The sequence below is a fragment of the Microtus oregoni genome, unplaced genomic scaffold, assembly GCF_018167655.1.
Source record: "Microtus oregoni isolate MIOR12 unplaced genomic scaffold, Mior012 000048F_ref0000485, whole genome shotgun sequence".
Lineage (NCBI taxonomy): Eukaryota > Metazoa > Chordata > Mammalia > Rodentia > Cricetidae > Microtus > Microtus oregoni.
The window spans coordinates 3588265-3660002 of NW_024543222.1; the positions used below are offsets into that span (position 1 = coordinate 3588265).

General features: G+C 46.0%; 1 protein-coding gene across 1 annotated transcript; it reads left to right on the top strand.

Annotated features, from left to right (window-relative positions):
* The first annotated feature begins 26908 nt into the window (after positions 1 to 26908).
* Prpsap1 (phosphoribosyl pyrophosphate synthetase associated protein 1) lies at positions 26909 to 58144 on the top strand. Its single transcript, XM_041636172.1, has 10 exons — positions 26909 to 27323; positions 28737 to 28789; positions 34975 to 35041; positions 47703 to 47875; positions 48852 to 48967; positions 49378 to 49433; positions 50105 to 50250; positions 52769 to 52839; positions 56800 to 56946; positions 57503 to 58144. Exons 1-10 carry the CDS (start codon positions 27154 to 27156, stop codon positions 57659 to 57661), a joined length of 1158 nt encoding a protein of 385 aa, XP_041492106.1. The 5' UTR covers positions 26909 to 27153; the 3' UTR covers positions 57662 to 58144.
* Positions 58145 to 71738: the final 13594 nt, after the last annotated feature.

The following is a 71738-nucleotide window of genomic DNA, read 5'->3' on the forward strand; positions in this document are numbered from 1 at the left end:
AGGACAGGCTCCAAAGCCACAGAGAAACCCTGTCTCGAAAAACCAAAAAAAAAAAAAAGAAAAGAAAAGAAAAAAAGAATTTAATATATCCACTCAATCTGCATCTCTCCGGCTTGTATTGAAATTTTCCACTTTCCCCGGATGAATGATGGTCTTCAGGGGGAAGGGACCACCGCGGGCTATTGGCTATCAGGCTTTATCCCTTGCCACCACAGGTCCAGAGATATCACTGTCATTTGTGTCCTTTGATTCTAATTGCCATGCACCTGTATGTCCTTGAACCTGACCCACTTGGCACACTTGGGCAAAGAGCCTTGTGACTTTTGTGTTGTCTGCTTTATGCCATATATACATATATATGTATATATATATGGCAAATATATATATACACACACCAGTTCTCATTACAGATGGTTGTGAGCCACCATATGGCTGCTGGGAATTGAAGTCAGGACCTCTGGAAGAGCAGCCAGTGCTCTAAATCCCTGGCCATCTCTCCAGCCCTCCATATTTTTTTCCCCTGGAGAGGGTGTTTCTCTGTATCTTTGGGGCCTGTGGGGGAACTCTCTCTGTAGACAGGCTGGCCTGGAGCTCACAGAGATCCATCTGCCTCTGCCTCCCGAGTGCTGGAATTAAAGGCATGTGCCACCACCACCCGGCTCCTCTCTCCATTTTATGTTCTCTTCCTAGCTAAGCAGTGCCGCCACAAAGGCAGCTGTACGTCATGGAAACTGTCTTGTTTGACAGGAGTGTCTGCCAGGCACACAGAAGACCCTATAAGGTTTCTACTGAACAAAGTCTTCAAGTATTTGGAGCTGATGGAATGACCGCAAAGCTCCCCACTAGGAGCCACCAAAACCCCAAGTGCACAAGAGGTCTCTGTCCTCCCAAGGTCACTGCACCTGTATTTCCATTTATTTCATCTTTTCCAGAGGCTGTCACAGCGGCTGCTCCCCACCACTGTCCTTGCTGATGCTGGAGGGTCACTCCTAGTGCGCTTGGCTCAGCCGCCTGGTGTTCGGCCCTCATCCCCAGCAGGGTTTTCGGTATCCTATAGAGAGAATCAGCATAGAGATCCAAGTTGGTGTTATTTTTAGAAATAAAGATCACCAGACCTCAGCTTCCAGAGACCTATTCAGAGGATGAAAAAGGAGAAGGTATCCTGCTTTTCTTACTTTCAAATTGGTGCGAGGCAAAAGTCAGGAATGTGTTGGGCTGGGGTATCAGTGCAGTGAAGTTTGGACCTAGCCTGCACGTGACCTGGGCTGCAGCCCATCACTGCGGGGAGTCTAGTCTGAAAGGGTCTCATTTGCTACATTTGTTACAATTGATCTTTTTTTCTTCCCAACAGTCCACGTTGGTACTCAATAGCCCTAAGCCCACAGTTCCAGGCTTGTTCTATCCAGTTCTTGGATTCGTCCATCCTTTATCTTTTAAAACAGAGGAAAATGGCTTTCCATTGTTATTCCCAAATCTGCAAAGTCCCCGCAAAAAGCCAACAAAGAGACCAAGTCCTGTACATAAAAGCAAAGAGCCTTTATTTTAATCAAACTTGGTCCCTTCACAGTCCAACGTACTGGGATAAAGAGAGAGCCCCAAGCTCAATTAGAATAGGGTTTTATAGTAGTAAAGGTGGGTGAGGCATTACAAGGGAGAGGGTCCCTTTGTTTGTCCTGGCTGCCTGGCCAGCTTACACCCGAAATAACCACACAGAAACTGTAATAATTAAAACACTGCTTGGCTCTAGTTTCTTACTGGCTAATTCTTACATCTTAATTTAACCCATTTCTATTAATCTGTGTATCGCCACATGACTGTGGCTTATTGACAAGATTCTAACCAGCGTCTGTCCGTCTCAGGCAGAAGATCCATGGAGGTGTCTCTCTTATTCTGCCCTTCTTCCCAGCATTCAGTTCTATCTCCTCTGACTACATAAGTTCTGCCCTATCAGGTCCAAAGCAGTTTCTTTATTCATTAGCCAATGAAAGCAACATATGAACAGAAGAACCTCCTACACCATTTCCTTTTTTCTGTTTAAACAAAAAGGTTTAACTTTAACTTAATAAAATTACATATAACAAAACAGTTATTTTATCTTTTATCATAACTGAGGAAAACTATAATAATAACTATCTATTCTTCAACGCCATCAAAAACTCCAGAAGGATATATTGCCTAAGTAAACAGAAAGTGCATTGTAAGCAACTTCCAAAACTCTAGAATTGACAGAGACATCTCACTGCCTGGACAGTCACCCAAAGTTCCTCTGTACCGTTGAGTCATCCAATCTTCGGCCTACAGGCCCATAGTGTCCAGCAGACTTTCCCATGAAGCAGGAAATTTCAAAGACAGTTCAGTTACTTTCTTCTGTGTCCTGCAGAATGTCTCCCAGACTCTTTCATGAAGCAGGAACCCCGAAGGACCATCTCACCTTTAGGCAAGTTCAGCAGTCCTCTCTCTGTGGGTCCTGCATGTCCAGTGAAGCAGTCCAGGCAAGAGCAGTTTCTTCCCCAAATGGCTAAGGAGCCTCTTCGATGCCCATCTTCCTCTTGAAGTAGCTGATGCTGCCAGGAGCAGATGTGTCTCATTGTCATGAATAGTCCTAAGTTATTAAAACATTTTAAATGTCATATGCTGCAGTCTTCGAAAGATATGAAGAATGCCTATCTGAAATATATCTATGTACATCTAGAAAATCTAACTAACATGACTACAAACTTGACTATTATAGATGATTATCTATTAACCTATATTTCTTAATTGTACATTACATTTTTAAATGAACTATACAATCACACTACCTTAATCAGGAGCAGAAATATACATATAACAAGATTGACTTTAAATTTATATCGATAAACCAAGATTTATACCAACACAAATTATTCATTTGAAGGCGTAAGTCATAAACAATGCCACACCAGTTTGGAATTATGATTAATAGGGTGGTATTTATTTAAAGGGGAAAAAACTTACAGATCACCGTCAGCCCTCTGCGCAACCAGGAAGGGAGTCTAGTCGCCGGCGGAGCAGGAAGTAAAGAGAGAGAGGAGAGGGAAGTGGCCGCTTTTTTAAAGGGAGAGAGACCACGCCCCAATGGGCTGGTATCTCAGCGGCGATAGGCTGGAGGAGTGGGAGGACCTCCTGTAACACCTCCCCCTTTTGTTTAAATAAGAGAGTTCTAAACCTACTATGAAATTATATACAATAAGTACAAATATCCTATTCTAACTAGCTTAGGTCTTGTATAATAAATAACTTGGCCAAGTCATGAGAGAAAGTAACTACATTTATATAGTCTTCAACCCCATCGAAGATCTGAGAAGGGAAATAATGTTACCTGGGTAATTAGGAAGTTCAGTAAAACAACTTCCAAAACATGCAACAAATCACAGAGACAACTAGCTACCTAGGCAATCACCCAAAGTCACATTAGCAGCGTTGAAGCAACCAACATTGGCTAACTGACATACCATTTTCAAAGGCAAGCAACTTTTCAAAACTATCTTACCCTGTCTTGGCAGAATATGACAGCCCTATTTTATCCATTGATGCATGCTCTGTATCTTTGTCAGTGGTTGAGGTATGGGCATTTCTTTGCCCCAAGGCCAGTTCTGCCAAAAAGAAAGGCTCCAGGCGGAGTTTCTTTGGTGCTCAACATTCTCTCGGGAATAGAGTGGTGTTGCCAGGAGCAATTGTGTCTCACTACAGCAAAACTCTGAGTTAGATTAAAGGCCATTTTCTACAGCTCTTTGAAGAAGTTGAAGATTATCTATCTATACTGAGTATAATCTCTATATGTCTAAAGAACCTGATTAGTCTAATTATAAATGACAAACTTAGATGACTATTATCTATATAATTCTCAATATCTATCTAACTTAAAGACTAAGAAAATAAACGACTGTGAAACAAATGAGGACAATGACCTCCAAATATAAACAATGTACAAATATACATTGCAGTAGGTAAATATATATCAATACACAAACATTATATAAGTATCTTAATCAGAGGTAGAAATGTACACTGCAATATGGTAAATATATACAATATATATATATATATATATCAATACAATATATGTCAATACATAAAAATGTTTTAAACAGAGGTAGAAACATGCATGCATACAATAGTCAATATAATTTAACTTTGTATCAATATACAAGAATCTATACCAATATATTTGTCTAAAAACAGTAACTCACAATTACAAATCTATTATCCCATCATCCCTCTTTTTTTTTTTTTTCAAAATGATCCCTGAGCCGGGTGGTGGTGGCACACGCCTTTAATCCCAGCACTCGGGAGGCAGAGGCAGGCGGATCTCTGTGAGTTTGAGACCAGCCTGGTCTACAAGAGCTAGTTCCAGGACAGGCTCCAAAACCACAGAGAAACCCTGTCTCGAAAAACCAAAAAAAAAAAAAAAATGATCCCTGAGCTTATAAAATTCCTCCCCCAACCCTCAATCATATACTAATTATAATCAACCCCTAAATGATGTCCCTAAACCCAAGGGCAAACTTTACTGGGAGAGGGGACGTCGTCCTCTAGAATTACTTCCAGCTGTCATGGGGGCGACGTTCTTTCTGGGGGATCCTGTGAAAGTAAAATGATGGTTTAGATTTCAAGATCAATGTCTTTTAAAATTGCCAATAGTCTCTGAGTATTTTCTGCAGGTCTGGCCAAAATGTTGAATAAGATGTGCACCATTTCAGTTAACCAAGTTGGAACTGTCTTGTGCAGCTGGTACCCAAAGCAGGTCTTGTAGTAGCGCTATCAGTATCATGACGTCATATCAACCAGGTGGAGTTGTTATTATGGGGCCCCATCTTCTTCCTGGAAACTTCAAATGTCACTTCAGGAAAAACTCATTGTTCATTATGAAAAACTTAAACATTAATCATATAGACATATATAGACATATATATATATTCAATGAAAGACATGATAGATATATTCAATGAAAAGTATGATAGATATGAAGAAAAGCAAAGATGTTTTCTAAACTCATATTTCTTTCTGTCCCACATCATGGCTCTTGACATGAGACAGAAACTCCAGAAACTCTGGGTTTTTCTCTTACTAAGAGGCTTGGAATTGGAGAGGGACTGAGCCAGAGTCCAACTTCAAAACCAGCTTTATAAATTTAGAAATATGGTTTAATTTTACTTACACAACCCATTCAGTTTTCTTGATATTTCCTATTGGGCAGGTATTTTTCCATCTGTCAGTATCCAAACATCCAGGGTTCCTTGAATTTCTCAAAGATGAGTGTTTTCCTGTGGAGATAAGAACAGAACCCTGCCCCCATTCTATATGTTTTTCTTACCACCTGTATGAATATCATCATTGTGAATGAGTTGTCATTTCTCCTTTCCAAGAGGTTTCTCCTCTTCAAATCGAAACTTTATTAATTTTGATGGTATCCACAATTTTTCTTCTCCTGTGGAAACAAGAGCAAAACCCCTTCCCCAACATAGCACATCTCCTGGCTTCCACTGAGAGGTCAGCACATCTTTGAAATAAATCGGTTGATTTAGTTCAGCAGACTTTTCCATTATCCAATGTCTTTCTGCTGCTGTCGTTCCTTTCTCATTAGCGTTAAGAAAATTCAAGGTTAATAAAGCATTATGTAATCTATTTCTGGGGGTATTTTCAGTCCCTTTTTGTTTGTTTAGCATATCCTTTATAGTACGATTTGATCTTTCTATAACTGACTGACCTGTAGGATTATTTGGTATACCTGTAATGTGTTTTATATTATAATAATCAAAAAAGCGTTTCATTTTCTTAGATACATATGCTGGACCATTATCTGTCTTTATTTGCGCAGGTATACCCATGATGGCCATAACTTCCAATAAATGTGTGATTACTGAATCAGCCTTTTCTGAGCTCAGGGCAGTAGCCCATTGAAAACCTGAATACGTGTCTATGGTGTGGTGTACATATTTTAATTTACCAAATTCCATAAAGTGGAACACATCCATCTGCCAGATTTCATTTCTCTTAGTACCCTTTGGTTTACTCCCTGCAGGCAACGGTGTTTGATTATAGAAAGAACAAGTAGGACATCTCTTTATAATGTCCTTAGCTTGTTGCCAAGTAATGGAAAATTCTTTCTTTAGGCCTTTACTATTGACATGATGCTTCTTATGAAATTCTGAGGCCTGCAACACACTTCCAATCAATAATTGATCAATCTCAGCGTTGCCTTTGGCTAGAGGACCAGGCAGACCTGTATGGGACCGGATGTGTGTTATGTACATCGGACAAAGCCTGTTCCTGATTATGTCTTGTACCTGGATAAACAATGAAGTCAACTCTGTGTCATCTGGTATAAATTCAGCGGTTTCAATATGCAAGATAAATCTTTCTGCATATTGTGAATCTGTAACTATATTAAGAGGTTCTTTAAAATCCCTTAGCACCATAAGAATGGCATCACCTTACTCAATTCATCTGACTTGTAACCTGCTTTCCCTGATTTATTTGCATCAGTATAGAACGTATGGCCTCCAGTTATTGGAGCATCACATACAATTCTAGGAAGAATCCAAGAAGTTCTTTTTATGAGGTTAAGTCTACCACTTTTGGGATAGTTGCTATTAATTTCTCCCAAAAAATTAGCACAAGCTCTTTGCCATGGTTCATTGTCTTACCATAACTTTTTTATTTCTTCAGTAGTAAAAGGCACTATAATTTCTGCTGGGTCTATACCTGCTAGTTGACGAAGTCTCAGCTTACCTTTTATAATTAATTCAGAGACTTTTTCCACATAAGTTTTTAATTTTTTACTTGGTTTATTAGGTATAAATATCGACTCTAAAATAATATCTTCCCTCTGCATTAGAATCCCTGTAGGAGAAATTCTGGAAGGTAATATGACTAGGATGCAGCTAAGATTTGGGTTCACCCTATCCACATGTGTCTCCTATAATTTTTCCTCAATCATTGTCAGTTCCTTTTCTGCTTCAGCTGTCAGTTTTCTTGGACTATTCAAATCTTTATCACCATCTAAGGTTTTGTTTAAATGAACTATTAGATCAGGTGTTATCCCAACAGCTGGTCGTAGACTGGAAATGTCTCCTAACAATCTTTGGAAGTCATTAAGAGTCTTTAAGCGGTCTCTCCTAATTTGTGCCTTTTGCGTTTTAATTTTCTCTAACCCTATTCTGTAACCTAGGTAATTAATAGAATTTCCTCTTTGAATCTTTTCAGGGGCAATTTGTAATCCCCACCTAGGCAAGACTTTCATTACTTCTTCAAACATCCTTTCTAAAGTATCTTTATTTGAATCAGATAACAAGATGTCATCCATGTAATGATAAATTATGGACTTGGGGAATTGTTTACGAATTATTTCCAATGGCTTACTTACAAAATATTGGCACAGTGTAGGACTATTGAGCATACCCTGTGGGAGGACAGTCCATTGATATCTCCTATTAGGCTGAGAATTATTATAAGTAGGCACTGTGAAGGCAAATTTTTCTCTATCCTTTTCTTGTAACGGTATAGTGAAAAAACAATCTTTCAAATCAATAACTATAAGAGGCCATCCTTTTGGTAACAGAGAAGGCAAAGGAATTCCAGATTGTAGTGGGCCCATAGGTTGAATTACTTTGTTGACAGCTCTTAGATCTGTCACCATTCTCCATTTACCAGATTTCTTTTTTACAACAAACACAGGAGAATTCCAAGGGCTGGTTGATTCTTCGATATGGTGAGCATCTAGGTGCTCTTGCACCAGCTGTTCCAATGCCTGTAGTTTATCTTCAGCTAGAGGCCACTGTTTGATCCATATTGGCTTCTAAGTTAGCCATTTTAAAGGTAGGGCTGTTGGTACCTCTAAAGGTTTGGTATTTGCTGTATGTTCTTTTACAGCCTGAATGGCTGGTGACCTTTTTCCATAATACCTCATCATATCCTTCCCAGAATTATGAGTTCCTGGAACTACAGGAATGTTAATCTGGGTATTCCATTGCTGTAGCAGGTCACGGCCCCATAAATTTATGGCAATATTGGATATATATGGCCTTAGTCTTCCTATTTGCCCTTCGGGCCCTATGCATTCAACCCATCTTGTGCTTTGTTTTACACGAGATAGGGTTCCAATTCCCAGGAACTGGACATCTACCTCTTGAAGAGGCCAATTCGGATGCCAAGATTCTGGGGTAATGATACTTACATCCGCACCTGTGTCTAATAAGCCTTCAATAAAAGTGCCATTTATACAGACGCTTAGCTTTGGTCTTTGATCATTAATAGAAGTCTGCCAAAATATACGTTTACTCTGTCCTACTGGGTTTTTTGACTCATCCTCCACACATATTTCATCATTTAGACCAGTATTACTTTTTACAGCAGAAACTGGAGCTTTTAATTTTCTTGGTGAGGCACGTTCTCCACTGTGACTGGGAATGACTGGGCCACTGTTGGCTTGGGGGCCTGCGAGAGGCCCCTCAAGGAGTTTCCCGATGGTATTGGGTTGCCTTGTTTGTCTGTTGTTGACCTGCATTCGTTGGACCAACGTCGGCCTTTACCGCATCTCCTACATATACCTGAAGGCTTAGGTCTCCTATTTTTGTCATTCCCAGAGGAGATATTATTCCTAGAAATTCTGTGCCTGCAATCCCTTTTCAGATGTCCTAATTTACCACAATTAAAACACCTGGCAGTTCGATGTCTCCTCATTGCTGTGGAAATCGCTTCTCCTACCCAAGGTTCATCGTTATAGCTAAACGTCTCAACATTCATCGTATGCTGAATCCATTCATCCATAGGTGCTGATCTAGACTTTAAAGGCCCAATTATCTTTTTGCATTCTATGTTTGCATTCTCAAAAGCTAGGGATTGAAGAAGTATTCGTCTAGCTTCTGGGTCTGTTACCCCTATGTCCAGAGCCTTAATTAATCTTTGCAAAAAGTCAATAAAGGGTTCTCTCGGTCCCTGCCTAATTCTAGTATATGATTCAACCCTTTTTGCTGGATCTTGTATCCTATTCCAAGCATTTAAAGCTGCTTGGTGACATAGACACAGTACTTCATCATCATAAAGAGCTTGGACCTGTGGATCAGCATATTCTCCTGCACCAAGAATTTGATCTTGGGAAACCTCGACACCTTTTGCTCTTCCTTGCTGTTCCATATGTTTGGATTCTTCTCTGAAATAAATTCCAAACATCAAGGAAGGTCCATTATCTAAAACTGCAGAAACTAACTGATGGAAATCATGGGGGGTAGCTCTAGCATTAGAAGCCCAAGTCCTTATCATTTCCTTTACATATGCAGAGTGCAAGCCAAAATTAACAATAGCTTGCTTAATTTCTTTTAGATCATTCATTGCTATTGGCATCCATCTAGCTTCTCTGACTCCCTTTGAGCCTTTAGAAGTTGACGCTTTGTCAGAATTAAGTATAGGGTATGCCACTAAAACCTTGGGTAAGCCAGTTCTAATAGCTGGTGTTGGCATTGTATCCTGTCCTTGTGCCTTATTACTCTGTTCACCAGCTCCAATCATTTCTTCAACCATTTCAAGTCTTTTTATTATTGTCTTTATTATTGTCTCTTTTGAATCCTGAATCTCCTGATCTGCATGATTTTCTAGTAAAGATTGTATGGTTCTTAGGAGTGCCATGATCTTCCTCAATGATAGAATATTCAAAAGAATACTGAAACCTAGTAACCAGTAAATTAAGTTATCCCCATAGTCATATAAACCTTGCATGATATAACCCATTGTATTGGTAACCAGAACAGTAAAATTCGCGTTGGAAACGAAAACTACCATATTACCTATTATCCAGCAGGTGGCGCTGTTCCCAAGTTGCGACAAAAACAGGGTCCTCTTTCAGAGTCCGCCTAGTATTTGTTAAAAACTGGAAAATGTAAGTTGCTCAACAAAGTAAATGTAATTAAATCAATTCCAGAGACGGAACCAGAAACCCAGAATCCAGGGGTAGAGAAGAGCAACCTGGAAGCTGCTTATGCCTCCACGTGACAGAGTCACCCTGAGGGGTTGCATCTTTCAGCAACCGCGTGCTCTGGTTCGCACCACTTAAGAGCTGTGCTTGCAAGGGAGATTTAAAAACAACTCAGAAAAGAGCAAACCACGCGGCAGAGACTACGCGGGCCTGTGGAGTTTAAATCCACGTGGGGAGGCCAAGGCCGCTGGCGGCAGCTGAGGAAGGGAGGGCTTCCGCCAAGCCGAACTCGCAGCTGGCAGTCAAGCGGGGAAAGGAGAGGTTCTAAAACCAAACGTTGGGTGCCAACTGAAGGCGTAAGTCATAAACAATGCCACACCAGTTTGGAATTATGATTAATAGGGTGGTATTTATTTAAAGGGGAAAAAACTTACAGATCACCATCAGCCCTCTGCGCAACCAGGAAGGGAATCTAGTCGCCGGCGGAGCAGGAAGTGAAGAGAGAGAGGAGAGGGAAGTGGCCGCTTTTTTAAAGGGAGAGAGACCGCGCCCCAATGGGCTGGTATCTCAGCGGCGATAGGCTCGAGGAGTGGGAGGACCTCCCGTAACATTCATTTCTTTCTTTCTTTTTTTTTTTTTTTTTGGTTGCTGGGAATTGAACTCAGAACCTCTGGAAGAGCAGTCAGTGCTCTTAACCTCTGAGCCATCTCTCCAGCCCCCTCATTTCTATATCATATCCCCCTTTAAATATAAAAGAACATTTATAAACAATATTTGGGAATATGGGTTCAGTTTTTTCTTTCCAAACTGCTTCATGCAGTTATGAAGTATCCTGTATGCTAGGTTCATCTCAGTCAGCAGTTGAGCAAAGTAAGTTTTTGAGGATGTTCACAGCAACTTTTCAGGAGGCCTTGGTCCATGAAACCATATTTGCCTGGAGGCAATCCACAGGTTCTCATCTTCTGTGAAAAAAAAAAAAAAGAAGAACCTCTTTTCCAAAGCACCATATCCTTAGACCCAAATTCTGAAGTCAAGATACCTTTATAATATCCATGCTGGTTTAGCTTAGCAGCCCATACAATGAAATGTCTCTCTGTACTTAGCTCCTTCACAGTCTAAAAATTTAAAGAAAACAATAAGACACAAAATCCAGACTCTATGTGAGCCATTTTTTATGTGGCTTATTTTTCTTTACTTCCTTTAATCTATGATTATCTGTACTCTGTCTCTTTAAAGACTTTACCCTTGGGACTCAACAGCTGTGGGAACTGGGCAGGACAGAAACCCCAATAAGCAGGCCCTCATGTTACAGAATGGCGCCCACATGGACAACTGCATCCACATAAAGCCTGACAGAGCTTGGGAAGTAATTTTAGACAGAAAAGAATAGAGTAAATCATGGCTTCTTTGTAGCAGCAATTTCTTGGGTCTACTCTGCTTGCTAGAGGCAAGAACTCTCATTTAATAGAGGCTTCCTGACTCAGCTTTAGCTGCAAAACCCTGCAGCTCTTTAAGAGGTCCTGCCATGAAACATTTAAATGGTGTTGATAAAAGCTGACCACATGCTTTTTGGTTTTCAGCGATAGCAGGAAAAAAGCTGTGTTGTTTTAAAATGCCGGCTTTCTGGGCCATCCTGCAAGTGCAAACTCTGACTCTTTGAGGAAGGAGGTCAGCTACAGAGAGCATTTGAATGTTGTTTGTGGACACACTGTTGCAGTTTGCTTGCTGGCAAGGACCTTGAAATGCCATAGAGTTGTGGCAATAAATATGGCTCTGGCCGGTACCTCTGCCATGAGTCTGGAATTTCATAAAGCTAAGAAATGGGTTGAAGTCAGCCGTCAAAGCCACAGCTTTAATCCTACCCATATTGCTTAGCAAATTAAAGACTCATGTGGTCAGAAAAAGAGAGAGATGTAAAGAGAGATTGAAAGATAAAATTTATGCTGGTTTGGGATAGAAAAGAAAAAATTAAAGTCCTTAAAATAAAAAAGAAAGAAAGAGAGTAGTTGGGTGTGGTGGTACACACCTTTAATCCCAACACTTGGGAGGCAGAGGCAGACAGATCTCTGTGAGTTCAAGGTGTGGTAGCACATGCCTTTAATCCCAGCACTTGGGAGGCAGAGGCAGGGAGATCTCTGTGAGTTCAAGGACAGGCTGATCTACAGAGTTATTCCAGGACAAAGATATACAGAAACCCTTTCTCAAAAAGTAAAAGTAAAAATAAAAGAAATTCAGGTTAAAGTAAAGCCACATAAAGATGGAAAATACACAGAGAATTTGGACACTGTATGTTATTATGCTCTCTTTGAATTGTTTGAATGCTGAGGAAGGAGCAACAGCTGCTTAAAGATATTTGTTTATTAATGCTGCTAAATTAATCCAAGATAGGTATTTTGAAAGAACCTTGACTTAAAAATTGAAGTCAAAGGTATGTTACTTTGGAGAAGAGATTTTGCTTTTGTTTCCACAGGAAATGAGAGACCAGAGGCTGAAGATTCATTCTGAGTTAAGAAAAATCTGGTTAATCAAGGAAGACCACCTGAGAAGTCTCCAGTAGGAACAGATGGCCCAGATATCAGAGTTCTACATCCAAAACAGATTCAAGACTGCTGCCTGAGATGATCAAGCCTCATAGGATATTCCAGTAGGGACATGATCACAATTCTAAATTTTCTTTAGGTCCCCATGAGATTATCAGCGCCCCCAACCAGCAGGAAGTGGCCTGGAATACTATGCCCACATTCCCAAATAATGGACTATGGATATTTTCCTTGGTTTGAAAAAAAAAAAGAGGGGGAAGTGGTGTGGGACAATTCTGTATTCTGTCAGTTATGTTTTAAATAGATACTCAGTGGCCAGTAGCCAAGCAGGAAATATAGGCAAGGCAACCAGACAGGAAGTAGAAACAGGTCAATGAGGACAGGAAAATTCTGGGAAGGAGGAAGCCCATTGCTCTGCAGTCCTTTCCAGACACCAAAGAAGCAGGATGTGACCTGCCCCGCTAAAAAAGGTACTGAGCCATGTGACTAACAGAGATAAGAATAATGGGTTGATATAAGTTAAAAGAGTTAATAAGAAGCCTGAGCTAATGGGCCAATCAGTTTATCATTAATGTAAACTCTTTATGTGATTTCTTTGCAATTTACCGAATGTGGGAACTGGGCAAGACAGAAACCCCAACAAGCAGGCCCTCATGTTACAGTGAGGGGTCTTTGAGGCTCAGGATTCCTGACTGGCTGACATTTGTCTAGGGGTGTCCTGGTGAGTGTGTCCTATCTACAGTGGTTGGAATGCCAAGCATTTCCTTTGAATGGTCTGTTCTTGGGTGGGTGGAGGTCAGGTAATCTCAGCTTGTGGTTCTTCGTGTAACCAGGCATTGCTTCAGAGTAAACTACTGAGACTCAGGCCTCTGTTTAAATTTATTGATGGCCAAGTCCTACTCTGGCAGGTGATAATGGTTGGAAGCAAAGAACTTCCTTGGGTGACCTGCCCATACTTAGCTTATCATGTCTGCCCCCCACATTTCCCCCTTCACAAGCACCTATGACAGAACCCAATCTTGGGTCCTGCTTGCCCCTGCTTTTAAGAAGGCATGGAACTACTTAAATTAATAAATCTATTCATTGACAACTCTGGACCGAGTATATTAACAGGCACTATAGGTATTTATCTTGTTCCCCATGCCAGGGAGTTCCCCCTTGTCTCAGCCTTTTAACCTATTTTGGGCAGGGGGCATGGGATGCTGTGTTTCTTTCCGCAACTACTTCAAACTGACATTGGGGCGTTGTTATCCAGGCCCAAGTAGGTTGAAAGGCTTGTAGCAATATGAGCGGCGGGGCTGCATCCTCAGCATCCCGGCAGCCTGGCTAGCTTACGCTCCGAAATAACAACACACAAACTGTATTCATTTAAACACTGCTTGGCCCTTTAGCTCTAGCCCTTACAGGCTAATTCTCACATCCTGATCAACCCATCTCTAATAATCTGTGAGCACCGGTCTTACCGGGAAAGATTCAGCATGTCTAACCTGGCGGCTTGCTTCATCGTGTGCATCTGCCCGGGAGAGCGGAGCATGGCATCTCTCTGAGGCGTCTGCTCCCGAGAGGAGAGCTGTGGAGTCTGAGCTCACATCCTCTTCCTCCCAGCGTTCTGTTCTGTTTACTCCTCCCACCTATCTTCTAACCAAGCAGTTTCTTTTTATTTAACCAATGACCTTCCTCCATCATTTCCCCTTTTTCGGTTTAAACAACAACAACAAAAAAGGCTTTAACTTTAACATAGCAAAATTACATATAACAAAACAGTTATCAAGTAAAAGTTACAATAATCTTTATCATAACTAAGGAAAACTATAACTATAACTAACTATTCTTAACTCCATCAAAGACTCCAGAAAGATACAATAATACCTAAGCAAACAAGAAAAAAGCAACTTTTAAATCTCTAGAAATGACAGAGACATCTCGCTGCCTGGACAGTCACCCAAAGTTCCTCTGTACCATTGGGGCATCCATCTTCAGCCTTCAGGCCCATGGTATCCAGCAGACATTTCCATAAAGCAGGAAAATTCAAAGTCAGTTCAGTCACTATCTGTTGTGTCCTGCAGAATGTCTCGCAGACTCTTTCATGAATCAGGAACCCCGAAAGATCATCTCACCTTAGGCAAGTTCAGTAGTCCTCTCTCTGTGAGTTCTCTGTGTCCAGTTTATGCAATAGTCCAGGCAAGAGCAGTTTCTTGCCCAAATGGCTATCAAACTCCATAAGGTGCCTCTTCGATGCCCATCTTCCTCTTGAAGTAGATTGGTGCTGCCAGGAGCAGAGTGTCTCATTGTCATGAAAAGTCCTCAGTTATTAAAACATTAAATGTCCTATTCTGTAATCTTTGAAAGACATGAAGAATGTCTATCTAAAATATATCTCTATATATCTAGAAAATATTAACTAACATGACTACAAACTTGACTATTATGATTATCTATTAGCTAGCTATATACATTACATTTTTAAATGAACTACACAATCACAATACCTTAATAAAGATCAGAAATACATATACATATAACAAAATTGACCTTAAATCTCTATCAATAAAGCAAAATCTATACTAATGCAAATTATTCATATCTATATCATATCCCCCTTTAAATGTTAAAGAACGTTTATAAACCATATTTGGGAACATGGGCGCAGTTTTTTCTCTCCAAACTGCTTCCTGCTGAATGGAGGCATCGTTAATTAGGTCTTTCATGGTATAACCTGTGTGCTAGTTTCATCTCAGTTAGCAGTTGAGCGAAGCAATTTTCTGAAGATGTTCACAACAACCCTTCAGGAGGGCATGGTCCATCATACCAAATCGGAATAGAAGAAATGAACAGGGTCTCATCCTCTGTGAAAACAAAATAAGAAACTCCTTTCCAAAGCATCATGTCCTTAGATCCAAATTTCAAAGTCAAGGCATCAAAATATCTATGTTGGATTAGTTCAGCAGCATTTATAAATAAATATCTTTCAGCATCTGTTACTCCTTCCTCAGCATTTAAATAATTTAAAGAGAGCATAATAGCATACAGTATCAAAATTCTCTGTGTATTTTCCATCTTTGTGCAGCTTTGTTTTAACCTCTGTTTTGTTTATTTTTACTTTTAACTCTTTGCTTTTTGAGACAGGTTCTCTGTATCTTTGACCTGAAGTAACTCTGTAGACCAGGCTGTCTTTGAACTCTCAGAGATCCGCCTGTCTCTGCCTCCCAGGCATTGGGATTAAAGGTGTACACTACTACACCTTGAACTCACAGCGATCTGTTTGTCTCTGCCTTCTAGGCACTGGGATTAAAGGCGTGTGCTACCACACCTTGAAGTCACAGAAGTCAATCTCCCTCTGCCTTCCAAGTGTTGGGATTAAAGGTGTGTACTACCACAAAGGCTAGCCAAAGGTGGGGGAGCATTTAGGCAATGGGGCACTCATCAGACTTGGTTGAAGGAGTGTTCCTATCAGCTGGACTGGTCCACATCAGCTTTCAGGAAGTCCAGGGCTCGCCACCATTCAGAGCAGGTTGCAGTCAGCAACTGATGCCTAGATGCCTCTGCCAGCCCTAAGCCTGGTTTTGTAAAGGGAATTGAACAAATAAGGGCACAGGCCTCTTCCATCCAGAGGATACAGGTTCAATTCCTAGCACCCACATGGTGGCTCACAATGGTAACTCCAGCTTCAAGGGATCTGACACCCTCACATAGATATACATGCAGGCAAAATACCAATACACATAAAACAAAAATAAATAACTCATTAAAAGCAAACAATGCTGGAAGTGGTGGTACATTCCTTTAATCCCAGCACTTGGGAGGCAGAGGCAGGTGGATCTCTGTGAGTTCAAGGCCAGCCTGGTCTACAGAGTGAGTTCTAGGACAGGCTCCAAAGCTACAGAGAAACCCTGTCTCGAAAAAACAAAACAAACAAAAAAAGTACACTGATTTAAGTGTTAAAATATTTAAGAAAACACCACCACAGAAACATTTAGAATAATGTTTAATCAAATATCTGAACAAGATCCAGTTAATTTGACACATAAAATTAACGCTCAAAAACCCTAGAAACCTACACAAGGAAGGCCAGGCATAGTAACACATGCCTGTCACCCCCACACCCAGGAGGCTGAGGCAGAGAGCTCATTAGTTCTGGGCCAGCCTGGGCTACATAGTAAGTTCAAAAACAGCCTGGTTGACAGAAGGAAACCTTGTCTTAAAGAGGATGGGAAAGAACCAGACCTGATTGTGCAAGCCTTTGATCCTAGTTACTCAGGTAACTGAGGCAGGAGGATCATAAGTCCAAGGTCTGTATGGGCTATAGCATGCACACACGCATGCACACACGTGCGCACGCACACACACACACACACACACGATTCGTTAGCAGGGCTCATGGTCTGAGTCATCAAATATGTCCGTCCCTCAAAGGAAAAGTCCGGGAGCTGACACTGTCCAGTCCATTCGACTGATGTCTCAGCTCAAGGGCCCCAGCCTGTGCTGGAATCCTCAGGAGCTGCCAGTGTTCAGTCTCTGCTGGAATCCTGACAAAGCAGATTCTAGTACCAACGAAGCAATGCCTGAGCTGCCGGACAGACGGACTTGCCAGAGTGCGAGTGAGTGCAGGCAGGCAAAAGGCAGAAGTTTCCTTCTCCCGAGGCCTTTGGGTGGGCTGCCACTGCAGGGCAAGTGACCGGAGCAAGACAAACCCTCCCTGGTATGCTCATCTGCTTGGTGTCCAGCTGATTCCAGATGTAATCAGGTTGAAAACTGATTAGTTTCCCCATGGCTTGAAATAAAAGTTAAAGGGAGGGCTGTAGAGATGGCTCAGAGGTTAAGAGCACTGGCTACTCTTCCAGAGGTCCTGAGTTCAATTCCCAGCAACCACATGGGGGTCACAACCATCTGTAATGTCCTCTTCTGGCCTGCAGGCAGAACACTGTAGAAATAATAAATAAAATCTTTAAAAAAGGGGGGGGGGGGAGAGAAGCGCTCATAGTGGCTTGCTTCTCTTTAAAAGTCAAGGAACAGCCTTGTCTTAGACTGCAGCCCCCAGAAGCGGGTGCCCTGGGAAACATGGTGGAAGTAGTTTATTGTCTGGTGGTAGTGGTGATGGTTCCAGTGGGGGCGCACACCTTTAATCCCAGCACTCAGGAGGCAGAGGCAGAAGAAAGCAAGGGAAAGATGACCCCCCTCCACCCACACAACCAGATCACTGAGTAGGTGGCAGCAGTGGGCAGCAGAGGCTCCTTCTCTCTGGGGAGCCCGGAAGACTGGGAAGTGCCCTGTAGCAAGTCTCTAGCAAGCCCCCCGCCAGGAGCTCGACACCCCGGCTTCCTTTAAGAGCACCGGCCTCCCGGGACCCAGAACCTTGCTCCGGCCAAGATCAGAGTCGCATTGGAAATCCCCAACTGGTTAGCATGCTCGAGAAGACTAACTGCGTGATTACCGGAAATTGACAAAGCCCTTTTGCTCCCTGGTAAGGTGAAGGATGACAAGCTGTCAGCTGAGACCTCTGGTCTCCTGGGAGACAGCTCAGTGGGCAAAGGCACTTGCCGCGAGTCCCATCCTCAGATACCTCGGAAAGGTGGAAAAGAACAACCACACAAAGTCCCCTGACCTCCACACACGTGCCCTGGTACATGCTCCAGCCCCTCATTTAAAAAAAAAAAAAAAAAAAAAAACTTTCTTAAAGAGAGAGACAGGCTTAAGAGTACTTTGCTGCTCTTGCAGAAGACCGGGGTTCAATACTCAGGGCCGACATGGTGGTTTGCTTGGTTTACAATCCATAACTCCAGTTCCTGGGGACCCGATGTCCTCTTCTGGCCTTCGAGGACACCAACATAAGATGTTGCACAAAATCACACAATACATGCAAGCAAAACTCTCACACATAAAATGAACAAATCTAATAAAAAATTAAAATAAAAATAAAAAGGAGAGGGGACTCAGGAACGCTAAGGCAGGAGGATTGCCATGGGTTTGAGGCCATAGTGAAACTCTGTCAAGAAAAAAAAAAACCTGCCCAGCTTGGCAGGCTTTTATTTAAAGCACCCTTTAATTGTTTAATTTAAGATAAGATGTTGGGGCCCAGGCAATTTGACCCCCCAGTTGCCTTGTTACCTTGTTTGCAACCAAGCACCCTTTTGGGTGCCAACCAGACTGCCCTGACGCCAACACTGACTGCCTTGAACTCTGCACGGAAGTCTCAGGGAAGCTGCCCTGGAACCACGGACGGCTGTTAGCTCCTGAAGCACAGTCCGGTGCTGGCGGAAGGCACTGCAGCCCCAGAATTTTCTCAAAGCTTGGGTCGATCTTCTGCAACCGGGAACCATCGGGAACCCTCGAGAGCCGGAAACCACAGGGAACTCTTCCCCCTGGCTGAGCACTTCCCCTGGGAGCCCCACGGGAGTCCTTTGATCCTTGCAGGCACGGCCTTTACCCGCTTGAGGGATTGCTGCTGAATGGCGAATGTTGCAGCTGCATTCTCAGAACCCCTTCTGGCCACGCCAGCCAATGGCCGGTAAGAGACGCGTCCTATGCCGCCCCCTGGTGTTCCAACGTTTGAAAATTTTATTTATTTATTTATTTGCTTATTTTTGAGGCAGGGTCTCATTATTAGTGATATTGTGGGTGGAACATCAGGCAGGAACTGTTTAGCCCAGACTGGCCTCAAACTCACAGCAGTTCTACTGCCTCTGCTTCCCAAGTGCTGGAGTTACAGACAAAAGCTACCATGCCTGTCTTTCCTGAACCCCCTTTTTTTTTATTGACCTGGGCGGAACTGGTAACATAGAGGTGGGCTAAGGAATGCCAGCAGTGGCAGAAGCAGCAATGGTGGGCAGAGGACAGCTGACGCGCTGCAGAATGGCCGGGGCAGAAACGACAGGAAGCAGCGGTATCCGCGGTGAGAGGCGGGCAGTGGGTAAGAGTGCACGCTGGATGCTGCACTGTGCTGCAGGCCTCACTGCAAGTCCGTGGTAGCCATGTAAAAGGGGGGATGTGGGCACACATGCACCCATACCCCCACTGCTGTGGGAGAGGTAGAGGCAGGAGGATCGCTGGGGCTTGCTGGCTGCCGGCCCAGCTCCGGGCTCTGTGTGAGACCTTGTCTCAAGAGACTAAGGTAAGGAGTGACTGAGCAAAACACACCCTCTGGCTTCCACCTTCACACGGGGGCACAAGCACCCACACATACAATAGGGGGGGCGGGGCCAGAGTTGAAGAAAGAAAGAAGGCTAGGGCAAGAAAAAACTGGGTGCCGCGAGTCTCTGAAGGAATTCCAGGCACAGTCAAACCTCAGGGTCCTGACACACTAGCTCCAAGAGCAGTAGCGTGAGAAACTGCCTGCTGCCACTCACTGGTCCTGAGAACAAAGAATTATAGCCAGGCAGTGGTGGCACACGCCTTTAATCACAGCACTCAGGAGGCAGAGGTGGGTGAATCTCTATGAGTTTGAGGCCAGCCTGGTCTACAAGAGCTAGTTCCAGGACAGGCTCCAAAGCTACAGAGAAAACCTGACTCAAAAACAACAACAACAAAGAAAGCAAAACAAAACAAAAAACACTTGTAACTCCAATTTCCGGGGATCTGATGCCCTCCCTATTCTGGCCTCTGTGGGCACCGGGCACGCATGTGGTACACAGACATACATGCAAGCAAGACACCTATGTACATAAAACAAATTTTTTAAACCCAGAAATTAAAAAGACTAATTTTTGTTTGTTTGTTTGTTTTAAGACTGGGTTTCTCTATGTAGGTCTGGCTGTCCTGGAACTAGCTCTGTAGACCAGGCTGGCTTAAAACTCACAGAGATTCGCCTGCTTCTGCCTCCCGAGTGCTGGGATTAAAGGCGTGCGCCACCACCGCCCAGCCAGCCAACATTTTAAAAGAAAGGTGAGTCCTCCTACAGCAATAATTTAACCAAGATGCAGGCGCAGGCATGCTCAGTGATGCAACTAGGTGACTCTGGACCGTGCCAATACAGCAGTCGGCACTAACCATCTCACACACAGACTCCAGTTCTGCACAGTTGAGACTGATTGTTCGCGTCAGGGATCAACAAAGCTTCTCTAGAGATTCAGACAGCAGTGCAGTAGCGCCTATCCTAGCACTTGGGAGGCAGAGGCAGAAAGATTTCTGTGAGTTGGAGGCCAGCCTGCTCTACATGGAAAGTTCCAGGCCAGCCAGGGCTACAGAGTGAGGCCATGTCACAAAAACAATGAAAAGATTCAGCTAGTAGCATCTGGAGAGATGGCTCTAGGTTCAAGAGCACCGGCTGCACTTCCAGAGGCCCCGAGCTCGATCCTCAGCTCCCACATGGAAGTTCATAACAGTTATCATTGGCTATAGTTTCAAAGGATCCGATGCCCTCTTCTGTCCTCCAGGGATGCCAGGCACAAACATGGTATGGAGACATGCAAGCAAAACATGCATGCACGCACACACGCACACCCACACACAGGAAAAATCAGATAGCAAATATTTTAGTATTAGTGCGCCAGACAGCCTCTGTTGCAATTGCTCAACTCTGCCGCTGTCAGCTGAACCTTGTCACATGTAATGTGTAAATGAAGGGTTTGTATGTTCCAAAGACGACCATTCACATTCCTAGGCATGAAGGAGGGTCGGAGAAGGGGCGGGTGGGAGGTAGGGCACTTGTCTAGTATGTTCACACCCACACTCTGCAAAGAAAACCCTTGTAGCAGGCATGATTTCCCCAGAATACTTCATTGCGGGACTTAATTCATTAGTCTATTTGCTTAACTCAGATGGCCAAAGAACAAAATCTCTCTATATGTTTTGTTCAAAATTTAATTGGCTGTAGCTAGTGATTCACAGTTTGAGAGCGTCCCGTCCATGAGGGAGACAGTGCTAGGCTGGGTGTGATGGTTCTACACTTTTAATTCCAATTCTTAGGAGACCGTGACAGGAGGATTTGGAGTTTGAGGCTAACCTGGGCTACTTAGCTAATTCAGGGCTAGCCTAAGCCACAGAGAAGAGAAGCCAGACATGGCATCTTCTGCCCGCCATTCTAGCGTTGAAGGAGTGTTGCGGGATTTCGATCCCTTCAGTTGATGGCTCTTGGGGATCATGATTCCTAGGGTGTGTGGTCTTGTCTGCAGACATGACAATTTATAAGCTTAGGGGGAGGGTCTCGTGCTCTCTTGATCTCTTGGGGGGTTGGAGCAGAGCCGGCAGCTTGCTATTGGTGCTCTTTACCCAGTGGGCAGCTGCGGCATCTAACCCATTCTGATCAGTGAGTGTTTACCCTATTTTATACCTGAATAAATTCTTGAGAAACTTTACCCAACTCTCGTGGCATCTCGCTACAAAGGAGCATGAGGCAGGAGAATGACTGGGACTTCAAGGCCAGCCAGGGTTATAGAAGTCACTTTTGTTACAGGTTTAAAACAGGGGGGCTGAGGGCTGGAGAGATGGCTCAGTGGTTAAGAGCATTGCCTGCTCTTCCAAAGGTCCTGAGTTCAATTCCCAGCAACCACATGGTGGCTCACAACCATCTGCAATGAGGTCTGGTGCCCTCTTCTGGCCTGCAGACATACACACAGACAGAATATTGTATGAATAATAAATAAAATATTTAAAAAAAAAAACAAAAAAAAAAAAAAACAGGGGGACTGAATAGCACCTCTTCCCGTCATTGCTGTGTTAATGTTTAAACTGGCTTCTCCTGTAGCTCCTTTTCCTATCAAGACCCCGTAGCACACTTTCTACAGTCTGGGGTTTCTAATGCAGTAGCTCAGGCCAGACAATGACTCCCATAATTTCTATTTAAAATTAAATCTGACTTCAAGTCCCCACAAGCCAGGTGGTCTACAGAACGGGTCTAGGAAATCCAGGGCTACACAGAGAAACCCTGTTGTGAGAGTCTCGGGGTTCCCCCTTTCCTGAGCCTCAGACACCGCCTCTGGTTCTCTGTCTTTCTGAGAGGCTCCAGGCACTGGACACAACTCCTCTCTCCCCAGGCTGGGGCACTCAGGGACACTCCAGCTTCTCGCCTCTATGAAGCCTTGATTCAATAATAAAAGCCTCCTAAGGGACTCTCAGGTCCCCAGGACTTGTCCCTGGGTGCCCTCTCTGTCTTACGGCGACTTGCCGGAAAGTAAGAGTCAGCTTCTTTCTAAACGAGGTCACTTTGGCCTTTGTTTACACAGCATTAGATTATGCTCTTGTCTTCACTCTCCCATGAGCCTTTAGAAACGAAGTTTCGAGAGTTGCCAAGGTCCCGGGTCTGAAGGGATCATTATTTATTTATCCAGCCACCCTGCTCTCTTGGGCGTTCAGCACCAAAGCGTCTAAGTTCTCCAACGTTGAATGGAACACATGCTCAACAGGCCTGAATCCCTGTCTGTGAATTAAGGTCCAAGCTGTTCAGTCGCTTCTCTGAGAGACCTTGTAGTGTTGCCGTGCGTGCGTGCGTGCGTGCGTGCGTGTGTTGGTGCACGGCCGATGAGATGGTGCAGCTCGGTAAAACCACTTTCTGCCAAGGCTGAAAACCTGAGCTCAATCCCCAGGACTCACATGGAGGAAGAAAAGAAATGACCCCCGTAATTTGTCCTCTAACCTCCAGTTTTTCATTTTAACTTTGTGTGGGGAGGGGGGGGGGAGACAGGTCTCACCGTGTAGTCCAGGGTGGCCTCGAACTCATAGAGGACTGCCTGCCTCTGCCTCCTGAGTGCTTGGATTAATGATGTGTGCCACCATGCCTGGCCATCTCACATGGTTCTTGAAGCTGGAAGTCCCATGGAGGAGCCAGTACGATCGGTTCTGGTGAGGAGGATTCTCTTCCTCTCAGTGCCAGGCAGCTACCTACTCACTGTGTCCCCACATGCCGAAGAAAGGGGAGACTCTGGTGTCTTTTCCTCTCCTCAGTGAAGCACCTTTGTTGGGGCTCCACCCTCATCTACGCCCCATTACTGCCCCAAACCTAAAGTCATCACCTGGGGGTCGGACTTCGACGTCTGAACTGGGGACAGAGACCTTCAGTCAGTGACAATGATCGCCAGCCAGAGGCATCTGGGGGCTGTTGCAGGGCCTAACCTGGTGCTGGGCAGCTTAACGTCCAGGAGGGGACACTATGGGGTGACCAACGGCTCTCCTTCCTGAGCATTGAGCGTCTAAGGTAGAGAGGACGCCTCCTTTGCAGCTAGGCTGACCCTGGCACGGAGGGGCTCCTGGGGAGCTACTTCCCCTTTCTTCTTGTGGAAGGGAAAGACTAGGTAGGACTGCTTCGCGCTCAGGAGCTGGGAACGGCTGACCTGTCTGCTCACTGGATCCCCGGATGACTTTGTGGACTAGCGCCTACTTCCCTGCTCCCCACAAGAAAAAAATGCCGTGCACATGTTCGGAAACTCCCTGCGTTATTTCTACAGACGTTTATCCTCTGCCTTCTCCGATAAGACCCGGGCTTCCAAATTACTTTATTACAAAGAGGTCAGAGGAGAGTGAGCGGGTAAGGGAGATAGGGGGCGGAGCTCAGTTGGTAGTGTTTGCCGGGTGCGCACAAAGCCCTGGGTTCCAACCCTAGCAAGGCACAAACTGGGCATGATGACGTAGGCCTGTGGACGCGGCACCGGGCTGTGGAGGCATGAGGGGCAGAGTTCAAGGTCGTCCCTCAGCTACACAGTAAGTTGAGGCCAGCCTGGGCTACAAGATAACTTGTTTCCCCACACACCCCTCAAAAAAAAGACACGGAAGCCGGGCGGTGGTGGTGCACGCCTTTAATCCCAGCACTCGGGAGGCAGAGGCAGGCGGATCTCAGTTTGTTCGAGACCAGCCTGGTCTACAAGAGCTAGTTCCAGGACAGGCTCCAAAACCACAGAGAAACCCTGTCTTGAAAAAAACCAAAAAAAAAAAAAAAAAAAAAGACACGGAGTGGGTGTCACCTACAGGACCGGCTGCTTACTGGTGAGAAGGGAGGGCCACACTTTTTGAGATCACAGAAATCTATATGGAGTGTGGCAAGAGAGTAAAGGAAAACGGTTTGGTTCTTCTGTCCTAGGAGGGTTTGTTTTTATTCTAAAAATTGCTATTCTAAGCAATGGGGAGCCACCGATTTCTTTTTGAGAGGGGCTCCCGATCAGTTCCACATGCACGGAGCTCACACTGGCTGACGTGTGGAGGCTGGACAGCCGAGGTTCGCTTCTGCTTAAGCGTCGCGGTCAGAAGCACAGACTTGGATCTGTGGGGTGGGTGGGTGGGACCCGTGGGATGCTCCCATCGGTAAGTGCTGGAGGTCTGAGATGTGGGGAGGCTACTGTGGATGGCTCCCACGAAGGAGCTCTTGGTAGCCCTAGTCAGGAGACTTGTGAATGGGGGAGGGGTTGGAGTTACCATACACTTTCGCTATTACGCTATTCCATTTTTGGCTCGGACCCGAAGCAATGGGTCCAGTCAGCGCTGGACTGGAGCTGGCAAAACCGCACATAACTTCCCACTCTGTCTCCCTCAGGTGTCTGTCACGGCGTGAGATCTGACAACCGAAAGTGAGACTAGCTGTGGTGTTAGCGGATCCCCCAGGGACCCCAACAGTCTCGGCAGTGGGTGGGCTGAGGCAGACGTTGAGTTTGGTGTCACCTTGGGCTACATAGGGAGGTCCAGTCTCAAAGGAAAAAAAAAATAGCCAAAGAACTTGATCATAGGGGTAGAGCTTTAAAGGGGAAGGGGGTCACCTCAGAGAGAGCGGCCACAGCACTGCTCACAGACGGGCTTCACAGAAACAAGGGAAGGGGCATGCTTTCATGTGGCCGCTAGGGTCGTGAGCATGGAGTGTTTGGGGGTTTTTGTTGTTGTTTTTAGAGACAGGGTTTCTCTGTGTAGCCTTGGCTGTCCTGAACTCAGCTCTGTAGCCCAAGCTAGCTCTGAACTCACAGAGATCCGCCTGCCTCTGCCTCCCAAGTGCTGGGATTAAAGGCGTGCGTCATCACTGCCATGCCTGAATGTGGTATTTTTTAAGTGCCTTCCTTGCATAAGCTATTCATCAGTGGGGCTGGAGAGATGGCTCAGGGGTTAAGGGCAGTGACAGCTTTTCCAGAGAACCTGGGTTCAATTCCCAGCACCTACATGGCTGCTCATAACTGTCTGTAGTTCCAAGAGATCTGACACCCTCACACAGACATGCAGGCAAAACATCAATGCATATAAAAATAAAAATAAATAATTTTTAAAAAGCAATTATTTTAAAAGCAATCAGTCTACCCCGGCAGATGCTGTGGTTCCAGCCTTGGGTTGCTGCCCCTGGTATCTGGTCCTTGGGTAACACAGAAATGGCAGGGCAGAGAGGGTGGGAGGGGAAGGGAGGGAAGGACCAGTACCGTGCCTTAGTAGGAAGCAGGCTCAAGAGTAAGACCAGAGCGCTTAGGGTCCTCCTCTCGTGGTCCCTGGGGCTTACATCCTTGCTTCTGAAGGAGCTGTGTTTCACAAGTATAATCAGGCCTGAGGATCACAACCTGTGCTCCCTCAATGAGCCAATTAAAGCCGCTACATCAGGGCCTGGAGAGCACTGACTACTCTTCCTGAGAATCCAAGTTCGGTTCCCAGTACCCCTCAGCTTCGTGCCTGGAGTTCCAGCCCCAGGGGGATCTCAAGCCCTTTTCTGACCTCACACGGTGCACAGACAGACGTGCAGATCTCTGTGAGTTCGAGGTCATCCTGGTTTACAGAGGGAGTTCAGGACAGTCAGGGCTACATAGAGAAACCCTGTGTTCGGGGGCGGGGGGTGAGGTAGGGGGAGTCAGCGTGGAAAGCAGAAAACGGAGATGAACTCAATGTGGCCACATCGGGGAAAGGGAACCCCACAAGCCTGTATCCGGGCTAAAATTTAAAGAGCAGGCCAAGGATTTGCCCCTTGACCACTGACCCTTCCCTGCGGGGGCTAAGTCATGGGAGCTGGGTGAAATCTCTCTGCCAGAGACAAGTCTCCCTTGCTGGTGCCTTTTCCTCCTCCCAGCAGGACGTTCCCGGTAAAGAAACCCCCATTTCTCTGGGGGTCCAGAGACACAAATGTCTCTCTGGAATGGCTTCACGTCGGGCGTCCCGCGTCCGCACCAGGCTCGCCAAGGCTGAGGCGGTCTCTGCTGCTGGGGGCCAGGGGCGGCTGTGATTGAGCCAAACTGGCGGGAATGCAAGCTCGCCTCACGTGCAGACACACGGGTAGGGCCTGGGGGACGGCTCCACGACGAGGTTCTGGAGCATTTCAGGACGATTGCCAGAATCCAGCGAAAATAAAGCCCGGCTTGTGCACTCGGGCAAGGGGCGGGAGCCGAGCGCCGATTGACCATAGAGGCGCCAGGCTAGATTGTCTCCGGGCCCTGCAGCGGACATCTTGACTCCTGGCAAAAAATACTTTTGAAAACGTCCGAGGCCTCTACTAAGCTGGTTGCACCACCCCAAACCGTGAAGTTAAATACCTGTCCCGGGAGACTCAAAAATCAAGCGTCCACGCGAACCAGTAGCGCACCCGTCAGAACTGGCTCTCGAGGCGACGCCGCCATCCCCGCCCTTTTCCGAGATGGCGGCGGCGAGGACGCTCTAGCCGCCGGCCTGGGTTCCGCGGAGGCGTGGGGGGGGCGGCGGCGGCTGCGCGTGGGTGTCCCGCCCCCTCCCTCCCGCACCCGCGCCGGTCGCCGCTGTCGTCGTCACAGCTGCGCCCGCGTCCGGCCCCGCGCCTCGGGCCGGAGGATGCCCAGGAGGCTGCTGCTGCCGCCCCCGCTGTCCGCGTGCTCGGTCCTGCGCCTCCCGCGGGCTCGCCCTGCCGCCCCGCCGGCCATGAACGCCGCCCGCACCGGCTACCGAGTTTTCTCGGCCAACTCCACGGCCGCCTGCACCGAGCTGGCCAAGCGCATCACCGAGTAAGCCGGGGCGGTCTCGGGTGGGACCGGGGGCAGACGCTTCGGGCCGACTCCCATCCCAGACCCGGAGGTGACCGTCGCCATTTCCAGCCGTCCCTAACGGGACCGGCTCGGTGGGTCGAGCCTCGGACCGAAGGCGTTGGAAGGGCTGGGAGAAGGAGCTCAGAACTACAGTGGGGTGGGCGGGGAGAGCTATGATTCCGAGTGTGTTGATCAGTTGCACGCACACACGCGCGCGCGCACACACACACACACACACGCAGGCTTTGCCTAGGGGTGTGTGCAGGTGTGACTTCAGGGGACCTTGGGGGGTTTGCCTGTCGTCTGTCGTCACCTCGCTGACACTGGGTGAGGGACGTGGTTGGTTGGTTGGTTTTGTTTTTTCTAACCTTGTAAAATGTTGGTGATTCTATGGGACAGGGATGGGAGTGTGAGCCTGAGTTTAGTGGGAAATACTGGAGGTGAGTCCTGCAGGTCGGGGCCTCCCAGTGGCCCCCGATAGCACATGTCTGGTGTAAGACCCCTTTTCTCCTTTAGAGAAAACTAGAGCCCTCTTATAAAGCGCCTTAAGGGCCCTTTTTAAAATAAACTTTTTAGAAATATATAACCAAGTTTGTCCCCACGTTGTTTAACTTGTTCTTTGGGCTTTGTTCCCTGCTGAGGAGGCTTGCTCAGTCTGGCTCTGAGCGACTGGCCTTGAACTATCTGCCTCCCTTTGCTGGCGAGCAGGAATTGTGGGATTAAAGGCCTTATGCCACCACACCCATCCTCAATTTTTGATTTTTGAGATAAGATCATTGTGACCCAGGCCAGCCTCTGTTATCTTCTGGCCTTAGCCTTCCGGATGCTGGCCTCACCTGTCTGTCCAGGCTTAAATGGCTTGACTTTGAACATTTAAGGTCATTTTCCCGCGTCGGGAATTCTTATCTCCACCTGTTGTGTTAGCACTTGGACTTTGAGGTGGGTTTAAGAGAGTACCAGAGGGCAACTCTGCATTCTGCTGCCTGCTTTCTGCTTCTAAGCCCTGTTTATGGTCTTTCTAGCCAAGGCCAACCACGGGGCTCACTCTGAAGCCTCAGTTTGTTTACCTTGGGTCATATTTACTCGGTTATGAGCTTGCCTTGAGTAAGCCTAAGGGAAGGCTTTAAAAATGAGTGGTTTGCCTTTTTTGTTATGCTAATGGTTCAGAAAGCCTTGAAGTTGTATAACAAACCTTGTTATAAACACAGTGTCTGTTATTACACGGTAGAGCTTTTGCGGCGTTTATATGATTGTGCTCTTTCCTTTTTTTTTTTTTTTAAGAGAGTTTTGCTGTGAAGTCCTGGGTGGACTTCACGTTACAGCAATCCTCCTGCCTCAGCTTCCAGAATGCTGCGTTGATTAATACCCGACTCCCTTTTTCTTGTGTAATAGGCGTCTTGGTGCTGAATTGGGGAAATCTGTTGTGTACCAGGAGACCAATGGAGGTAAGTTAGAGTCTTTTTGTTCCATTGAGCGTTTGTTGCTGTCCTTTGGGCAGCGTCTCATAGCCTAGGCTGGCATGACCTTGATCCGTCTCCCTGGTGCTGGGATAGCGAGCATGCCCACTACTCTGGCTTCATTTCCTTCTCCATTAGATAGATAGGCATTCAGGCCTCAGCTCAAGATCCTCTTGCTTCTGCTTCTCCAGTAATACCACATGGGCGTTGGGCTCCCTCTCCCTACCGTGTGGGGCCTAGGAGTCAAACGCGGGTCATCAGCCTCAGTACTGAGTGCCTTTACCTTCTGTGCCGTCTTGCTGGATCAGCCCTTGTTGGTTTGGAACTGTTATGCCCAGATCACGGAGTCACCCCCAAACCAACTAGGAGACCGAGTCTTGTCTGTAAAAGCAGAGAGCCTTCATTCTTACACAAGTTTGCAAACCCCGTCTCTCCGTATGTCCAATGTATTGCAGTGATCAGAGAGCCCTTAGCTCAGTTAGGGTTGGGTTTTTATAGTAGCCCAGGTGGGGGCGGGGATGAGGGATTTCTAATGTTCAGGACCCCTGATTGGCTGACATTTGTTTCATGCTGTCCTGGTGAAAAACGATGGGTGTCTCCAATGGTTGGAACTTTAGGAATTTTCTTTGATTGACCTGTTCCCGGGTGGGGCCTGGGTGGTCTCCATTTTTCTTGGAACCAGGTTTTGCCTTAAACTACTGAGACTCAGGGCTCTGTTGTCAAGGCTGGGTTCTCCAGGAACCTGCTACAGAACTGAGGATGATTTTGAGTTCCTTATCTGCCTGTTTTAGCCTTCCTTGGTCTGGGATTGTGGGCATGTACCTGTTGTTGGGTTTTATTTTTACTCTCTGCTCTTTGGGGGCCCCCACCGAAATCCCAGGTAAATACACAGAGACTTATTCTTACTCATGAATGCCTGGCCTTAGCTTGGCTTATTGGCCAGCTTTTTGTTTTGTTTGTTTTCTCAAGACAGGGTTTCTCTGTAACTTTGGAGCCTGTCCTGGAACTCACTTGGCAGACCAGGCTGACCTCAAACTCACGGAGATCCACCTGACTCTACCTCCCAAGTGCTGGTATTAAAGCCATGCACCACCCCCTTAGCCAGCTTTTCTTAACAAATTATCCTTCTACCTTTTGCCTCTGGAGTTTTACCTTTCTCTGTGCTAGAGGCCTTTCTTTCCTCTTATTCCATTGCTGGCTGCTGAAGTTTCTGTCCCTCCTGGTCCTGCAGCCCAAAGTCACACAGAGGTCTACATTAATTATAAACTGATGGGCCCATTAGCTCAGTCGTCAGCCAGACGCAAAGGAAGTCGGACACAGAGCAAGCAAGATGTGACTGCATCGCTGAAAAAGGTACCAAGCCATATGGCTGACACACACAAAAATTATAGGTTGTAGCCAGGCGGTGGTGGCACATACCCTTAATCCTAGCACTGGGGAGGCAGAGGCAGGTGGATTTTTGTGAATTCGAGGCCAGCCTGGTCTATAAGAGCTAGTTCCAGGACAGGCTTCAAAGCCACAGAGAAACCCTGTCTTGTAGTAATAAGGGTGGCGGGGCTGCGTCCCTGGCACCCCAGCCGCCTGGCTAGCTTATGCCCCGAAATAACAACACACAAACTGTATTCATTTAAACACTGCTTGGCTCTTTAGTTCTAGCCCTTACTGGCTAATTCTGATATCCCGATCAACCCATCTCTAATAATCTGTGAGAACTGGTCTTACCGGGAAGATTCTAGCCTATGTCCATCCTGGGTCAGAGCTTCATAGCGCGCGTCTGCCCAGGAGCCAGGAGCATGGCGTCTCTCTGAGGCGTCTGCTCCCGAGAGAGCTGTGGAGTCTGAGCTCACTTCCTCTTCCTCCCAGCGTTCTGTTCTGTTTACTCCTCCCACCTATCTTCTAACCAATAAAATGGGCCAAGGCAGTTCCTTTATTAGCCAATGACCTTCCTCCATCACTGTCTCGAAAAATAAAAAACAAACAAACAAAAAAAAGAATTATGGGTTGATATAAGTTGTAAGAATTAATAAGAAGCCTGAGCTACTGGGCTAATCAGTTCATAATTAATGTAGGCCTTTGTGTGTTTATTTGGGACTAAACGGATGTGGGTCTGCTGGGACAGAAACCTCTGGGTGGTTGGGCGACTGGCCCTTGGCATCCTCCTCTCTTCCTCTTATGCCTCCCTCTTCTCTTCCTTCTTCTATTTATTCTCTCTGCCTGGCAGCCCCGCCTGTCCCTCTCCTGCCTAGCTGTTGGCCATTCAGCTCTTTACTAGACCAGGTGTTTTAGGCAGGCAAAGCAACACAGCTTCACAGAGCTAAACGAAACATAAAAGAATGCAGCACATCTTTGCATCACTGAATATTCCACAGCACAAACAATTGTGACACATCTTAAAGTCATATTCCACAACATGCCCAGCTTGATGGGTTTTGTTTGTTTGTTTTTAACATGCTGTTGCATTGTTTCCTTGGCCCAATAGAATTTGCCACCCAGGCCTGGAACTTGGGGTCCTCCTGTCTTAGCCATGTGGAACCATCACACCTCAAAAGCTGGCGTATTTTTACAAGTAGATAGCGCTTTAAGTTTTGTTTATGTGTGGTGGTATGCAGGTGTGGGGGTGAGTGCACGTGGTGGTGTGCGTGTGTGCACGTGTGGAGTGCACGTGGTGGTTTGGGTGTGGTGCATGTGCAGAAGTCAGGATGAGCTTTGGGGCTCAGTTCTTTCCTGTTTTGTTGAAGCGAGTCTCCTACTGTTCCTGCTGCTTTGCACATACAACAGGAGTGCTGTGGTTATGGATACCAGGCACTGTGTGTCACCATGCATGTGTGTTGCGTGTACGCATGTTTATGTTTGCATGCCTGTGTATGCATGTTAGGGACTGAGCTCAGATCATCAGTCTTGCATAACAAGTGCTTGTACTCACTGATGTATGTGAACTTTCCAGCATTAGAGGTCTGTGTCCTTGGTCCTCCTGTCTCTTTAGATTCTGACTGTTGTCCTTGCTGCCCCCTCCTTCCACTCGGGTGCACATAACAGTGTAACAAGTAGAGGAGAGCTGTGTAGAATGTCTTCTACTCTGGGTTCTGTTTGGTAAATATGTCTTAGGCTTGTCTCACCAGGACATCAATGATAGCATGAGCAGTCTGGTGTTGGGAACAGGACTGAACTTCCTCTTTGGTGGGGGTGGAGATGGGAGATGGATTAGTAGGGGTGCTTGTACCTGTGATGTCAGCGCTGGCGGGGCAGATGCTCACAGGTCAGCCAGCCTAGGAGTGCAGTGAGCTGAGAACGAAGGTGGAAGTGATGGAGAAGACATCTGATGGTGACACCCACACCCACACTGCATGGCCACCTGTGTGTGTGCACACACAGATATACATACACACACCCACACTGCACGGCCACCTGTGCGCACACAGATATACATACACACACCCACACTGCACGGCCACCTGTGCGTGTGCACACACAGATATACACACACCCACACTGCACGGCCACCTGTGCGTGTGCACACACAGATATACATACACACACCCACACTGCACGGCCACCTGTGCGTGTGCACACACAGATATACATACACACACACTGCACGGCCACCTGTGCGTGTGCACACACAGATACACACACACCCACACTGCACGGCCACCTGTGCGTGTGCACACACAGATACACATACACACACCCACACTGCACGGCCACCTGTGTGCGTGCACACACAGATATACATACACACACCCACACTGCACGGCCACCTGTGCGTGTGCGCACACAGATACACACACACCCACACTGCACGGCCACCTGTGCGTGTGCACACACAGATACACACACACCCACACTGCAAGGCCACCTGTGCGCGTGCACACATAGACACACACATACTGCACGGCTACCTGTGCGTGTACACACACAGACATACATACACATGATTCTCTTTCAAATTCTGTCCTGTTTTCTTTTTTTAATCCAAATGTATGGATTGTTATGCTGGGTTAGTGGCCCCGTTTGGCTTCCCTCTGGGTTGTGTGGAAAACTGATTATAACATGAACGTTTGAAGGTACCTGACTGTCCTACATAATCAGGAGAGCTCCACACCTCAGGGCAACCTGCTCTTCTTTTGGGGAGAGGGTAGTCTAAGATAAGGTTTCTTTGTGTAGCTTTGAGCCTGTCCTGTAATGCACTTTATAGACCAGGCTGCCCTGGAACTCAGAGATGAGCCTGCCTCTGCCTTCTGAGTGCTGAGATTAAATGCGTGCACCACCACTACCTGGCCTCATCCTGCTTTTATTTGAGTGGAAACAGACATTGAAGAGCCAGGTGTTGTGGCTCACGTCTATGATGTCAGCTCTCAAAAGGCTGCAGCAAGAGGAACGCCAGGAACTTAAGTCCATTCTGGGCTATACAGGGGGCAATCAGTCAGGCTTACCAAGGAAGGCCCTGCATCCCAAGCCAAAATCAATCCCAGGGTCATAATGATATCTGGGGATCCAGGACAAGAGAGGACAATTGGATGGACATTTAAGGAGTGCACACTAAGAGAATGTGTGAAAGTCATGCATTTTAACTAGCATCCTGTGTCCTTCAGCCAGCTTCTAAGCAGCTTTCTTCGTTCAAGATTGTGTGTGTGTGAGAGAGAGAGAGGGGGAGAGGTGAAGGGCATCGGCTCTCAGGCTGTCCAGTGGGTGCTGGGTGTTGGGAGGCTGGAGGATGAGAGGATGCTGAAGAGGCTCTCCTTCCTCTGCGTCATTGCTGTGGGTCTCTTCGTCTCTGGGACTGCAGCAAGTGTTCCAAGTGTCAGCAGCCTCTGTCTAGCCCACTCCATTCCTATGAAAATACTTTCAGATCTTTTTTGGGGGGTGGTAAGGGGTGGGGGATTGAATCCAGGATTTCACCTTGTCCGTGCCAGGGAAATGTTCACTACTCAGCTAATTCCAACCCTAAGATGCAGATATTCTCCAGCTGCAGTTGGCTCCTCTAGCACTGGAAGGCTGGGACTGGAAGTGCTGCAGATCTAGACTAGTGGCGATGCATTTCACATCTGAGATGCCGCATCGCCGAGTCCACAACGTCCCAGGGGTTTTAGCTTTGGGAATAGTTTGGATTTCAGATTTTAGATTAAGATGCTCAGCCTTGTGCTACCACAGGCCAGAGTGACAGACTGGGGCCCTGTGGAGTCGGTTCTGCCCCTCACCCCCTGGTCTCCAGTCGGGTGGGTCACATCCTGAGCTCTGTGCTTTTTCCACTGTGTCCTTGCCCGTCCTTTGTTTCTCACAGCGGCCGGCAGCCTCCCCCACCCCCAGCTTTGGGTGTCTCACATTTTTTATGTGTATTGGTGTTTTGTCTGCTTGGTGTCTGTGTGAGCGTGTTGGATCCCCAGGAAATGTAGTAACACACAGTTGTGAGCTGCCATGTGGGTGCTGGGAGTTGAACGTGGGTTCTCTGGAAGAACAGCCAGTGCTTTTAACCTCTGAGCCATCTCTCCAGCCCTCAAAAAGCTTCAGCGGGGATTCTTTCTGTTTTGTTCTGTTGTTTTTGAGACAGGGTTTCTCCCAAACATAGCTCTTCTAGAACTTGCTTTGTAGACCAGGCTGGCCTGGGCTTACAGAGATCTGCTTGACTCCCTAATACTGGGATTAAAGGCGTGTGCCACCACACCAAGCTCTGTGTTGTTGGCCCTCTGGCTTCTTGACCCGTGCATCTCCTTTCTCATAGTCTCTGCATCCCCAGTCGTTTCCAGTGCTCCCCGCTTCTTGTAAGGCTGCTGTTCTTGCCTTGCTCTTGGTGACCTGTCTGTGGCATGCTGGACCATCTCATTGGTCTCGGTCCCCTCCGGGACCAGCGCAGGCCCGCCACGGATGCCCGAGTGTATAGAAAGCTAACTCGTCAAGCTTCGGCTTCGTTACCTGTCGCAGCCCCTTCCTTCAACATCTCATTCATGTCTTCGTTTGGTGATAGCTTTTGGAATGGTTTGGACTATTTGACACATTTTTCTTGATTTTTGTCTTTTACCCCCAGCCTGGCCACTCTGTGTATGAGTATTTTAGCTAAGACTTGGATTGTCCTGGGGTCAGGGGGCAGCACTGTTTAGAATCCTTATTATTCTACCTGTTGTCTGTTTATTGCACCATGGACTGTTTAAACTCTAACACTTTTTTTTTTCCTTCAGAAACAAGAGTTGAAATCAAAGAGTCTGTTCGTGGCCAAGATATTTTCATTATACAGACGATACCCAGGTAAGACTTGGTGCCCCTTGGGGAGTCCATTTTCTCTGGGAAACTTTCTTTTCATGGGAACAACAATCCAGGGTTGGTTTCTGTTACTGTTTTGTCTTAAAATATAAATTTGTGCTTGGCTGGAGACCAAGGCAGAAGGATAATTCAAGGCCTTCTTAGATTATGGAACCAGTTTAAAGCCAGACTGGGCAACTTAGTAAGACCTGCCTCAGAAAGTAAATGAAATTGCCAAGCATGGTGGCACACACCTGTAATCTTAACACTCAGGAGGCAGAGATGGGCAGATCTCTGTTTCAGATGAGTCTGGACTACATAGCAAATTCCAGCCAGCCAAGGCTACCTAGTGAGACCCTGTCCTAGAAAAAAGCAAAAAAAAATTTCTTAGCATTTATTTAATGGAGGGGGCTGGTTTAGAGGTTAACACTGGCTGCTTTTCCAGAGAACCTGGAACCAGCAACCACATGGTGGCTCACAACCATCTGTAATGAGATCTGGTGTCCTCTTCTGGCATGGAGGTGTACATGCGGGAGGAACACTATATATAATAAATACATCTTTAAAAAAAAGACCGTTATGGAGGTGAGGGTTCTGTGTGCCGTGTACATGAAGAGAGCCGAGAACAGCGTGGAGGAAGACCTTCTCTTGTTCTCTCGGGAGTCCTGGGATGGATCTAACCCGGGTCATCAGTGCTAGCCGCAAGCATCCTTACTCACTGAGCCTTCTCACCGGCCTCCCCAGTGGTTTTGACATGCGCTTTAGAAGTGAGAACGAAGGGACTAAGGAAATAGCTCAGGGTGGAGTACTGGAATGTGCAAGGTCCTGGGTTCCATCCCTAGCACCATCTGGAATATGAGAGAGAAGACCTGAGGGAAATGGGTTATGGTCCTGTGCTTTTCCTCCTTTAGCAGCCTTGGACGAGGGACCTTCAGTGAGGACGCACGGAAGCACTTGGCAGTCTTCCTGGACACTGCTAGGCCCAGGTGTAGGCCCAGGGCCGTCTTAGCTGAGGCTCAGTGCCTTGTCTTTCTCCTGACTGCGGGGTTTTGATGATGATACATATGTGCGCCTGATGTTGTCTCTGTTCTAGCCCTGTCTCCACCAGACAGCTGACTCCTGAGCCAGGTAACTGAAGCTCTGCCTAGACATGTCTTCCCTGAGGAGCTGATAGTTGGTTCACTTAGGCCTTTGTCAAACAGCGTGTGATTAGGAGGCTTTTGTTTCCTAGGTCCTCCTCGGCTTTAAGAGCCTGGTCCCATGGCTGCTCTGGGTTTATCCTTTGGCAGCGAGCAGTGTGGTGCATTGTCATCTCCTTTCTCTGGTGCAAGAGTCTCCAGGAGAGAAAGCAATTTTCATGGAATCCTAGGCCCTTAGACTGCCTGACTGTGGAGCCCTTGTCCGAGGGTGAAAACAGAGCCGCATCTCGACAGGGCCAGGTGGCAAAGAGACACTCTTGGCTGCCCTGCCTGGCTTGTGGAGGCACAAGGGTGCGTCTTAGACAGACATTGAGGAATCTTGGCTGCACTAAGCCTTGGGCTGCAGTAGAAGCCGGAACTGGAGCTTTGCTTTCCTTTTTCCTTCTGGAAAGTCATGCTGGCTGCTTTTGGGGTGACTAGTGTGCTGGCCGTGAGCAGCCCTTAAGTGTAGCTGTTAGATGGTTTTCATGGTGTGTTCAGATGGTCGAGACTCTTGACATCAGGTATCTTCTGATATTTATTTCCCTTAACCACCAGGGGCCACATTCAAGTCTTGATGTTAGCCAGTGACTCACTAGGCTATTCCACTGCGTTTCTTTCTAAAAAAAAATTGTTTGCTTGTTTTTGTTATTCGAGATGGTTTCTCTGTGTAGTCCTGGCCATCCTGGAACTTGGTCTGTAGACCAGGCTGGCCTCAAACTCAGAGCCACCTGCCTCTGGCTCCCCAGTGCGGGGCCTAAAGGTGTGCCACACTGCCTGGCTAAGTACTTTTCTTAATGGTAGGATTGACCTGACAAGACTGAGTCTCTTCTGATTTCTGAAATAGGATCTTGATATGCAGCGCAGGCTAGCTTCCAGCTTGAGTTGTTCCCCACAACCTCCTGAGACCTAGGATGGAGGTGTGTATCACCAGGCCAGCAAAACAACTTTGTTTTTCGGAGACAGTGTCACTCCTTAGCCCAAGCTGGCCTCAAGCTTCTGACTTCTTGTTCTTCGCTTCCTAAATGTTTATTACAAGCCTTATTCCACCAAGCCCACAGGAGGCTTGCATGACGCAGTTCCCGAGACTATTTTGTGTTAGTTTCTCGTTGCTGTGTCAGAACACGTTAAGCATTAGCTGGACGATGCAGAGCATCGTGGCACTGGGAGCCTCAGGCTGCAAGTCACACTGCAGGTGCAGTCAGGAGGCGCAGGCGCCAGCTTGGTTCTAAGAATTACTTTTTAATTTATGTGTGTTTGTGTGTCTGTGCATGTGGCGGTTCAAGCCTTTAACCCAAGCACTCAGGAGGCTGAGGCCAGCCTGGTTGGTCTGCATAGTGAGTTCTAGGGTGGCTATAGTGGGACCCTGTCTCAACAAAACAACCACAGCAGAAAGCAGTGATCCTCCTAAATTAGGCATGTGCCTTCCTCGTACTGACTCAAAATTTTGGATTCTATATATTTTGTTTTTGTTTTTTTTTTAAATGCCGGCTTTCTGGGCTGTCCTGCCAGGGCAAACTCTGACTCTTTTTTTTTTATATATATTTATTTATTTATTATGTATACAATATTCTGTCTGTATGCCTGAAGGCCAGTTGAGGGCGCCAGACGTCTTTACAGATGGTTGTGAGCCACCATGTGGTTGCTGGGAATTGAACTCAGGACCTTTGGAAGAGCAGGCAATGCTCTTAACCACTGAGCCATCTCTCCAGCCCGGATTCTATATATTTTGAAATCATTTGTTATTACTATTATTTATGCATATGGGTGTTTTTGCTGTGTACCATGTAACGGCGTAAATGAATGCAGACAGATTGTAAAAATATATACAGTTTTAATGGGGAAATAGATTTACAGAACCACCATTCCCGTGGAGACCAGGAAAGCAGAAGGGGCGGCTGGGAGCAGGCTTGCCAGATTTATAGGTAAACATTAGCCTGAGGCGAACACGCCCCCTAAGGGGCTGGACTTATCCCTACATCTCCCCCTTTTGTCTAAATAAGACAGAACTAAACCAAATACAACTATATACAATAATAACAATAAATATAACAAACAATATTGAGAACAAAAGTTTTGCTAAACATTCTATCTCAAGGAGTCTAAATAATGTAGAGAGTAACTACAATTATATAATCCGTCAAAGATCTGAGAAGGGAATAAATATTACTTAACAAACGAGATATATCCAAAATGTGCAACAATTGACAGAGACAACTGACTACCTGGGCAATCACCCAAAATCTCGTTTGCAATGTTGAGTCAACCAACTTTGGCTAAGGCCTAACATAACTGACATACCATTATTAAAGGCAAGGAACTTTCTTAGAACTATCCTACCCTGTCTTGGCAGGATAAGACAATCCTGTTTCATTGTCAGAAGTTGAGGTATGGGCTTTTCTTAACCCAAAGGCCAGTTCTGCCAAGAAGACAAGGTCCCAGTGGAGTGTCTTTGGTGCTCAACGTTCTCTCAGGAGTAGAGTGGTGTTGCCAGGAGTAATTGTGTCTCTTTGGCACAGAATTCTAGGTTAGATTAAAGGCCATTTTCTACAGCTCTTTGAAGAGGCTGAAGATTATACTATCTATACTAAATATAATCTCTATGTATCTAAAAGACCTGATTAACCTAAAAATAAATATGACAAACATATAATTCTCAATACCTAGCTAACTTGAAGACTAAAAGAATAAACAACCGTGCAATATATAAAGACAATGATCTTCAACTGTAAACAATGTCATTACATATCAAATGTAAACAATGTTATTATATAAATAGTATCAGAGGTAGAAATGTACATTTTAATATGGTAGATGTATCAATACAATATAGACAAAGTTATAAGCATACTCTTATACAAAAATAGAGGTAGGACACTCACATTCAATATTCAATATATCAATATGCAGGAAACAGTACCAATACAATTTTCTAAAAACAGTAATTCACAAATACCAATCATCCCATCAAACCAGTTAATCCCCCGCCCCCCCCTTTTTTTTTTTGAAAATACCCCTAATTCCATAAAATATCTCCCCATCCTCTCAACCCTAAACCAACCACTAAAAGATGTCCCTAATGCTGAGATCAAACTCTGTTGGGAGAGGGGACGTCATCCTCTAAGATTGCTTCTAGCTGACATGGGGCGACATTCTTCTTAGGGCTCCTGTGAAAGCAAATGATGGTAAAATTCCCAAATTAACCTTTGACCTAAGAAAATTATATAGTCTCTGAGCGTTTTGAGAAGATCCGGCCAGAGTGTTATCAAAAAATGTGCACCATTCGAAATTGTCTCATGTAGTTGGTACCAAAAAACAGGTCTAATTTTAGCGATTAAAAAAATATTCATGACATCATAAAAACCAGATTGAGTTGATGTCGTGGGGCCCCATCTTCATCCTGGAAACTTTAAAGATTACTGTAGGGAAAGTTGTTGTTTGTTATGGGAAATTTAAACATTAACAACAAGGACCCTTCCTCCATCATTTCCCCTTTTTCTGTTTAAACAAAAAAAAAAGGAAGGCTTTAACTTTAACATAGCAAAATTACATATAACAAAACAGTTATCAAGTAAAAATTACAATATTTACATCTATTTTATCTTTATCATAACTAAGAAAAACTATAACTAACTATTCTTCAACTCCTTCAAAGACTCCAGAAAGATACAATATTACCTAAGCAAGCAAGAAATAAGCAACTTTCAAACTCTCCTTTTTCTGTTTAAACAAAAAAAAAAAGGAAGGCTTTAACTTTAACATAGCAAAATTACATATAACAAAACAGTTATCAAGTAAAAATTACAATATTTACATCTATTTTATCTTTATCATAACTAAGAAAAACTATAACTAACTATTCTTCAACTCCTTCAAAGACTCCAGAAAGATACAATATTACCTAAGCAAGCAAGAAATAAGCAACTTTCAAACTCTAGAAATGACAGATATATCTCACTGCCTTGACAGTCACCCAAAGTTTCTCTGTACTATTCGGGCATCCATCTTCGGCCTACAGGCCCATAGTATCCAGCAGACTTTTTCATGAAGCAGGAAATTTCAAAGGCAGTTCAGTCACTATCTGCTGTGTCCTGCAGAATGTCTCGCAGGCTCTTTCATGAATCAGGAACCCCAATAGATCATCTCACCTTTAGGCAAGTTCAGCACTCCTCTCTCTGAGGGTTCTCTGTGTCCAGTTTATGCAATAGTCCAGGCAAGAGCCGTTTCTTGCCCAAATGGTTATCAAACTCCATAAGGATCCTCTTCGATGCCCATCTTCCTCTTGAAGTAGATTGGTACTGCCAGGAGCAGAGTGTCTCATTGTCATGAAAAGCTCTAAGTTATTAAAACATTTAAAATGCCGCCCTTAAGGCTGCTGTAGTACACATGGAGAGTGTGTTTTCATCCAAATTAGCTTGTTCCTGAGGGTCGGAAAAGAGCCCTTCACCTAGAATTTTATCTAGGGAAATGTCAATTCCCTTTGCTTTTTCCTGCTGTTCTAAAAGTCTAGCCTCTTGCCTGGATAAGCATTTCCATTTCAATTGTGGTCCACTCTCAAGTACTGGCTCAGCTGGAGCCAGTCCGAGGGGGTTGCTCTGCTTGTCATGGCCCAAGATTTTAGCATCTCTTTAACAAAAGAGGCGTGCATCCCAAAAGTCATGACAGCCTGTTTAATTTCTTTGAGATCATTCATATGGACAGGCTCCCATGTATCTTCCTTGATGACCCTAGGGTTTCTGGAACCAATCACCTTCTCTGTTGTTATTACTGGAAAGGCAGGTAGAGCTGTAGGTAGAGCTTTGTGGAAATTGTCCCGGAGAGATTTACCCACAGATGTAGTTAAAAATTTGCCTTTCTATCCTTTGCTCTTCTTCATCAGAATTTAGAAATTCCTCCATCTTTTCAATTCTATTCACCATTGCCTTCTGCAATGTCTGAATCTCCTGTCCAGAATTATGTTCCAAAGCCTTCATTGAGGATTCTAAAGTATGAAATTTGTCCATTAGAGATAACATCTCATCTTTGGACATAATTTTTATGGCATAAACTGTGCCTTCTTGTATTGACAATCTTTCTGCCAATCTGTCATAAGCTTTAGACAAAATCCGATTGTCACATTCAGCAGTTTTGATTCTCTCAGTTAATGTTTCAGTTTCTACAGAAAGTGACTGAAGCTTACGATCCAAATCAGCTGTTCCCTCTTCCATAGTAATGAATTTCTCCTTAATATCAGCCTGTACCTTTTCTAAATTTTGCTCAGTTGTTCGAGTCATGTTAAACAAAGATCTGTTCTCTTCCTGGAGAACTTCAAACTGATTCTTGAGAAGATTGTTGTCATTCTCAATTGTTTTTAAGTGTTCAACCTCTGCCTTAAGAATCCTGGATTCGTCTCGTAAAGACTTTATCATATTTCTATTATCAAACCATATAGTGCCAAGGAAAACTACGAATCCCAGAAGGATCCATAGATGTGGGGTGACAGACACCTCTTGTAAAATCTCCCACATGGTACAATCAAAAAAACTGTTAAAAGTCTTGAATGGTAACGTTTTCAGACATTTTATTTATAAAAGAAAATTTTTTACCTGCAATGACCGGTTCCTGCCAGTGGTGGTGAAAGAAATGCACTTGAGTCCACGTGGAGAGCTGGTAGAAACAACTCAAAACCGAAAGTTATTGTTCTGCCTGAGGAGTTAGAGTGGTCGCGGAAGGGGTCACTTTGTATCAGACCAAATCTGCTGCTGTGGCGGCTTTTGTTGCAAAACCGCAGGTACTTGAGCTTCCGCTAATTCAGGCAGCGGGGTTCCGCTGCAAACTTAGCCAAGGCAAGCAGGGAGGGGTTAATTGCTCCTGCGAGCAGGCGGGGCGGAATGGGCGTGTGTGGCCGAGTGTATCTCGAGTCACAACTAAAAAAACGGCACCCAGGAGCGTCCTGTGTTAGCTAGGGGGCTACTCGCTTGAGTCCAATTGCACTTCCTGAGCTCCAGTAGCTAATCTTGCTCGCAAAAGCTGGGAAAGATCGAGCTTGCGCCCCCCATGCCAGGGCGGGGGCAAAATAGCCCGACGTTGGACGCCAAAATGTAACGGCGTAAATGAATGCAGACAGATTGTAAAAATATATACAGTCTTTAATGGAGAAATAGACTTACAGAACCACCATTCCCGCGGAGACCAGGAAAGCAGAAGGGATGGCTGGGAGCAGGCTCGCCAGATTTATAGGTAAACATTAGCCCTAGGCGAACATGCCCCCTAAGGACTTATCCCTACAGTACCACATGTGTGCCTGGTGCCCACTGAGGTCAGAAGAGAATATTAGATCCCCTGGAACCAGAGTTCCAGCAGTTGTGAGCTGCTGTGTGGGTGCTGGGAACTGAACCTGGGTCTTCTGGAAGACCATTGAGCTATCTCTCCAGCCCCTGAAGTTCCCTCAGTAGCCAGGTTATTCTTAAGTGTCATTGTCAGTGACACAGTCCTCTGTCAGTGGGCAAAAAAATAAAAACCCTCAGTATTTTCAAATTTTATTTCCTTTTGTGCATCTAAGGCAAAGTCTCCAGCACTGAGCTGCACGTCCTACTTGGTCCTTCCCTGGGGGTCACCATCCAGGTGCTGGTCTCAGTGTGGGAGAGCACTGCCCAGGTCCTTTGTGGGTGGAGGTTTGCCATGACACAGTTTTTGTTCTTAGCCTCTCACGGAAGCCAAGAGTGCTCAGAACAAATATTTAAGCCAGGCTTGTGGAGTGACCATGGAGTGACCCTGGGACCGTGACAGAAGACAGCAGCAGGATCAGATAACAAACAGCTGGCACAGGTCTCAGGCTGGCCAAGTCTGGGTGAACAGCCAGAAGAATTTTATTTAAACCCAGTGTCTTTTGTTTATAGCCCAGACTGTCCTTGAAGGAGGAGCTTGGGTACAGATGTGAGCCTATCTTGAGGAGATAGATTTGGGGATTTAAAAGTCACAGTTCTCTTGTATTTGTTAGGCAATGTCAAGGCAAAACCCAACCTCTCCAGGTATTTCCTGTCTTCTCCCAACCCCCCATGTCTTTTTTGGTTTTTCGAGACAGGGTTTCTCTGTGGTTTTGGAGCCTGTCCTGGAACTAGCTTTTGTAGACCAGGCTGGTCTTGAGCTCACAGAGATCCACCTGCCTCTGCCTCCCGAGTGCTGGGATTAAAGGCATGCGCCACTGTGTGTGCACACATGCACCACAGCGTGCGTGTGATGTTAGATGCTGACTCTTGGGGGTTCTCTGTGCTGTTGTGTGCATCCTGGGGGTTGAGCTCAGGTCCTCAGGCTTCACAGCTGCACTTTACCACCACCTAATCCCATCACTCATCAGGTAGGGGCAGGAGGATCTCTGTGAGTTCAAGGCCAACCCGGTCTACAAAGTGAGTTTTAGGACAATCAGGGCTGTTACACAAAGAAACCCTGTCTCGAAAAACAAAAACAAAACACCATGTAGAGGGCAAGATAGGTCAGTGAGTCCCTTCCACCAAGCCTGACAGCAGTCTGGACCCTGCATAATGGATCTCTACATGGGTGATAAGATGTGTGGGTCTGCATACGCACACACACACAAATAATATTCTAAAAATTAAGTAGAATTGTGGCCAGCCTGGTCTACAAGAGCTAGTTCCAGGACAGGCTCCAAAAGCTACAGAGAAACTCTGTCTCGTAAAATCAGGAAAAAACAATTGAGTAGAAACCACATAGGACTTGCTTGCTATAGATAGTTGGTGAGGTGGGGTGGGACTAGTGCTTTTTCAGGTCCAAAATGTGAAGTATAATTACCCTAAAGAGAGACAGACTGTTGGTGAGACAGTTAAGCGTGTCCTACTTACACATGTGACTACAAGAACCAGCAGGATGAGCTTGGAACATTCCTAACAGACAAAGCAGAGGCTGCCTGCCAAGTCCTCTAAACCCTGATAGCCACAAAACAACTGCCTGTGTTCGGTTTGTCTCATGTCTCAGCAGTGGATAAAGCCAGCAAGATAAAGGCTCCATTGTCGCTTTCCTGATGATACAGGTTGAGGACTTGAGGATATTACTCTTTTTGTTCTGTTTTTGAGACAGGGTCTCTGTAGCCTTGGGTGCTTGGAGCCCACTGTGTAGCCTAGGCTGCCCCCAGACTCACAGAAATCCTCCTCCTTCTGCCTGAGAGCTGGCTTTGAGAGAGCCACGTCACCACGCTCAACCATGGTGGGGAATGTTTTGGTATGTTACTGGGAAGAGGAAAAATGGAAAGTAAGATTATTATGTAGGAAATGGTGAATTCTGGGATCTCAAGGTCAGTTCTTATTGGCTGGCCCTTCCCTTAGTGCTCTGCAGAACCCATGGCATCAGGCCGATGTGTATAGCACATGCTATAACAAGGCCAGCTATACTTTATCTTCTTCCAGCTCTGCTTGGGTTCTTGTTGAGGTTCGGTGTATATAATGTTGGTAAGGGAAGAATAAGTATGGAGGTATAATTTTGGATGAGGAGCATTGCTACTTGAATTACATACGCTGCTTAGGGTAAATGCCTATGGCAAGAGTGGTCGTGTGCTCTGATCTTCTCCCAAGATGGGCTGCCTCTTGGCTGTTTGTCCCCAGCCTCACCGAGCGATAAACTCAGGTTGCTCCATGCATAATTGATGGTTGAACTAAAATTAGCCCAATGGTAGGAATTCCCAAGTGCCTGGAAAGTGTTTGGTTGCTTTTTGTTGGTTGTACCAAGACTGTCTTCTGATCCTTCCTGCTAGCCTTAACACTGTTCCCTTGGAAAGAAAGAACTGTCAAGGAAGGGGACTCAACCAGGGGTCCAGGTGGAGCCCCTGGTTGTCTTGAAGATGAGCCTGTAAGTCAGTTGTACATACTTGTACTCTGAGAGAAGTGTTCCGTGTTTCAGGTTTATTATTGCGTATTTGTGCGCAAGTGCCCTCAGACCTGACAGGGCATTGGATCTTTTTTTTTTTTTCCAGAGTTAAGAAAAAAAGCTAAAAGCTTTTTATTTATAACCTTTTAAGTTTATCCTCTTACTTGCGGGCATCCTGTTTATCAGGCAAATGCAGAAACCTGCCTTGCAGTTGCTCACAAAGGACAGTGACGCTGCCTGGTGTGCGTCTTCGCTGTTGGTGCAGTTGATGTTTCTTGTAGCCCTCCAGCTCAGAAGAGGTTTGGAAATCTTGTCCTGGCAGGTCTCCTCCCGTCATCACTTGACCAGACATGGCCTGTGTATCTCCTGGTTCACCCTCAGACAGCTACCGTTGCTGAACCAGACATGGCCTGTGTGTCTCCTGGTTCACCTTCAGACAGCTGCCATTGCTGTTGGCATTGGATCGCACGGGGGATTGTGTGGGAGACCCTACACTCAGGATCTACAAGGACGTTATACACTTTTACTGCTGAGTCGGAAAGATGTTTATTTTTTTTCAAGACAGGGTTTCTCTGTGTAGCTTTGGAGCCTGTCCTAGAGCTTGCTGTGTAGTCTAGGGTGGCCTTGAACTCACAGAGATTTCACCTGCCTCTGCCTCCTGAGTGTGCCACCTACCACCCACCACCCCCGGCAAGAGAGGTTTTTTAATCAAAGATTCCTATAGCGATGAGGTGGTTTGAATGTAACTGGCCCCCATAAGTTCATAGGCAGTCGCACTATTAGGAGGTGTGGCCTTGTTAGGTGTGTCAGTGTGGGGTGGACTTGGAGGTTTCCTATGCCCAGGATACTGCCCAGTGACAGTGACCTTCCTCTTGCTTTCTCATCAAGATGTAGATTGAACCTCTGAAACTGAGTCCCCCCAATTAAATGTTTTCTTGTCACCCTTGGTCATGGTGTCTCTTGACAGCAGTAAAAGCAGCCCTACCTAAAATAAGTGGTTATGACAAATGGGAGGAGTGGATCGTTGGGGTTGTTGTCAGTGTGGGCTGTGTCTGACAGTTGATGGGAGTTAGAAGCAGGAAGCACTCAGTGTCTTTGGTAGCTGCTTGTTTCGAACTTGAGTTACAGGTAGTTCGCTGTGTGACCATGTTCAGGGTCAAAGTGACAGGCAGGGCAGTTTCAAGTCCCAACTTATTTATTAGATAAAACTTTGAGTCCTGAAAGTAGGGTAGGAAATCTGGGGAGGGGGCAAGTCCCAGCCTATGGAAAAAATGACAGAAAATTTCTCTCTATTGAGGGATTTTTTTTTTTTTTAATGCTGTCTTGCTCTAGGTGGTGGCAGTGCACACCTCCCAGCAGTTGGAAGGTAGAGGCAGGTGGATCTCTTGAGTTTGAGGCCAGCCTGGTCTACAGAGTGAGTTCCAGGACAGCCAGGGCTACACAGAGAAACCCTGTCTCAAAACAAAAAAACACCACCATCTGGGACAAATCAGCACATACATTGTCTTTGCCTTTCTCCTATGCCTGTGTCCTTTTCTGCAGAACTCTTTTATTTTTTTTTTAATTTTGTTTTTTCGTTGTTGTTTTGTTTTGTTTTGTTGGCCAGGCCAGGGTTTCAGCATGTACCCTGGTTGTCCGAGAATTCTCTGTGGACAAGCTGTGGAACTCACAAAGATCCACTGCCTCTCCCTCCCATTGCTGGAACTCAAATGTGCACACCATGCCTGGCTCAGAATCAGAACTGGGTCTAAGAACTGCCTTGTTCTCCCTAGTCTCTGGAGTTTGTGATGATCTTATTTCTAACATAGTGCCCTTCGAGGTTGGGCATTTCTTGAGTTTAATATTGGAGGACAAAGCTGTCAGTAAGAGGACGTCCTTGCAGCTGCTGTCAAGAGAGGCGGCCAGCCTGCTCAGCACAGTGGCCTCCAGGTCTGCCCAGCAACCTAGACAGACCCTGTATCAGGGAGGGAGAAGAGATGGGAAGAGCCTAACTGTCCTGCAGATTCAGTGGCTGCATTGGATTCCGCAGCAGGGGGATGGTAGATTGCACTGTCTTTATGTGGGCAGCCTGCCTCCTCCCTGTCCGCTCCAGACCTGCACCTGAAAAGTCTGCAGTCCCAGAGAACAGGGATTTGAGAAGGAGGTGGTGTCTGCCCGAGAGTCAGAGAATAGGGACAAGAAAAGTCCATCACCTCTGCAGAGTGACCTTTCTCAGACACGCTTCAGGGTCAGGTTTCCTTCTCTTGTCTTTCTCAGGAATATGCCAGAGGAAGAAAGGAAAGGGGGGTTGTGAAAAGTTCCAAGACTTCCCCACTCCTTTCCACCTTTCCTGTGAGAAAGACAAAATGCTTTCTGTTAATGACAGCTATGGCCTACGTCTGAATTCTTGACTGAGTACCAGCAGGTGTCAAGTGCTATGGTTACTGACGTGTAGAAGAGACAGGCAGAGATGAGAGCCAGAGCCGGGTCGCTGCTGCAGGTGTGAGTGACCACAGCTGAGAACTCCACCTGACCCAGCTGAAAAGGGTCGTCATTGCAGCCAGCATAAGGGTGGAGTGCCCGTCCCCCAGATGCTGGGGCCCTGCTGGTTGTTAATGTGTAGATTTTACTCCAGGGTTATTTTTATGTTTTAGAGATGTGAACACAGCCGTGATGGAGTTACTGATTATGGCCTATGCACTGAAGACCGCCTGTGCCAGAAACATCATCGGTGTCATCCCCTACTTCCCCTACAGCAAGCAAAGCAAGATGAGGAAGAGGGGCTCCATCGTGTGCAAGCTCCTGGCTTCCATGCTGGCGAAAGCCGGTGAGTGTGACCAGAGGCCTGGGGTCCCAGCGCTAGATGTAGCCCCTCCCTCCCGCAGGTCAGGTTCCACCTCCGTGTCTGGTTTGGGACCTGTTTCCCTACAGACTCGCTAATGACACCTTGTTTCCTGTCTTGTTGTTCGGAGGGGCATATTCTTGGTTCCCCTCTGTCTCTAGCAGGCGCTGCTTTAGCATTTTCTCTGACCTGTTTGTGTTACTTGGCCGTCATCTGTATTTTAACTGGCAGGCTTGTCATTCTTGTGACCTCATGCTTCAGGCCGACTCTTTGTTTGCCTCAGTTGGAGGTTAATTGAAGAGACTTTCTGTCAGTGTCTCCTCTCCCCTCCCCAGCTCACACTTATGTCCTGGGTAGCCTTCCCACTCTGTTCCCCGTGTAGAGCAGTGCACACTTCCTGCCTGTAGAGCAGACAGAGTAACACTGGACAGTGGCTGAGGTTCCCCTGTCTGCTGTCTGAACAGTACTGCTTCTGTGGTCCGGGAGAGCAGTGACCTTTGACAGCATGCAGTGTGTCTGTAGAACGCCCTCACACATCCTTCCATCGTAGAGAGGCACTGGGCTTCTCCATGTCCTGCACTTGTGCCGAGTCTCTTGTTCCTTTGCTTGTTTCTGAGGTAGCCATGGTCTCCAGCCGTTGGTTTAGATTCTTTGCTGAGGGCGAGGCTGTCTTATTTCTCTGCTGTCTCACATTTGCTCCGTATTCGTATTTGATTTCGTTCTTCCTTCTCTCTTTTGACCGCACTGAGGATAGTGCAGCGAGCACACCCTTTTGCTGTAGCTCTTGGTCACTCTACTCCATGCTGTTCCTTAGACTGACAGTAGAGCTTGTGTCCCTGGTTCCCAGTAGCCCTGCCTTCAGGCTTCTGGTAGGAAGCAGAAACTGAACTCCTAGTTTATGTCCACTGTGGCCGTTAACTTGTAGGGGAGAACTTTGTAATTTTTTGTTTTAAAATTTCAGGTTTAACTCACATTATCACTATGGATCTTCACCAAAAGGAAATACAAGGCTTTTTCAGCTTTCCCGTGGACAACCTTAGAGCCTCACCTTTCCTGCTTCAGTATATCCAGGAAGAAGTGAGGAGCCTCCAGCAGACCCCATGTCCTCAAAGACATGCTATTTAGTTTCCCCTGGCCTCAGATCTCGCTTTTGAAGGCACATCCCAGGAGCTCTCCGAGGCTCAGGGCCTGCCACAGCCAGAGGGCATCTAGGCACGGAGGGCCATGTCTTCAGACATTAAAAAGAACAGGCCCTCTGAGCCCCTTCACGCGTGTGTTTTCTAGAATGAGGGCTTTAGCAGTTTTGTCCTGATGTAGCAGTCAGTGCTTTTGCAGCGATGAGTTGGTGATGATGACAGTCAGCATGAACGCTAGCACACCGATTGCTGGCGTGGGTTCTTAGAGGTCCTGAGCAAGCATCCAGATTTAAGTGGTTTTATTTTTTTAAATAATGTTTCAGTACTTTTTTATTTTTCCTCCAAATCTAGATTCCAAATTACAGAAATGCAGTCATTGTAGCTAAGTCTCCTGATGCTGCAAAAAGGTAATCACCCCAGTCATTTCTGACCCCTGTGGCTACTTCTAAAGTTAGAATTAGTTTGGGAAGCCAGAGCTCTCAGTGTGACCAGGGAAGGTTCATGGGTTCCCATTTCCCACCCCACTGTCGGATCGTCCCTGCAGCTTCGTCTCAGCGCCCCAGACTGTACCTGAGCGCAGAGTTACTGTTCTCCTCTGGGGGGTAATGGAAACGAGTGAGGCCAGGAATGCTTTTGGGCAGTGGTCCTAGGTGGTTTTTTAGGCAATTTATCGGGCATGTATCCCGGGCTGCTTTAGGTTTCCTTCATAGCTGAAGGGTGACCTTGAAATTCTGATTCTTTTGCCTCTGCCTCACGCTGCTTGGTTTACGTAGTGCAGGGAATCAGACCCAGAACCTCAGTCATGCTAAATGAGGACTCTGCCAACTAAGCCACGACCCCAGCCTGGCATTGATTTTGAAACATCGTTTGAACAAAGTTCTAGAAATGACTTCGTAGAATATTGGGGAGAAGAAACCCGAATTACCCAGAACCCAGCAGTAGTCCTGGCGCTGTTTATTTTAGGGTTATTCTGTGTCCCCTCAAAGATGACTGTGGTTTGTCCTGGGAATTGCTGCAGTGGCACCAGGGGCTGTGTGTTCTCACCGGGGTTACCATTGCCAACTGTTGTCTTCCTCAGGGCTCAGTCCTATGCTGAGAGACTGCGCCTGGGGCTGGCCGTGATCCACGGAGAAGCTCAGTGCACGGAGCTGGACATGGATGATGGTCGACACTCGCCCCCCATGGTCAAGAATGCTACTGTGCACCCGGGCCTGGAGCTTCCCCGTAAGATTCATTCTGTGGCCTCGCTTTTTTTTTTTTATAGATTTATTTATTATGTATAGTATTCTCAGTATTCTGTCTGCATGTCTGCCCGCACGCCAGAAAAGGGCACCAGATCTCATTACAGATGGTTGTGAGCCACCATGTAGTTGCTGGGAATTGAACTCAGGACCTCTGGAAGAGCAGGCAGTGAGTGCTCTTAACCTCTGAGCCATCTCTCCGGCCCCACATCTTCACCTATAAACAGAAGAAAATTCTGAATAGTATGAATGGCTAAGAATCAGCTGTAGGCTCTTTGGGCTGTTCAGCTATTTTTAAATAAATGGATACTGTTGCCTTCACGACCTCTTCGTAAAAGGAGAGCTAGGTGTTCCAGCAGGATGGGTAGGACAGGGCTTGTGTTAACTGAAGTCTAGATGCAGTGAACAACTGTATGTGATGGTGTGGAGACCAGAGCCTTCGGGTTTACTTTGGTGACATAGGCTTTGGCATCAGGCACCTTTAGTTTGATTAGTGGGGTAGCTCTTTGATCTGATACCTGACTGACTTGCTCCTCTTACTCCAAATGTGCAAGCAGTCACTCGGCAGACTCTGATAATTGTGTGCTGCAACAAGGCTTAAGATGTTTGGAGGAAAAAAGTTTCTCTCTCTCTCTATTTTTTTTTTTTTCAAAATTATCTTTGCTATAGCTCAGAAGCAAAAGGTAATGGGGGGATCAGAGTTGGTTTCGGGACCCAGCTCAAGTGTGTGTGTGTGTGCGCACTCCCCATCCCATCAGAACCCAGCTCAAGTGTTTGCTCGCTCTCCATCCCATCCCTTTAACACTCTGTTGCTTTTTTGGTTTTTCAAGACCGGGTTTCTCTGTGTAGACCAGGCTGGCCTTGAACTCCGAGAGATCCCCTGCCTCTGCCTCTCAAGTACACCACCACTGCCTGGCTGTTGCTTCACTTTCATTTCTAGTTTTGTATATGTTTTATATATAAAGAGTTTGTAATGTGCTTTTAATTTTACTTGGGTATTTTGAGGTTTTTTTTTTTCTCGCTTTTTGAGGATTTCATAATTTTATTTATTTTTTTGGTGCCGGCTGTAAAAAGAATTTGGCACTGTCCCTTCCTCCAGAGTCTCCGGCTTACACTGTTGTAGTTTGGGGGCCTTGAGCCTGAGCTCTGGTGCCATTTGAGCCTGAGTACTTGACTGTCCGGATGAGACTGATTCTCACTCGGAACGACCTGAGCTCTTCGCTGTGTGCTCTGGAACAGGAGGAAAACCTTTGTTTTGTTTTTGTTTGTTTGTTTTTGCCCAGGGCCTGACCTGTGGCTGCACATACTTAGTTGGCATTTCTGTGGCCTCAGTTGATCCAGAGTGGCTCCTCTCTTCTTTGTCGCTGATGACCTTGACACTGCAGAGCAACACAGCCGTTATTTTGTAGATTATCCCTTAACTGGGACTTGCTTATGTCCTCCCGCTGAGATTCAAATTTGGCAGGAATGCCACAGGAAACACGTGGTGTCCCCTTGCTGGAAAGGCTGATCTTGGCATCCTGGTTGAGCTGGCGCCTGGCAGGCTTCCTACTAGGAAAGTTACTTTTTCCTCGTCGGTAGCATACTGTGAATACCCCTTCTCATCATTCGCGTCTGTTGACAGCTCTCCTGACTCAGTTATTGAGGTGGCTGTTGACAGGTGGTGTCTTCTGCTGTTGCTAGTTTTGAGACAGTCTTGGCTCTGGAGCCTGGGCTTGAGATCCTTCTTCTTCAGCCCCCCCCCCCCCACACACACACACATAAAGTGCTAGGACAACTAGCACGCACCACCTTGCCTGGCCCCTCTTCCCCAGAGAGAGAGAGTGTGTGTGTACTCATGTGAGGTGCTTCCCTCAAGCTGAAGTTAGAGGCATTTGGAGCTGTCTAATGCAGACGCTGGAATCCAAACTCTGGTCCTCATGATTGAACAGCAAGCATTCTTAGCCACTGAGCCATCTCTCTAGCCATCCCCTACCCCACTCCCTTTTTAAGATGCTGTCTTAATGTGTTGCCCACCTGGTCGCAAACTTTGGAGCTGAATGTTACACTTGTTTCAGCCTCCCACATAGCCCCACTTAACATGACCAAGTAGAGCTGAATTCTGCTGAGAACAGGGTCTTGGTGTGTGTGGCCTGAAATTCTCAAGCTTCCTGCCTCCACCTCTGGGATTATCGTATGTCACCATGTCAGACTGCTAACCAGCTGTGTGCAGAGCATTTGTGACTGGAGCATCCTGGTACTGTGGGAAATGAAGAAGGACCTGTTAAAATTGGACCAGAAAATGGTCCAGGACTCCTGCTCAGCCACTAGAAAATTTAAGGTCACTTTTCCGTCTTGTGTCCTGTTTCTGTGAGCAGGGCTGCTCCGGCTCTTTCTCTTGAGTGAGTCAGTCAAGGAGGGTTCTGTGTGTCAGATTGTGTAGTCGGCTGTGGCTTGCCACCAGGTCATTATTACATTTTCCCAGGTACTTGACTAACTGGGTCTTGTGATTTGTTTCCTAGTGATGATGGCCAAAGAGAAGCCCCCAATAACGGTGGTCGGGGACGTCGGGGGACGCATTGCGATCATAGTGGTATGGAACTCATCATCACCTTTCAGTGTCAGAGGTGACACTGGTGGCTTAGTCAGTGTGGGTTCAGCATGACGGCGGATCCTCTGCACCCATCTGCCCTTCCTGTTTAGTCTCCTTTAAGAAAGTAATAGAATTTTTACAGAAATGAATGGAAATTAATGGGTAGCTGACAAAAGCCTAGTGCCTCCCACAGGAAATTCAGTACACTATGACCTTCATCTAGGGGTTCCGGGTCCCCTCAGACCAGCTCACACCATCATCCTCACATTTTGGGGCCGTAGGATAAGCTGAAGATGGGGCTTTCCGATTGTCACCGGTGGCAGCAGACGTCCCAGTGCCGTCGGCTCTCACACATGAGAGAGTCACATCTCAGTGGCTCCTTTATTCTCTCCTTTCTGTGTCACCCTGTCTTGGGACAAAGTAAGCAGCATGCTGGCTCAGTGGAGTGAGTCAGGAGTCAGCTTCAGCTGCCATGACACACATACCTAGGACTGGGGCTTGCTCTTTCTGCTGTCACTCACCCTGCATCGGTGCACCTTTGCTGTCCCAGGGAGCTCACCCTTGGCCCAGGCATGTGTTCTAATGTTCCTGAAACCATGTGCAGCAGAGACATGGTGGAGGCAGAGGCTGCTTGTTCGCTTCCTAGCCTCCCAGACCTGAAATAATCACTCGGGAACTGTACTAATTAAATCACTGCTTGGCCAATCACTTAAGCATATTGCCAGCTAGCTCTTATATCTTTTTTTTTTTTTTTTTTTTTTTTTTTTTTTTTTTTTTTGATTTTTCGAGACAGGGTTTCTCCGTAGCTTTTGGTTCCTGTCCTGGAACTAGCTCTTGTAGACCAGACTGGCTTCGAACTCACAGAGATCCGCCTGCCTCTGCCTCCCGAGTGCTGGGATTAAAGACGTGCGCCACCACCGCCCGGCCTAGCTCTTATATCTTAAATTAACCCATTTCTATTAATTTGTGTATCGCCACGAGATCGTGGCTTACCAGGCAAAGCTCGGGCGTCTGTCTCCTGGCGGCTACATGGCATATCTGACTCTGCTTATTTTCTCCCAGCATTCAGTTTAGTTTTCCTGCCCTATCTCTTCTGCTCTCTTATATTTCCTGCTCTATTATTCATTAACCAATAAAAGCAACACATATACAGAAGGACTTCCCATATCATCTCCCCTTTTCTGTCTAAATAAAAAAGGTTTTAACTTTAACATAGCAAGATTACATACAACAAAACAGTTATCAAGCAAGAATTATAGTTACAATATTTAGTCCATTTACATCTGGCAAATTAATGAAAATACTCTATCTTATTTTTGTGAGTCTATAAAGTTTTATGTCTATCTTTTATTATAACTAAGGAAAACTATAACTATCTATTCTTCAACTCCATCAAAGACTCCAGAAAGGATAACATTACCTAAGTTAACAGTGCATTGTAAGCAACTCCCAAAACTCCAAAATTGACAGACATCTCACTGCCTGGACAGTCACCTAAAGTTCTTCTGTGCCATTGGGGCATCCATCTTCAACCACAGATGCATAGTATCTGGCAGATTCTTTCATGAAGCAGGAACTCCAAAGGACCATCTCACCTTTAGGCAAGTTCAGCAGTCATCTCTCTGCGGGTCCTGCCTGTGCAGTTCATACAGCATAACATCAAGCAGTCCAGGCAAGAGCAGTTTCTTGCCCAAATGACTAACAAACTCCATGAGGAATCTCTTTGATGCCCATCTTCCTCTTGAAGTAGCTTGGTGTTGTCAGAAACAGATGTGTCTCACTGTCCTGTAAAGTCCTAAATTCTTAAAACATTTTAAATGCCATATTCTTTGAAAGGTTTGAAGAATACCTATCTATCTGAAATATATCTCTGTACATCTAGAAAACCTAATTAACATTACTATTATAGATGATTTTCTATTAACCTGTATTTTTTTAATTTTACATTACATTTTTAAATGAATTGCACAAACACAGTACCTTAATCAAGAGCAGAAATATACATAATAACAAAATTGACCTTAAATTTGTATCAATAAATCAAGATCCATACCAATGCAAAGTACCTCTATAGCATATCTCCCTTTAAATGTAAACAAAGATTTATAAACAATATTTGGGAATTTGGGTGTAGTTCTATACAAATTGCTTCCTGCTTTTTGTTGGGTGAAGTAATTTTGGGGTTTGCGGAGACCTTTCAGAGGGTCTTGTTCCATCAAATCACATTAGTCTGGAAGCAATCCACAGGTTCTCATTCTCTGTGGAAACAAAAGCAGAACCTCTTTTCCAAAACAACAAATCCTTAGACCCAGATTTTGAAGTCAAGATGCCTTTAAAGTATACATGTTGTTTAAAGTATACAATAAAATGTCTCTGTGTGCTCATTCACAGTCAGAAAATTCAGAGAAAACACTATAATATACATAATCCAGACTCTTTGTGTGTTTTCCATCTTTACTCTTTTAATCTGTGATTATCTGAATTCTGTCTCTTTATTTAAAGACTTTGTTTTAATTTTTAAAACCATTTAACAGTGTATATTCTTTGTCAGGGTCTAGCCCAGACATAAACCATTTTTCATACCAGAATGGAGGCATGGGAATAAAAAACAGCTCAAATGACTTTATCAGGAGGGAGCTTTCAAGGATCCTTCATGAAATCCTAAATTCACATCCTGAAAATCACCCTCATTTATTCTCCAAACAGCTTTTATACTAAAATGTGAACTGAGGGGAAATCCATTAGCATTCTGTTTTCTAGGTAGTGGGGAGAATGACTGTGGTCACTTCTGCAACGTGTTGACTGAACTAACACCTCTTTCCCAGGTGACCTCCTAAATTACAATAGAAGGAGCAGAGCGACATTAGCACATCCTGACCCTTTGCTTAGGATGACGTCACCATCACATTGTCCCAAAAGGCTGGGTGATGCCTTCTGTGTGACAGGTGCAAATTGTGCCTTGAAGGTTGCTCAGAATTTTGGCTGCCATAAAATATAGAAAAATGGGCCTATATAATCCATTTATCCAACACTGTGACCCATTTCGAGGTCTTTTTCCATCTGAATTTGTCTTTATTGTGTGTATATCTGTAATTATTTTCCGACCAGGGGTGTGGGTTGTTTTTTTGTTTTTGTTTTTGTTTTTTTTTAATGCTGACCAGGCATGGCTAGGACCAACTCTGAGCTTTGCCTGTTGGTTCTGCCTAGTCCAACATGGCAGAGGCATGCTCACTGCCTCTGAGAGCCATGCACACTGTTCAGGCTTTAGGGTCACAGCAGATCTATATCACCGTTAAGCAATTTGTAACACGCTGCTCACAGACCCCATTTAAGTGCTCGGCCTCCTAAAGAGCCAGAGTTGTTCCTGTAACTAGCATGAATCAGGAAGCCACTGTTTTAAAACCACAAGGTTTTTTTGCTGCTAATACTGAGCCAGGAAAACCTCTCTTAAAGGAGCTGCCAGCAAACAGAGCCCATCTGGGGGGAAAACTATGGTTAAACTTTTTGCGTGTGTGTCTAGGATTCCTTTCCAAGCTCTCCCAGGTTTTTTGTGGATTCATCTGGTACACGTTGGTGCGCCATCTGTAGTTGGAGGTGCTGGCTGTTTATCTCCTGGCTGCCCAGACCCTAAATAATCACTCAAACTGTATTAATTAAATCACTTAAGCATATTACTAGCTAGCTCTTATATCTTAAATTAACCCATTTCTATTCATCTGTGTATCCCTGCGAGGTTGTGGCTTACCGGGCATCTAGTTCCTCTGGTCTCACTGACTCCACCTTCTTTCCCCCACCAGTCAGTTTAGTTTTCCTGCCCAGCTCTATTCTGCCCTATCACAGGTCAAAGCAGCTTCTTTATTCATTAACCAGTAAAAGCAGCACATACAGAAGGACCTGGCACACCAGGTGGATGTCTTTCTCTGCGGGGTGCAGAGTGGGTGAAGCCACCTCTCTTTGTAGGATGACATCATTGACGACGTGGAGAGTTTTGTGGCTGCTGCAGAGATCCTGAAAGAGAGGGGAGCTTATAAGATCTACGTCATGGCCACACACGGTATCTTGTCTGCTGAAGCCCCCCGTCTGATTGAGGAGTCCTCCATTGATGAGGTTTGTCTGCTTTAAAGGGCTTAGGACATTCAGCTTGAGTCCAGGCTGCCAGTGCAGTTTCTGGGAATAATAAAGTTGACTCTGTTAAGTTGTCATGCCCCTAGCTAGGCTGCCAACCTGTCAACAGTACTTTTGGTAGAAGCACGTTCAGGTAGGTGTACATTTAAAAACTCATGTTGACAGTAGAGTCACATTTGATACCTGATAATGGTTAAGTTTTGAATGGGGCTGGACATTCTTAGGACCTAAGTTCTGAGCCCCTGGACGCTCAGTTTGTAAAGTCTGTACATTGGCCAGATGGGGTTTTATGCTTACAGTCCCAGCACTTGAGAGATGATTATAGTTGAGCTTTAATCTAGGTTACATATCTAGACCCTCTTAAAAGTCAGAACCAAGGTTGGGCTGTAGCTCAGGGGAACACACTGGCGTGTGTGAAGGGTTCAGCCCCCATACCACTATGGAGCTAAGGGCTCTAAATTAAATGTTAGGTTTGCTTTTCTTTATAGCCACTCCTGACAGATGTGTAACTGTGCTCTCTCCGGTGCTTCGCATCCAGGTGGTGGTGACAAACACTGTCCCTCACGAGCTCCAGAAACTGCAGTGTCCCAAGATAAAGACTGTGGACATCAGCTTGATTCTTTGTGAGGCCATTCGGAGGATTCACAACGGCGAGTCCATGGCTTACCTCTTCCGGAACATCACGGTGGACGACTGACCTGAGTGGCCGTGACCCTAAGCCTGCACAGCCATGTGTCGGCCTGGAAGTGGGCTGCAGTAGAAAAGTCTACAGGGCTCGTGAGGGGGAGACTCTAAGATAGGAAAGACAGGACTAATAAATAAATGACATAACCTCTGTCGGCCATCATCGGCCCTGTTCCCTAACCCTGAGCAGACACTGAAAGCCCTACTGAGGTGGAAGAGAAGCCAAAGGTGGAGGCTCCCTGCTCCTTCTGTTCAGTAGTATCAGCTCTAGGGAAGGCAAGTGGGGTACTGAATTTGGCCAGGGAGCTGAGTGTTCTCACCCTGGACCCGGGTCTAACATGTCTCAGAGAATCACTTCTCCTTCAGAAACCCCTGTGCCAGCTGCCATTCAACAGAAGCATCTGTGTCTGCCCTTCCTGAGCTAGTCAGGTTAGAGAGGACCCTGTCCCCAGCAACCGTGTTGCTCAGAAGTTGCAAATAAAGGTTTCTTGTCTCTCTGGTGTCTTGTCTACTTTGGGGCTCCCTGCTCCCCCTAGATTGTGACAAATCCTGTCTGTTTTATGTGGGAAACAGTGGGTACAAAACAGGGTGGGCAGGGTCCGTGGTGGAATGGACCACAGATACGTCTCCCGCAGACTCCATCCCCTTCCTAGGCACTGAGGGCAAATCTGTGTTTGTGTCTGTTCTAGAGAGTGCCGCAGGCCTCCCCCACGCTAGGCAAGTGTTCGTTCCATCACTGCCCTGTCTAAGAGAGGTGGAGTGAGCAGTGTTGGTTGCCTTGCTTAAGAGAGTACACTTAGCATCATGGTTCCAGTCCACGCGGTCGGGAGGCCTGCAGACAGCAGAGCTTTCTGTCTAAGCAACTCCAGGTCAGGCCAGGCATCATAGAGATGAGGGGTTCTCGGGGAAAGGAAGTGGGCTGGCTTATGGGCTTTGCTAGACAGGAAGGAGTCTTATTTGTACAATTGTATCTCACCACAGGGAAGTTTCCTCCCCTCTCTTACCCCTTAATGAGAAGGAGGGTTCCCATCCCACAATTAGGACTTGGTGCACAGTGGTCTTTTCAAGCACACAAGTTACCTTCTGTTAACGATCCACATTCAGAAAATTGAGCAAAGAACTCAGCTATTAAGATAATTAGGTTGGTGGTAGAGGAAGAACTGTGTGGTGGGGTGATCTAGACGTGAACCAGATGCTTCCCTTGGTCTAGGTGGCTGACTGGCCTGTGAGCTCCCGGTGCTAGTGTTCCAGGCACGCTTGCCTTTCTGTATGGGTTTTGAGGATTTAGACTCGTGTTCTCAAGGTTGAGTCGTGAATGCTTTTACCCTCTGAGCCTTTTCCCCAGCTTCATGGTGTATCTGAAAGTTTTCTGAGTTCCACCTGGTCCCATCCCTGCAGCTGCTTATAAAATAAGTTTTTGGAGACTTAATTATAATTGTTTGTCTGATGGCTCAGGCTTCTTATTGGCTAGCTCTACATATAAGCCAACCCATTTCTAATCTGTATTGCCACAGGCCCTGTTGCTAACTGGTACCCCTGTCATTCCTCTGGAGGCTGCTAGCCTCTCCAGGACTCCACCCTTTTTCTCCCTGGATCTCTGGATTTCCTACCTGGCTCTTGGCCAAATCAGCTTCTTTATTAACCAATGGTAATAAAACATTCATAGCATACAGACATCTCACATCATCATGGGGCTTTTTGTCTGTTTTGTTTTTCGAGATAGGGTTTCACCACGTAGCCCTGGCCATCCTGGAAGTCACTCTGTAGACCAGGCTGGTCTTGAACTTGAAGATTCACCTGCCTCTTTCTCCCAAGTGCTGGGATTAAAGGCACATGCCGTGAGGCTTGTTCTTAACTAGTCAATATAGATAACTAGCTAGGTCTGTAGTTTTGAGCTAGGGAGTTAACTCAGTAAAGTCCTTGCCTCAGAAGCATGAGGAGACCTGAGTTCCATCGCTGGCACCTACACGGAAGACCAGACACAGTAGCATTCACTTGTAATTCAAAGCATTGGGGGGAGGCAGAGAGAGACTGGAACTTGCGGACTCGCTGGAGGTGTCATGACACCCAGTCTTTTTTTTTTTTTAATTCTATTTTTTAAATTTTATTTATATAATTTTTATGTACTCTGCATGTACACCTGCTGGCCAGAAGAGGGCATCAGATTCTAATACCTATGGTTGTAGCCACCATGTGGTCGCTGGGAATTGAACTCAGGATCTCTGGAAGAGCCATCTCTCCAACCCTGACACCCAGTCTTAAAAAGCAAGGTGGAAGCCGGGCAATGGTGGCACACGCCTTTAATCCCAGCACTCGGGAGGCAGAGGCAGGCAGATCTCTGTGAGTTCGAGACCAGCCTGGTCTACAGAGCTAGTTCCAGGACAGGTTCCAAAGCCACAGAGAAACCCTGTCTCGAAAAAAAAAAAAAAAAGCAAGGTGGATAGCTCTTGTGGAGCTCACAGGATTGGCTGACCTCTGAGCCACACATGCAAAAGTAGAGTTGAAAACTAAAGTCCTTTTCAATTCTAAAATTACATTTATATTTCCAGCTATTATTTTCATTTTTCCCTGGTTTAAAAAAAAAAAGATATTTTAAGATTTATGTAGCGAAGATTGCTAGCAACCTAGATCAGAGCAGGTTTGAAGCAGTGAACCCCGAAAGCAGGACTGAGCCAGCTACCTGGGTCAGAGTGGGCCTGAGACAGCTCCATAGGAGCAGGAGCGGATCCAGACCAGGGACATTTGCTGAATCAGGACTAAAACAATGACCTAGGCCAGAGCAGGCAAGCTCCACAGGAGTGGGAGCAGATCCAGACCAGGGACATTTTGTGGAGGCAAGACTGAGCCAACCGCCTGGGCCAGAGCAGACCTGGCAAACACCACAAAAGCAGGTACCGGGAGCAACTGCTGAGCAAGTGGGCCAGAGCCAGAGACCACTGTGAGTCTGGGACGTCAAAGGGAGTAGGCAGAAACCAGAAACCTCTGCTGGTCCAGGTGTGAGTCTGGGACCTCTGAGGAACTAGGCCTGAGCCAGGTCCTCTGTGGGTCTGGGCACACCTGAGTCTGGGACCTCCAAGGGAGAAGATCAGAGCCAGAGACCTTTGCAGGAACAATCCCAAGCCAGGGACCTCCACAGGAGCAGATCCAGACCAGGATCATTTACAGAAACAGGTCTGAGCCAGCAACCTAGACCAGAGCAGGCCTGAGATGACAAACTCCACAGGAACAGAGCAAACCTGGGAACACTGAGTGACCCAGGAACACAAAGTGACCAACGGGGTAACTAGAACCATGGCACTGACTGTACCATGAGGAACAACCATCTGAGGCTTGGATCCACTGGCACCTAAAAGATTAATCACCAGAGTCATAGACAGCCCCAACCACATCAATTAGAGGAAAAAATAAGTAGACAAGGTAAGAACACACACAACACCACAAAGAGCAACACAACACCAGTAAAATCTAGAGACCCCACAACAGCAAGACTTGAACAACCAAATATAGATGAAGCAGAAGAAAATTACCTAAACAATAACTTCAGGAGAATGTTTAAAACTCTTAAAGAGGAAATGAGAAATTCCCTCAAAGAAATAGAGGAAAAGACAAAAAATTGGAAGACATCAGCAAATTCTTTAAAGAAAACCAAGAAAAATTAAACATATGAAAGAAACTATTTAAGACTTGAAAACTGAAATAGAGACAATAAAGAAATCACAAGCCAAGGGAATTATAAAAACAGAAATCATGAGAAAACGATCAGGAACCACAAACACAAGCATAAACAGCAGAATACAAGAGATGGAAGAGAGAATCTCAAGCACTGAAGATACAGTAGAGGAAACAGACTCATCAGTCAAAGAAAACATTAAATCTAGCAAAAGTTTAACCCAAAATACCCAGGAAATATGGGACACCATGAAAAGACCAAACCTAAGAATAATAGGGATAGCAGAAGGAGAAGTCCAACTCAAAAGCACAGGAAATATATTTAACAAGATCAAAGAAGAAAACTTTCCCAGCCTAAAGAAAGATGTACCTATGAAGATACAAGAAGCTTGTAGAACACCAAGCAGATTGGATCCAAAAAAAAAAAGTCCCCTCAACATATAATAATCAAAACACTAAACATACAGAATAAAGAAAGAATATTAAGAGCTGCAAAGGATAAAGGCCAAGTGTTGACTGAGTTTTCTGTCCTGCCTGGTTCCCACAATCATTAAGTCCCAAAGAAATCACACAGAGGTCTACATTAGTTATAAACTGATTGGCCCATTAGCTCAGGCTTCTTATTAACTCTTATAACTTATATAGCCCATTATTCTTGTCTATGTTAGCCACATGGCTCAGTACCTTTTTCAGTGAAGCAGTCACATCTTGCTTCTTCTGTGGCTAAGTCAGGGCTACAGACTAGGACTTCCTTCTTCCTAGAATTCTTCTGTTCTCCTTGACCCACCTCTACTTCCTGTATGGTTGTCCCACCTATATCTACTGGCCAATCAGCATTTATTTAAAATATAATTGACAGAATATAGACCATTGTCCCACACCAGGGTTAAGAGCACTGGCTGCTCTTCCAGAGGACCCAGGTTCAATTCCTAGCAGTCACAGGGCAGCTCACAACTGTCTGTAATTTCAGTTCCAGGGGAACCTGACACCCTCACACAGACTTATTTGCAGGTAAAACACCAATGCACATAGAAATAGATAAACAAATAGATAAATTTTGTTTTGGTTTGGTTTTGGAAACCACCTTCAGGAAGCAATCAGGAGCCATTCCTGTGAATTCAATGGCCCATTAGGAGTGTGTTTGGGTATCTCCCTCCACCATGGGAGGAAGTGCCACCTTGTGGGTTTTTTTTGTTTGTTTGTTTGTTTTGGTTTGGTTTTTCGAGACAGGGTTTCTCTGTGGTTTTGGAGCCTGTCCTGGAACTAGCTCTGTAGACCAGGCTGGTCTCGAACTCACAGAGATCCGCCTGCCTCTGCCTCCCGAGTGCTGGGATTAAAGGCATGCGCCACCATCGCCTGGCTTTTTTTTTTTTTTTTTTGGTTTGCCACCTTGTGTTTTGTCCTGGGAAATTGTCAAAGTCTTTTTGTGTTTGTTGTAATTGTTGCTTTGTTTTATTTCTCTCTTGACTTATATCTTCAACTCTTCTCTTCAGCAATGGGGAATACCTCATCAACACCCCTAGATTTAACTCTTGCTCACTGACAGGACGTCCAGGATACCGCCAGCAACAACAGTGTGATTGTCAAGAAGAAGAGGTGGAGCCGGGCGGTAGTGGCGCACGCCTTTAATCCCAGCACTTGGGAGGCAGAGGCAGGTGGATCTCTGTGAGTTCGAGGCCAGCCTGGTCTACAAGAGCTAGTTCCATGACAGGCACAAAAAAAACTACAGAGAAACCCTGTCTCGAAAAAATCTAAAAAAAAAAAAAAAAAGAAGAAGAAGAAGAGGTGGGTCACTTTTTGTTCAGCTGAGTGGCCCACCTTCAAGGGCAGGTGGCTAGCAGGTAGAACCTTTGATGCAGCAACTATCACCGGGTGGAGGAGATCATCTTCTGCCCCCGCTATGGCCATCCTGACCAAGTCCCCTGTATGGTTACTTGGAGGGAGCTAATAGACTGGGTAGGGGCACACTTTCCTTAGATTGAATCCTTCTTACTTCCACAGAAGAGCCAAGGCACTCAAGTTTCGGCTGCTAAGACTAGGGCTCCCTCAACTGGTAAAAATGAGAATAGAACAAAGCCTGCTGCTGTATTCCAGGGGGGAACAGCCGAGACAAAGCTTTTTCCACCTCCCTATTTCCCTCAGTCTCCCCGAGCATGTCCTAAGGCTCCTATAGAAGAAGCCCCAGTCCCACAACCGTCAGGGGCAGAGGGAGGAGAGCCACCAGCATTTTCTACTCATACCAGGAGGGCAGGGGCCCCACACCCGGACTCCATGGTGGCCCTTCCTCTCAGACCCGCTGGCCCTCCTGATGATTCAGGGAACCAATCCTTCCATTATTGGCCATTTGCTACCAGTGACTTGTATAATCGGAAGGCTCAGAATGCACCATTTTCCAAAGACCCCCAGGATTTGATTAACCTGCTGGACACTTTCTTTTTATCCATGCCCCTACGTGGGACGTTTGCCAGCAGTTGTTGAGGGTTCTCTTTATGATAGAGGAGAGAAGCAGAATCTTAGAGAACGCCCGAAAGCTGGTCTCAGGACATACAGGCACCCCTCTAGCGGACCCTCTGCCAGCCGCAGAAGCCTTCCCACCAACCCGTTCTAACTGGGACCCCAACACAGCAGAAGGTAAGGAGAGTCTCTGTATCTACCACCAGGCTCTATTAGCGGGTTTCAAGGCCGCCGCACACAGGCCTCCTACTAATATGGCAAACATTTATGATGTAAGGCAGGGAAGGGATGAGAGCCCGGCTGCGTACCTGGAGAGGTTGATGAGGGCTTTCAAACAATACTCCCCCTACGACCCGGAGTCTAGGGAAGCACAGCAGGCCGTTAGCTTAGCCTATGTCAATCAAGCAGCACCAGACATTAAGAGAAAATTACAGTCATTAGAAAGACTAGGAGAGAGGGGCCTAAGAGACTTAGTGGCTGTGGCGGAAAAGGTTTACAATAAGAGAGAAACAGAGGACCAGAAAGAAGAGAGAAGGAAAAGAGAACGTCGAGAAAGAGAGGAGAAGAGGGACAAAAGACAAGAGAGGAACCTAACCAAAATATTGGATAGGCAGCAAGCTCAAATGGAAAGAGTACTCCTCGTCATTGAGGCAGAGGGACAGGAGGGAGGCCTACAATTCCAGCCTAAGCTAGGAAAGAATCAGTGCAGGTATTGCAAGGAAAAAGGACTGGATATTGGGCCAGAGAGTGCCCCCCAAAAAAGGAACAAAAGAGCTATTGGGCCAGGCGGTGGTGGTGGCCCACGCCTTTAATCCCAGCACTCGGGAGGCAGAGGCAGGCAGATCTCTGTGAGTTCTAGGCCAACCTGGTCTACAAGAGCTAGTGCCAGGACAGGCTCCAAAGCTACAGAGAAACCCTGTCTCGAAAAACTAAAAAAAAAAAAAAAAAAAAAAAAGAGGCATTGGCAGGATTTGGGAAAAAAGTCAACTCCATCCTTGGAAGAAGACAGTGACTAGGGGAGATGGGGCTCAGCCCCCCCTCCCCAAGCTTAGGGTAACCCTAAGAGTGGAGGGAAAACCTATCTAATTTATGGTGGATACAGGGGCAGAAAGTTCAATACTTTTGACGCCCAAGGGCCCCGTCAGGGAAATAGACCTGGGTGCAAGGTGCGACGGCACCAAACCTTATAAATGGACTACCCAAAGACGGTGGACTTGGGAGTGGGATGTGTAACCCACTCATTCTTAGTCATTCCTGAGTGTCCATACCCTTTGCTGGGGCTCAACCTGCTCACTAAAATGAGAGCGCAGATCCATTTCACCGAAGAAACTCCGTTCACAGATGGGAGCAGTTTCGTACAAGATGGGCACAGGTATGCTGAGGCTGCAGGGACAACAGCCCACACGATAATCTGGGCAGAGGCCCTGCCCACTGGCACCTCGGCCCAGAAGGCCTAACTGATAGCATTAACAAGGGCCTTGCAGCTAGGAAAAGACAAGAGAATCAACGTCTACATGGACAGCAGGTACGCATTGCCACCTTGCACATCCATGGGGCAATTTACATGGAAAGGGGGCTGCTCTTTCCACTGCAGAGGGAAAGACTATCAAAAATAAACAGAAGGGCTGGAGAGATGGCTCAGAGGTTAAGAGCATTGCCTGCTCTTCCAAAGGTCCTGAGTTCAATTCCCAGCAACCACATGGTGGCTCACAACCATCTGTAATGGGATCTGGTGCCCTCTTCTGGCCTGCAGCATACACACAGACAGAATATTGTATACATAATAAATAAATAAATATTTAAAAAAAAAAAATAAATAAACAGGAAATATTAGAATTGCTAGAAGCACTCTGGCTTCCCAAGAAGCTAGCAGTAATGTACTGCCCAGGACATCAGACAATCTAGCAGACCAAAAAGCAAAGGAGGCAGCGACTACAGTGACTCTGCCCATACTAATTGATCCAGGTCCTCGTAGTTTGCCTCTCTAGCCGAATTATAATTCGGATGAAGAAACCTGGGCTGCCCAAATAGAGGGAGCCTATAAAAAAGATAAATGGTGGAGACTCCCAACAGGAAAGGTGCTCCTTCCAAGACTGTTAGGGAAGCACCTACTCCAGAGAATCCACTGAACCTCCCACTTGGGAACTCGGAAACTTCGAGAACTGATCTCTGGATCTCCACTAAAGATTTGGCAAGCAAACTGCCTTATTATAAGATTGTAAGAGACTGCAAAGCGTACCTGGTAAACTCCTATAAAACACAGGGAGAAGTGGGGGGTCGGAATAAGAGGAACTCCCCCAGGTACGTACTGGGAAGTAGACTTCACAGAAGTCAAACCAGGTAAATGTGGATATAAATATTTGTTAGTCTTTACAGACACTACAGACTCAGGACTGAGGCTTATCCTACCAAACACGAGACTGCCTATGTGGTGGCTAAGAAGTTACTTGAAGAGATCTTTCCCAGGTTTGGCTTCCCACACATGATAGGGTCAGACAATGGCCCTGCCTTCGTCTCACGGGTAAGCCGGGGAGTAGCCACTGCACTGGGGTGTTGACGTATTCGGTCCGTATGATAAATAACCAGACCAGCTCAAGAACAGTTATATTTTTAATAATTGAAAAGGGGGGAACTCACGCTACCAGAGTGGGAGGTCCGAAATCCGAAGGGGCGGGGGCAAGCGCGCCTGCATCTTCCGGTTTTTCTGCCTGGGCTCCAGGCGGCCACACCCTAACCAGATGTGATTGGTTGAACTTCTCCATCACTGGGGGCTCATGGAAATTACTTTGTGCTTTCCACCCTCAGAGTTCAGGACAGGTTGAGAGAATAACTCGGACCCTAAAAGAGACCCTTACCAAACTAGCCTTAGAGATTGGCGGTGATTGGGGGGCTCTCCTCCCCTATGCCTTGTTCAGGGTAAGAAATTCCCCATACCAGATGGGGCTGACCCCTTTTGATATAATGTATGGTCTGCCTCCACTCCTTGTGCCTAGCTTGCAGGACGAGTTAATCCTGCCTTTGGAAGAAGTGAACCTCCTAGAGAGCCTAGAAGTCCTGCCCCAAATACAGGCAGATATCTGGCCTCAGTTGCGGGCCCTATATTCATCCTCCTCTTCCCATGAGCCCCACAGTTTCGAGCCTGGTAACTAGGTCCTTATCCGCAGACACCAATGCAAGTCCCCGGAGCCACGGTGGAAAGGACCCTATGTTGTCATCCTAACCACTCCAACTGCTCTCAAAGTGGACGGTATTTCCACCTGGACTTACCACTCCCACGCCAGACCTGTGGCACCTACAGCTGAGAAGCCTCCAGACGGGACCTGGAAAGTTTCCAAGCACCCTCTGATCCTTTGAAGCTAAAGTTGTGTCGGAAACCTGAAAATGAAATTCGCCCTGTTGATAAGGCACCTGCTATTTCATCTGTACCCGGGGAATACTGAAAACCCCCATGCACTTTGGAACTTAACCTGGACCTTGACTAACCCTGAGACTGGGCAAACCTTAAGATGGGCCACTGACGTTCAGGGGTTTACCCCCTGGACACATGGTCCCCCCAGCTAACTTTCAACCTATGTGTTTTAGCAAAGGACTCTTGGAAACACACCCAGCAAACTTTCCAAGACTCTTACCCTGCTTGCCGACATTGTGACTGGCATATTGTCGGGGGTGGGGGGTGGGGGTGGGGTGGGGGGGTGGAGCAAACTCGCCAGTGTAGGGGGCCTGGAGTGTTTTTATTGTGCTGCCTGGGGATGTGAAACAAGCGCCTTCCAGTGGGGGACTAGCAAAGGAGACTTAGTCTGTTTTGCTCGTACCACACCAAGAGAGTCTAAAATCAATATCACCTTTACTGAGGAGGGAAAAAGGGCTAACTGGTTAATGAGCAAGACTTGGGGATTATGATCATATGTTCCAGGGGGAGAAGACATGGGGATCTTGTTCTCCCTGCGGGTTGTTGCAACACCCCCTTGACTGTAGCATTAGGCCCCAATAAGGTAACAATCCCTGCTCAGATAAGAAAAGTCCTCCTCTCTTCCCAAGCCAACTATTAGTACCCCGGCAATTGCCTTCAGCACCTCAATTTTACCAACACTGAAGACACACTGGGAAGCTGCCCCCACACCTGGTAGATCCACAGAACTTGCAAAGCCCCTGTTTATGATCCTACAACAGTCATTCATACTTCTAAGTAGTTCCTAGCCAGAACTAACTGCCTCCTGCCGGCTCTGCTACAGCCCAAGGCCGCCCTGTTACGAAGGAATAGCTGTGTTGGCCCCAACCAACAATTCTAATCGGCAGGAACAGAAGGGGCCCCAGGTTCTTGTCGATGGCGGTCAAATACCTCCTTAACCCTCCAGCAAGTCTCAGGTCAGGGACTCTGTATAGGGATGATACCTGACCGCCATTCTTTCCTCTGCAGTCACACTATGCCCCTCATCAACCAATCAGGATATTTGGTCTCAGCTACCTGGTGGGCAGGTTCCTCTGGCCTAACACCCTGTACCCATGTGACTGTGGTGAATCAAACAAAGGGGTTTTGTGTCTTCATACTCCTGGTTCCCAGGGTAACCTACCATGCCGCTGAGGAATTGTTAAGCCTTAGTGAGGCTACCCAGTAAGCTCTTACACATAAGAGAGAACCACTCACAGCCCTTACCCTTGCCATCCTGATGGGAACCAGCTTAGCAGGATTGGGGACAGGGGCAGCCTCCCTCTTCACCCAACAGGGTTATTATGTGGACCTCTGCATATCAATAGCTGAAGACATTCAGAGAATAGGAACCTCCATCACCCAGCTACAAGAATCTCTGTCTTCACTGGCAGAAGGGGTGCTACAGAAGAGAAGGGGCCTAGATTTACTATTCCTAGAAGAAAAGGGGCTATGTGCAGCTTTGGGAGAAGAATGTTGCTTGTATGCAGACCACTCGGGAATTGTTAAAGATTCTATGGCAAAAGTCGGTGAAGGTATAGCAAAGAGGTAAAGAGAATATGAAGCCAACCAGAGTTGGTTTGAGGCCTAGTATTCCAAATCTTCTTGGTTCACCACCTGATGGAGGAAGGTCATTGGCTAATAAAAGAACTGCCTTAGCCCATTTTATTCTAGGCTAATTCTCACATATTAATTTAGCCCATTTCTAATCATCTGTGTATGGCACCCCAAGGTGCGCTTACCAGGAAGATTCTAGCCTATGTCCATCCTGGGTCGGAGCTTCATCCCGGGAGCGGGGCATGGCGTCTCTCTCAGGCATCTGCTCCCGAGAGGAGAGCTGTCGAGACTCTGAGCTCACTTCCTCTTCCTCCCAGTATCCTGTTCTGTTTTCTCCTCCCACCTATCTTCTAACCAATAAAATGGGCCAAGGCAGTTCCTTTATTAGCCAATGACCTTCCTCCATCAACCACCCTTGTCACATCCCTAATAGGGCCTCTGTTACTCTTCCTCCTAATACGGACCTTCAGGCCCTGTATTATTAATAGAATACTCCAATCTATGAAGCAAAGGTTGGGAACTATACAGCTTATGGTGCAACAGGGGTACACTACACTCAGGCCTTATACAATGTATGGAATATCAACAGGGCCAATGAAATACATGAGCTATAGCAATCAGGCTCATGATTGAGCCCCCTTAGGACCAAGAGGAGGGGGAAATGTAAGACCCTCACCCCTTATTCTCCGACTACCTTCATGTTCCCAGAGCTGATGGTGCCCCCCACCCCCCCACCCCTCTCTTCTCAGGAAATTCTAAAGCACAAGAGTCAGGAGGCCTGACCATTTGGTGGTGTCTGATAAATCACAAGATGCCCCGACTCAGGGACAGCGTAACCTGACCCTAAAGACAAAACAAGCTGACAAATCAGGATGGGAAAAAGCAAAGACCTTCAAGAAGTAAAAATAAAAATTGCGCCAAAACCCCCAACCAACCTGAAGGGCTTGTAGTTTTTGCCTTTAGAAAGCTAGGGCCACAGAAGAACTCTAACTCCTCCCTGCCTCGCTGCAAGGAGTGCTGGAGACGAGTTCCGTGCTAGCTCGCGTTACACTAACAATAACAATAAACCTTGCTGTTGTAGTCTGGACTTCTCTGGTTTCTGGTGGTATCTCTGGGGGTCGTAATCTGCTGAAGAAATAGAAACAGTCATCAAAAGTCTCCCAACCAAAAAAATGCCCAGGACCAGATGGTTTCAGCTCAGAATTCTACAAGATTTTCAAAGAAGAACTAATACCAATACTCCTCAAATTGTTCCACACAATAGAAACAGAAGGAACATTGCCAAACTCTTTTTATGTGGTTTGGCAACCAAACCACATAAAGACATTACTAAGAAAGAATTACAGACCTATCTCACTCATGAACATTGATGCAAAAATACTAAATAAAATACTGTCAAATCAAATCCAAGAACACATCAGAACCATCATCCACCATGATCAAGTTGGCTTCATCCCAGAGATGCAGGGATGGTTCAACATATGAAAATCTGTCAACATAATCCACCATATAAACAAACTAAAAAATAAAAACCACATGATCATCTCATTAGATGTCAAAAAAGCTTTCAACAAAATACAACATCCTTTCATGATAAAGGTTTTGGAGAGAGCAGGGGTACAAGGAACATACCTAAATATAGTAAAGGCAATATACAGCAAGCCAACAGGCAACATCAAACTAAATGGAGAGAAACTCACCGTGATCCCAAAGAAATCAGGAACAAGACAAGATTGTCCACTCTCTCCATATCTATTCAATATAGTTCTTGAGGTCCTAGCTAAAGCAATAAGACAACAAAAGGAGACCAAAAGGGGATACAAATCTGAAAAGAAGAAGTCAAACTCTCACTATTTGCTGATGATATGATAGTTTATATAAGCGATCCTAAAAATTCTACCAAGGAACTTCTACAACTCTTAAACACTTTCAGCAATGTAGCAGAATACAAGTAAAATCAATAGCCCTGGGGCTGGAGAAATGGCTCAGAGGTTGAGAGCACTGACTGCTCTTCCAAAGGTCCTGAGTTCAATTCCCAGCAACCGCATGGTGCCTCACAACCATCTGTAATGGGGTCTGGTGCCCTCTTCTGGCCTGCAGACATACATGCAGACAGAACACTCTATACATAATAAATAAATAAATCTTAAAAAAAAATCAGTAGCCCTCCCATATACGGATGATAAATGGGCTAAGAAAGAAATCAGAGAAACATCACGCTTCACAATAGCCACAAATAGCATAAAATATCTCCAAGTAACTCTAACCAAACAAGTGAAGATTTGTATGACAAGATTTCTTTAAATCTTTGAAGAAGGCACCAGAAAGTGGAAAGATCTCCCATGCTCTTGGGTAGGTAGAATTAACATAGTAAAAATGGCAATCTTACCAAAAGCAATCTATAGATCCCATCAAAATCCCAGCAAAATTCTTCACAGACCTTGAAAGAACAATACTCAACTTCATATGGAAAAGCAAAAATCCCAAAATAGCCAAAAACAATCCTGCACAATAAAAGAACTTCTGGAGTCTTCACAACCCCTGACTTCAAACTCTACTACAGAGCTACAGTACTGAAAACAGCCTGATTCTAGCATAAAAACAGACAGGAGGACCAATGGAACCAAATCGAAGACCTGGATATTAATCCACACACCTTTGAACACTTGATTTTTGACAAAGAAGCAAAAAATATCAAATGGAAAAAAGAAAGCATATTTAACAAGTGGTGCTGGCGTAACTGGATATCAACATGTAGAAGAATGAAAATAGACCCATATCTATCACCATGCACAAAACTCAAGTCCAAATGGGTCAAAGACATCAACATAAAGCAAGCCACACTGAACCTTAGAGAAGAGAAAGGGAGAAGTACACTTGAACACGTTGGCACAGGGGACCACTTCCTAAATATAACCCTAGTAGCGCAGACACTGAGAGAAACAATAAATGGGACCTCCTGAAACTGAAAAGCTTCTGTAAA

What these genes read in the sequence shown, in the direction of transcription:
- Prpsap1 (XM_041636172.1), top strand. Translation starts at nt 27,154, where the DNA reads ATGCCCAGGAGGCTGCTGCTGCCGCCCCCGCTGTCCGCGTGCTCGGTC. An exon ending in CTGGCCAAGCGCATCACCGA is followed by an intron (nt 27,324 to 28,736) that starts GTAAGCCGGGGC and finishes CTTGTGTAATAG; the next exon opens with GCGTCTTGGTGCTGAATTGG. An exon ending in TCTCCTGATGCTGCAAAAAG is followed by an intron (nt 49,434 to 50,104) that starts GTAATCACCCCA and finishes TGTCTTCCTCAG; the next exon opens with GGCTCAGTCCTATGCTGAGA.